The sequence below is a fragment of the Solea solea genome, chromosome 6 (assembly GCF_958295425.1).
Source record: "Solea solea chromosome 6, fSolSol10.1, whole genome shotgun sequence".
Lineage (NCBI taxonomy): Eukaryota > Metazoa > Chordata > Actinopteri > Pleuronectiformes > Soleidae > Solea > Solea solea.
In genome coordinates, this window is record NC_081139.1 from 13153310 (window position 1) to 13214257 (window position 60948).

Consider the following 60948-nt stretch of genomic DNA (forward strand, 5'->3'; position numbering starts at 1 on the left):
GGATCTTTTTCAGGCCCACTGCAATTTTTGTGACCTGTATTTCTTATCTGTTGTCTTTAGTCTTTTTAATGAAACATTCTCTCAAATTGTTTTTTTTCTATAGGTGTAGAATAAAACCCTCCATGCCTCATCATCCCTTATCCCTGATGCATGAGACCTGCTGCAGACAAACAGACAGTTGAACCATCCCTCTCTTCCTCTGTGTGTCCTCTTTGAGCCAGGAGATGTCAGCAGATCAGTACGAGACATAGGTACACATAATAAATAAATACATATATATATATATATATATACATATATATATGTGTGTGTATGTGTATACACATATAATCATTATTGTGGACAAAGCATTTCTTTTACAGGGGAGTTGGTGCTTGTCAGTGGGGACTATGTGGGCTGGCGGGGGATTGAAGGACGTAGCAGTAGTTTAGGTAACCTGTCAGTAAATGCCACAGATGAAAACACAAAGCAAAAGAACAAGAATCATTTTTAAAGTTAACTTCAAATCAGTATTAAAAATGAAAATAAGAATGTGTCAGTCCAGCAGGCCTCGCTGAGTACAATACTAAAATACAGTATTTCATATATCAGAGATTCTAAGCATCCACCTAAACTAAGAATGTCTCAAGTTAAAAGTCAATATTTTACAGTCTTAAGTGAAGGTCATAGATTGATTTTGTGCCAGTGAAACTAGCCAGTGCATAGCTTTATCAGCCTTTCACCACTGGATGTCAGTATTCCATGAAACTCAGTGATTCAAAGCATCCAACTGAAGTCAAAATGATTTTCTATACAATTACAATCTCCATCAGGTTCTGAGTCTGTATGGCACTTGTTGACTTGTATGACAATTATTTACTGGTCTAAGGGCATTTCATCCTAGTGTTTTAACTTTATTATTTTCAACTAGTACTTTAAAATGCTGCCATGTTGGCGATTGTTTTGTTGATTTTATTGATCTCATCTTATTATACTACTAACACAAATAATTTATTTGTGTAGGAATATGCGATCACAATAAAGTACCTATACAATCTATTCAAGTAAGTTAATTTGCTTTGGTGTTTTGTTGCAAAACAAAAAAAACAACTTACAACTTAAAGCAAATTCAATCAAGCATGCAGGTACTGTGCAGAGACAAAAAAAAGGAACAATGAAAATATGAATAATGAAATATCTGTAAGGGGAGTCACATACATTGTATGGAGCAGCCGAGGAGATATTTGAGGTATTCACTGTGTATAGAGGTGTTTCTATATTCATTCAGTCGACTAAACCATTCTCTTTTATTTCCTTTCGTTTATTGTTGACATGATGAGAGACAAGACCAACTGTGAGTAGTGACATAACATATATACGTACATGTCTCTACGTACAACAGACAAAGCGACAATGAGAGGAGTGACATAACAGATATGTGTAGGTAAGTGCATAGAGACAATAATAACAAAGGGTTTTTTTGTGTGTATGCATGTGCACCTGTGTCTCTCACCCGTGAGTAAGTGTGAGAAAGAGAGAGAGAGACTATGAATATAAAATAACTTTTGTGATTCTTTAGCGATCACAAATTTAAAATGTGTTTAATGAAAGTGCTTCTCTTAACCTTACACCCCACGTGGTAATATGAATGTATTATTTACAACTTCATGTTCAAGGTAATATAAAAATAATCAATGCCCTTCACCCACACTTGGTTGCTTGGTACAAATTCACACCATACTTTTTATTTTTTATTCAAGAATTTAATTACTTTTGGTTGGTTGCAAAGACATACTATAAATACCATTGTGAAAAGATAGATCTACCAAAACGCTGTTACAGCTGGAATAATCATGACAATGCACTTACATAATGTAGCAAATATCCAGTAAAGCCAAACTAGAAATAGCAGGTTTTTTTATCGAATGAAGTTATGATATAGTTTTAATTTTAGATATTTTTAGTGCTGCCACCAAATCAGCACCCCACTATATTCATCGTCTACAAAAATATCTACTTTAAAAACACATTAATACTTCAGTCAAAACAACATCTACAGTTTGGTCGACTGATGGACAGCAGAAGCTGCCCAGAGTCCTAAAACGCTGGTGTAGGGTGGTAGTCAGAGCAGGATTTAAACCAAACTGGAATACTGTGTTTGCTGAGCTCAAGTTCAGTCCAGTTCTCAGTTCTGCACAGGACCAGGTCTCAGTTTTCAAATGATTGACAGACCTGGGTCAGGTTCAGGTAGCACATTACCGTAACTTTTTAGCAAAGGTTTCAGGACCTGTGAAGGACTTTAACTGAATAAATTCAAGTGAAATTCTAGTTCAAAAAGCTTATGGCGTATTTCCACTGGCTCTACTCGCCTCGCCTCGGCACGACACGGCACGGTTAGGTTGCATCTCCACTACAAAAAAGTACCTACTTAACGTGGGCGGAGTCATCACTGCACGAGTGAAACTGCGGCTACTTCGTTTTATACGCGACACACACGAGTGACTAGTGACTTTACACCACACTTCTGTAGTTGTTGGAGATTAACCCACATTTTTAGAATTGTTAAGTAGTTTTAATTTATCTACAATTCGGCACTGTTCGGCTTGATTTCTGTCCACACGTCTCCAGAGTACAGCCTCCTACTCCACCACTGATGCCGCTCGCGATCACCGGTGCTGTCCCTAAATACACCACTCCACTTTAAAAGACTCCTGTTAAATATCGAGGTTTCCCTAGTAGTTGTTGGTTTTCAGGATAGTTAAGTAGTTTTAAGTGATCAGTTACTAAAAATAGTACCTGGTACCAGGTACTATGCTAGTGGAAACTCTACTTAAACCGTGGCGAGGCGAGGTGAGGCGAGTAGAGCTGGTGGAAATGCGCCAATAGTGTCAGTATATTGATCCCCCCTTAAGACATAAAAAAACAGTAAAACAAATACTGATGACTATTTTCACAATAGTCCTTACAATATTACATGACACATGTGAGTGAGTCTGCTTATGTGCTGCTTATCCAAATTGTCATATCATTTGCCAGAGTAGAGTTATTGTAAGTCGTGGTAGATTGAGAGTGTTGGGTGATGGGTGATGTTTATGGCAAAGCCAAAAAGTGAATCTGCTAAATGTCCCCAAATGCAGGAAGTTAGTCTCAATGACGTACAGCGCCATCCTGAGGAGTCTCAGCAGAGCCCTCTGATCTTTCTTGGCACAGCTGGCCTCAATGATGCTCTCCACATTCATCACATTTAAACCTAACACCATTTCTTTGGAATAAGCATGGTGGTTGTTGCTTTGAGACATGTTGGAACAATGCCATAGTTCTCTGGAAGGGTTGAAGATGTTAGTGAAGACTTCGTTCCACACCCCCTGATACTGGTGAGGAGAAAGTTTTTACCAAGTAAGAGTTTAAGAGAAATAAACATGTAGGTATAGTTTAACAAAATACATTTTGCAGTGTTAAATCAACACTTAAAGAGTTAAATGACCACTGTGTCCGAGTGTATTTGGTCATTATCAGAATTGGTGTTAAAAATAACTCTTCATAGGGGGCATTCTACTCAATCAGTTGTTGTAATAACTCTGAAAGAGTCAATGAACTTTGACACTGTGGAATTTACTGTGTACTTTTGGAGGGGAGTAATATGTAAAGCAACACTACTTTTAAAATGATTATTTTAATCACAAGCCCAACACCATTTAGCACCTAACAGATAAGACAAACACATGCTGACAATAGTCAACACACCTCTGTTATGACGCAGCTATCGCAGCTTCACTCCTCACTTCTTTAACACACAGTGGAAAGCCCCAGCATTTAGCAACAACACAGGTGTAGAAGAGTAATGAGGAGTGTAGGAAAAAAGAAAGAAAGAAAAGCATGAATTACAGGTGATGAAATGATTTTCCTGTTAGTCTCCAGGCCATGAAAGCCGGTGTCTCAACAGAAAGAAAAAACCTGCAGAGCTGCATTCCATGCTAAGCTTTTCCACCAACACGTTGTAGTGGCAGGGTCTGAGTGATGTTGTGAAAGTTGGGACAAAATGAGGTGTCATTACTCTTTGAATCACATTTCAAAAGCCAACATTGCGGGGGATTATAGGAAAAGATCAATGGGCAAATGTATGTATTTGACCAAAGATCTATTCCTATAATTAATTTCTATCATCTATCAGCGCTATTTCATCTATTACACACTAACTATAGCTGTTAGTAAAAACTAACTAACGATTAGAGTTAATTAAAAATACAAAAGTTTACTAAAAACAAATTTTATCTGAACAGTAGCTGCTGATCTGAAATAAACAGTATTTTACAGTCTCAATTTCTCCATGTTAAGGCATATGGTATAAATTATGTTTGTATTTACAAATTTTGTTGCATTATAGATGAGGTTTTGCATGAGGATAAGGAACAGAGGTTCCAGAGAAGATATCTCCAAAGAAATCTTGACATTTATCCTTTGTCTAAGACTCATTGTTTTAATTCAGAGAATTTTTTTTTTATTCATTATTCATGAATATTAATGAATTCATTTATTCATTAAAATTATTCATAACAAAACTGTGTTTATCACTATAATGACATCTATGGAAGAGTATTAGGGCCACGTGTAAAACATTTTTTGAAAAAAATGTAAAGATTAAAGTCAGAATTGTTAGAAAAACTCAGAAGTCTGAGAAAAAGTCATTTATTCGAGCAAAGTCAGAATTCTGACTTTATTCTCAGAATTCATGCTGTTTTATTTTGTTTTCTTTCCATCAAATGTCATACAAAGAAGATTGTAGAGGATGATGTGTAATACACTATAATGATCTGTATCTTTTGACTGATAGATAAACAGCAGTCTCGATATATAAATAGTGAAGAAAAAATAAAAATAAATTTAATTCAAAGATGTGAAAGGTTGAGTCTACATAAATATTACATTACATTACATGTCATTTAGCAAACACTTTAATCCAAAGCGACTTATTGCATTTAAAACATTTGGGTACAAACAAGAGCTAGAAGTAAGTAAGTGCTTCAAGTAAGCCAAACTATAAAGTGCTAGTCATAAGTGCGATGTATAAGTAAGTGTTTTTTTTTTTGTTTTTTTTTTGTCTTTGTCGTCTTAGTCGAGGTAGAGTCGAAAGAAATCAGGCTTTCTGCTGTCTGGATGTCGAGAGATTTGGGAACCATAACATCATTTTATGTATTATTAGCAGAGTTTCAAATGTGAACTAATGTGAACTAAGTTCAGCAGTTATATCGTGTAGATATGAATGAACGAGATTCACTCATTCACACATGCATTCCGGTGCTTCTGTTTTTAGCATTACACCTGCACCTGCCAAGTGTCCATCGAAGGCATCAGGAGCAATTCGGGGTTCATCACCTGTGGGTTTGAAGAATCAAGTATAGAACCCTGAAATCAACCCCTTCCAACAGATTTGGTGTGACTGTGAGCTAGCCAGGTTTTATTCCAGGACAGGTTTAGTTCCTATGGTGTAATCTAAATGGGATCTGAGTCATGGCACAGATGGAATATGTTTCCACACTTTTTTTGGGCGTGTAGTTTGACGCCTAATTGATGTGATTTATACTCAAGTAATTACAGTAGTTTTAGAAGAAGGTGTTGTAGATGTGTTGGCATTAGATCACTTACCACTAGGTATCAGCAGTGAGTTGTATCAAGCTTCAGAGGTTTGCTGCGATTCAACGACCTCCTCACAGTGCAACAAGACACCTGTACTGAGCAAATCTCCTAAAACACAGTGTGTCTGCCCTGCAGAATTCTGCCTTTTGTTGAATTACAATTAGTCTCAGCATTCCATTTATTCACCTTTGACCTGAGGTTTCCTTTTGTCAGTTTAGCTGCCCATCAGGTTTATTTGAGGAGTATATTCAAAAGACCTGCATAGGCAATATGATATTCAGCATATACTGGCAGATAGATTATTATTTGTTAATAATGCATGTGTGCGTTTTTTTATTGTTTTGTTTTTTAATCATCTGCATATAATCCACTGACTGCTGCCTTACCTCACTGGTGAGGTCTCAGAGTTAGCATAACAACCTAAGCTGCCAAGTTGAATATTGAAAACAAAGTCAACCATTAGGTTGGCTTCAGCTGATCTGTTGGGGAGGAAGGTAGTGTGACTGCTGCAATGGTTTGTTTTGGCCAGCCAATCCAAACTTTGCTCAGAGCCTGAAACAAAAGATAAAGCCAATTAGAATCGGTGTTCTTTATGGTCTCAAGGTCAAGACGACAATGAACACAGAAGCTGACCTCATTCAGCAAACACATGAGGTCACCTATGTTTGGCCCATGTACAGTATGTCGAGGTGTGTGTTCAGATCAGTGCAAACATTATACATTCGAGTATACATGTATGTACCACTGTGTTTTTAGAGTTAGGGACTGACTCATGCTGACTATTTACACAGAGACAGGGAACTGTGAGCAGTGGAGCAAAGAAAAAATTAAAATCTGGTAATGCTGTTGAACCACTTTCGGTTAGGCTTAGCAGTTGATTAATACATTTCTTATCAGTAATTTATTGTACTATTGTCAACATGCACACACTCACACACACAGGTTTGCCACTTCCCTTATCTTAACCATAACCAGTTAATGTCTAACCCTTACCTTAACTCAAATTCACAGATTATACCGTAACTTTAACCAGACATGGACCAGGACCTGAATTTGGTTCCCATTAGTAACCAAAACTATCTCTCTCTCTCTCTCTCTCTCTGTGACTAGTTTTGTCATCTTCTGTTTTAGTGAAATCTGGTGTGATGTGGAAACATTGTTAAAGTTAAAACATTGATAGATTATCCACTTAATCTTAATAAGTGGAAGTGAATGAGAGAATAAATCAGAAACCCTGGTGTAGTTTCTTTATGTGTAGAAAGGTGCAAGTAATGTATGTGATTCCAGTGTGCAGAATGATGAAGAAAACACAACCGTGCTGCAGTTTGCCCTCTAATACTTACATTACATGTGCTTTTGTTAGGCTTTCCCAACACATTACATAACTGTAAACAAAGATCTTAAACCCTATGCCAGTGTACACCGGCCCATGTTGACGCTTCTAAAGAGTTTTAGAGAGAAAAGAGCAGGGCAGGTTTGTTTAGTTGATCAAGTTCTTAGGAAAGCAGGGGAGGAGGAAGCGGAGGATGGAGGTGTGGTCATTATCAGGTGGAATTCCCCTGAACTCACCTGAGTCCGTCCCCCGCTCCTTTACCACAGTATAAAGGAGCACATCACTATTATTACACAGTAAGACTCACTCATCTTGGATATTCTTGGAGTCATTTCTTTCTTTGCATCAAACTGTGGCTCAGGTAAATGTCATTATTACCATTGCACTGCTATGCTAGAGTGGTCCAGTGTAGACGTCAGTCTTACATTATAAAGCTAGAGTAAAATCAATTTGTTAATTACATGTTTTTCCTATTTTAACTAAAATATATATGTATTTTAGATTTTTTCAAGTTATTTTTTAATAACATTTTTTTTCTTGCATGTTTGTTAGTGTCTCCATGGCGTCAACGTGCCTGAGCAGCGTCCTGACGCATGCCAACCTCACCATGTACCAGACTGGTATCTCTGATGTCCTGCCACAGCAGCCCAGTGCTCTGACATTCAACCCATCGTACAGCGGCAACATCAACAGTAAGAGGAAATCTTATTTCTGTCTATAAGTGTTGTAGATTCATTTGTTTGTGTGTTAAGCAAAAGCAAAAGAAAGCTGGAATCATATAAGGGCTTTGAAAGCATGCAAGCATGTTAATTATTGTATTCCAGCCTGGGTTTCGTAGGCGGTTTCAGCTGAAGACTAATCCTGCAGTAAACACAATCCTTGATTTTCAAAACTCGCAGACATCAAGACTAGGTCACTGAACTTTACTTGGCCCCATTTGGATGCAGTTAGTTTAATAATTGACCAGATGGTAAATGTTTAACTTATCATATCAGTCAACACATTGTTGTTAAAACAGCTTGGGCTTTGTTTGAGAGACAAATCCAGACCAGGTGATGATTCAGAGGGGTATCAGTCAATAATCCAGATTGCTGGATTTCAGGTTTATTTAGGAGGAGGAGGAGGAGTTGGCAGGTTGATGTAATTAATTACAAGAGTTAATTTCTAAATCTGTATCTCACCATCATTTATTTTTTACGCTTAAGTGCATTAAGCACATTAAAGCACCACACATGCTCTGAAGAACATCAGGCAATTCCTCCATCCTTTTTTGCAGATCACTGGTACAAGCACGTCAGCCCAGTCTGCTGGTCACCTGACAGTGTTCTGGAGTGGATCAGCGACCATGTAGAGAGTACCAAGTTTGATGCAAGCACCCTCAGTCTGGACTGCTGTGCCATGGACGGACCTTCCCTTTGCCAGATGAACCAGGACCAGATGATTGGGATCTTCGGCCCACAGCTTGGACCACACCTTCATCACAGTCTGCAGGAACACAAGGCCAAATATGGTAAAACTGCATGACATATGTCTATCTATCATTAGTACTGTTACACAAATGTGCTGTTTTCAGTTGCCAGCAACTTAGTACAGTATATCCTCTTTTTTACTTGGATGAATAAAGATTGTGGCCTGATTTGTATTTATTTTTTGCCCTCCAGAGTTTCAGACCCTCACAGGACCAGAGCTGAACGAGACCTGCCAGCTTCTGGACAACTTCCTGCACAACCTAAACTTTCCTTTGCTCAGCACCGTTAAAGTTGGCCTGGGTATGTATTCCACGGAGATGAAAGACGCTGACTTATAACGGATAGTGTGAAAATCCGCGTACTAATACAGCTACTTCATACCAACAGATGACGTAGTTATCAACAAGAGGGAGTTTGACTACAGGGATGAATATGATCTGACCAGTTTGACTATGGAGTCCATGATACCTCTCCAAGAAGATTATCTGTCTGATAATCAGTCTGACAGCGAGTACAGCTCCACCTCAAACAGTCAGTATTTAACATGATTCTCATGTTTGCTATCACATTCCTCACCTACCTCTGTTTACCAAAAACTTATTTTATAACACAACATATTTCTCTTGTCTTTAGGTGGCATGTGTGGCTTTTCGGGCCACAGCTCCCCAGAGTCTGGCAGTGGTGAATCGGACCCAGAGTTCTCCTACCCACGGATTACCAGTGAGTAAACAGAAAATAGTCACTGTTTGCATTCCACATTCTCAGCAGTGTTAATGAGTTTAAGTAAACACCTGACAAAACTATTGTGTTGGCAGAGGGGCACATCAAATCTGAGAAAGGAGAAACTCGCCTGAAGCGGCCACGGGGACGACCTCCAAAACTCAGCAGAGTGCACAGCAGCAACGATTACGAGAGCCCTAAGAAAAATAAACATGGTGAGGAAATGTTTGGGAAAGCTCCAATGTTGTATTATGCATCATGTAAAACACAGTTCAAAGGGGATGTGTACTCGAGCACTGCGGATCAATTTTTCAAGCTATACTTTGCATCTATTTTGCATCTTTATCAGGCTGCAGATGCTTATTTGAATTCTGTTTCATATCACACACAAAGACACATTAAACTCACTGTGCCCTACTGTTTTTGGTAGTTCCTCGAGGCACTCACTTGTGGGAGTTCATCAGGGACATTCTGATCCATCCAGAAAGGAACCAAGGCCTGATGAAATGGGAGGACCGCCGTGAGGGTGTCTTTAAGTTCCTCAAGTCTGAGGCTGTGGCTCAGATGTGGGGCCAAAAGAAGAAGAACAGCAGCATGACCTATGAGAAACTCAGTCGTGCCATGAGGTGAGTTAATTCATCAGCTTTACACTCTTATCTGCCTGAATCTTTAATGTTTACAGAGAGTGACCAGTGGCTAGACCTAAAACACAACATAGTGTAATGAAGTCACCCATTAGTGAGATGATTTCATCTTGTATGGTCAAATTTAGAGATATTCTCCAGTAATTTAGGATTGGACTGTCAAGTTACAAAACACTTCAAAGTCTAGTGGACACATCTGGTTTGCTTAGGCCACACTTAAAGTTTGTAGCACAATCTTGTTTTGATCAAACTTAAGTTTCATGGCTTATTCAGTGGATGAAGCTGTGTTCCACGACAGTTTTCATAGCATCTAGTTACCTCTCTAATCCTGATCTTGATAAGTTTGTGTCCTAATCCTGGACTAAATGAACCTTTTCCACCTACAGGTATTACTATAAGAGGGAGATCCTGGAGCGCGTTGATGGCAGGAGGCTTGTATACAAATTTGGGAGGAATTCTAGCGGCTGGAAGGTTGACGAGACTGGCATGGACGTGAGGCATTAGTCACTGAATGTGGGGAGAAAGTCACCAAAAACCAGAAAAGGTGTTCTTACAGGAGCTACATGTTACTCACATGGCCTGTTTGAAAGTAAACCTTGCCTCCCTCCGATGTTTATGACACTAACTTCCTTTAAGAAGGAAGGTGTTGCAAAAAATGTAAGCCACTGTTTTTGGCTCTAGTAGGTTTTATGAACCAATATTATTGTTGTGACTGTTATTTTGTATTTTTATTTCTAAAAGCGAGTATGTACACAGTACTTAAAATGGTCATCATTTTGTAAGTTTGTTTTTCGGTAAACACTAAAAGGCTGTTCTTTTACTAAAGCAGGGCTAACTCCCTATTCTTATCTGTCATTTATTTGTTGATTTGTATTATATGAGCATTGTTGCTCTGAAAACATTGTTCACTTTGATTTTTTTATATATACTTCTTTGAAACTGTGAAACTGACATCCTCAGTTTTGTGTGTAAATAAATGTTTATGACGATTTGAATGAAGGATCAAGTCAGGAACAGTCTTTTTACAAGTAAACCTAATGCGAGCAATCAAGACAGAACAGGGAGACAACAAATGTGGGTGATGTTACTTCCACTTAATACAGTAACAATGTGCACTACATGTCAATTGGTATCACTTATTATAAAGTGTGTTTTCACAATGTTTGAATTAGAAGTAAATATATCAGTTCTTATATGTTATAGCCACCTGTAAAAACATGTTGTAGGCATCAGCAACAGTGTGCTGTTCAATGTGATTGTTTTGATGTTAATTGATGATTGTATTTGTCTTCACTGTGATATCATGTATGTTGTTAATTGTTAAATATGTTTTTTTGTTAACTAAGAAATACATTTTCACATATAATAACTGCTTATTTTCCATTCTAAGCTCTGCTCTGGTATCAAATCAATCAGATATTATTTGTATAGCAGATAAAGTCTAAAACAAAGACCCCACCCACCCATCACCAACCCCTATCCACACATAAAGTGAGTTAGAGAAATGAAACAGACCTGATGAAACGCTATCCTATATTTAAGTAATTAGCAATTAGGAAACACCAGATACTAAAATGTGTATACAGTATATGTGGCCACAATAAGGATTGTGGGTGACTAAAATGGTGCAAACAAAAGGAACTGGATGGAACTGACATGCAGATTTTACAGTTTTAGGAAGGTTGGCAATTTGTGGCAAAGGTTGATTGTTTTGAATCAGTCACAGTCTCTAACAGCAACAACTGCTTTGTCATAGGATTTCTACATTTCTACACAAACAAAGACATTGTCTGCATCTTCACAATGGTCCCTTCAGTCTTAATAGTCTGCAAAGTGCAGTGTGTGTTGTCCTTTATAACCAGCCATTTATTAATCAATAAGAAGTTTGACCACCAAACCGATAAATAGTTCTCTGGGCATCAGTAACAACTCAACAGTATTCAGTTATGTTAAATACATACATACATACAAAAAAAAAATGTAATTTCTGTAAAAGGCCTGGTTTCTGAAACTGTCACATGTAAGTCAGTCACATGATAGGATGCCATGACTTTGCAAACCATTGACAGTAAATCTCAGGGATGTGCAAATTTTGATTTCAGTTGAGAAACTTAATTGTTCAGCTCACCACTTAAAATATTTGGGGCCAGGCTTGGTTTGCACTCTGTTTGACAAGCTGTGCTCAAGCGATGGAACAGATTTTTGATTCTCTGTGGCACATGGAGCCTCAATGCTTAGATGCTCTCAGGTACCAGACTTTGGCACAAATTGATTTAACATGAGATGATGCTCTACCTAACCCTCAACATGATGATGTTGTCTCAAATGAAACATAGCTGGACTCAGCATGGGCCACATGGTTGGTGTAGTGCTTAGCACTCTTGCTAAGGAGTTTGCATGTTCTCCCTGTGTGTGCGACTGTGCGTGGGTTTTCTCTGGGTTCTCCGGCTTCCTTCCAAAAACATGCAATATGGAGGTTATGTAAATTGGACACTCTAAATTGACCATAGGTGTGAATGTGAGAGTGTCTCTATGCCTGTGGCCCTGTGATGGACTGGCGATCTGTCCAGGGTGTACCTCGCCTTTCGCCCTATGTCAGCTGAGACATAGCAGTAGAAGATGGATGGATGGTTCTAATGATGTTTTTTCCCAGCCCTGCTTTACCTGCACTAAAAATGCAGACACGGAAAAGGGAGAAGCAAAAATTCCCTTAAAACACACAGAGCCATTGTATAAACAGGCCCCAACACTAAATCTTAAGATCTCACCAGAGTAGTGCCATAAAAACCTGTAAGACCTGTCCACTTGGATTGTTTGACAAAGTGCTCGCATTACACCACAAGGCTCCTTTCAACCAGCAATTGGTACCTGGGACTGCACACCTGACACCATTATGCAACAAACAATTGCATTAAAGCTTTCAAATGAACCATATAATGTGTCACTTTTGTATAGAAGTCAACATGCATGAGTTAAAGAAGCGAGTCGTTGCTGATTGACTGTGCAGGTGCTTTCTCTCTCTCTCTCTGTCGCTGTCACTCTCTCCCTCTCTCTCTCTCTCTCTCTCCCTGTGTGTGTATGTGTACATTGACATTATAAATGACACAATCATTTCTAAGTAGTCTTTATGATGTCACTGACAGTAGACACACTATCAATCCTTCATTGTTAGACTTCCAGCAGTATAACTGAGCACTGTCTGTCTGCTACCTCTAACTGACACTGGCAGGTGGAGGTTTCTGGCCGAAGCTCAGCGTACAACAGGTCTGGCCTGTTGGAGATGACAGCAGATAATAATCTCTAGTCTGGCAGCAGTTGTTGGCACTAAAGTTGGCTCTCGTTACACAAACAACCATGTCTCTCGTCAAGCGACACTGATATCTGATGGCGCTGAAGCAAAGCAGCAATGTGAAGATAGTGGAGAGTCTAGTCAAATTCATCACAGTCCACTTTTGCTGAGAACTAAGAGTGACTCTAGCCTAAGTGAAAAGGGTTCTGTCGCTCATCGTATGGTGGTGTTTTACGTCAGTTGTCATCCATATTGTTGCATTGCTGTCTTTGGTTATTGTGTTTTACTATTAGTGTCTCCCCAGCTGGAGCTGAGGATTGTCGCACAGGCACCTGTAACTTTCTCCTCCATCCATAACATCTCCTTGAAAAGTGAGAAATCGTGGTGTGATTCAGCCTGATATACTGTGCACTTAGCTTCACAGAGAAGTCTTACAGTGTTTGCAACACTTGTGTGGCCTCAATTCAAATGCATGTCTTTGCAGTCATCATCACTATGATCATAAAAAGTACAAGGTACTCTCATCTAATCACTAAAAAAAACAATTGGTGTGGCCAGTTTAAGCTGGCTGAGCCAAGCAGTTACAGTCCAGCCTCAACCTGTGTTATCAGTCAATTTAGCTTTATTTACTGTAGTACACTCAGGTGACTGTGCTTTGGGCGCGATGTTCACTACTACGTGTGTATGGGTATGAAAGATAGAAACTGTGCTGCAAATGTGCAATGTTTAGTTTGAGTTTTGTGTGAAAAGCTCCATCAGGCTGTCACAGTTAGTATCTACAGGGGCAGGTGTATGATATGTAACTAGGAGAACTGGTTTTTATCATTTGTAATGTAGCTTGGGGGCGGAAGGCTAAAAATAAGGCTTTCAAACTAATTTTAGGTTTTAGGTTAATAGTTAAGCGGGAGTGGGGGTTTTATGCAACCCCTCCTCCAGGCAACTCAGAGAAATGTCAGTGTGTTTATTAATTTAAATGATCAGATTCTTGCAGCAACCATGTTTTAATTGTACAGAATGATGATAAATTACAACACCACTGACTAATAGCGATTTATGTGCAAGTGACCTAATATTTAGACCAAAAATCAAACAAAATGATTCTATATTTTAAATAATTACCTGTACTTACTTTATATTTTGCATAATTCTAACATTTCTTTTGTAGATGTAATCTGTTGAAATATTGTATATTATTTTTTTCATATGAAAAACTCCTTTCTTTAATGTGTGTTTGTCTCATTTTTTTGTAGCAGATGACGTGAGACAACGATGAACCTGAGAACAGATTTTCAGATTTGTAAAGCAGCATTCAGGTGAGGTGATCACACAGTAACTCCCCTGCCAATTACAATAAAATGTACACATTTAAGTCTGATTATTTACGAGTTCATTCTGAAAGCGGCCTGAAAAGCAATCATCCGTCCCTCCCTCAAAACAATAACCCTCGACTTAACTCTTTGTGAGGAACACACAAACAGGTGGAGGAGTAAAAGACCATAATCACGTTGCTGTTTGCTAGCAGTGATACACATAATCAGTGGAAACATTTCGCATGTCCTTACTCTAAACTGATAAATCATATTTTAACAATCCATCCATCTCACTTAATTGAATCCTCTGCCAACTGCAACAGACCTGATCCAACGTGCATTCATGTGTTAATACCTGTTAATTATCTAACTGATCATAGCACTCCCACACACACACACACACACACACACACACACAGACATTGAGGTGGTGAGAGTGACTGCTCTCCTCCTTCTAGGTCAACATACCTGTCGAACAGGAAGATTTGGCCACTGGCCAGAATGTGAGTGTGGCACGTAGCTTACGGGAAACTTCATAATCAGTGCCAGAAAAACACGCTGGGAAAGAAATGGGGTGGAGTTTTTCTGCAGTGATCTCAGTGCATTGTCACCTGGTAAACACAGTCATTATGCCCTTCCCCAGGGTTACTGATTAAACACTTTCGTTCTTGCAGTCTATCACACTGCCATCCATGCCACTATGCCAAATTAAATCACACACAAAGACAGAGCCATACCCACCCATGACACACTAGTGCGCAGTAGGTCACTTTTATAGTACATCTCTGATCTGATGCTGCATTATGAATAATTTTGTGTTCATGAGAGTCAAGACTAATCAAACTCCACGCAGAGAGAATCTCGTTTAAACCACAGTGTGTAGGTATAAGCAGCTTATTATACAACCGACCACTTCATTACTCTGGAGGTGAGACAGGGGCATGCTGTTAAAATACAAATATTTTTGGCAGTGTTGACTGATTTTATTGCATTTAGTATGCAACTCCTTTTAAGTCTTTTCTCTGTTTTTCTGCAGCATAGAATGTTGATCATATGAAGTTCTTACTGTCTTCTTGGTCACGTGATGTTCCATGTGACATGTCTTCCCTCCTGTTTTGCTCCTGAAAGCAACAAACACCACCATCAACCTGGGATGTGGGATGTTACATCCTATCACACGTCACCTGGGATAGTGTCCCCAACAGGACAAGGCCCATCACATGTAACATCACGTGACCTGATCTGAGGAAAACCACAGGAAGTGGTCGAAACATGTCAAGGTACATTATTTTTTCTGTCTGACTGAAAGAAATTTAAGCTCAGAGAACACTTTTGCAGAAATGTCCTGTGATTGGTCATTTTCTCCTGTAATGGGTCAGTATTAGTAAAGCCCGTAACCCACAACGATCACTTGATTTACATCATTCTGAGTTTCCGTGATTGATGATGTCCAAAAAAATCCTGCCTAGTATACCTTCAAAAACTCCTGAAGTCAGATGAAAAACAAAGAGTTATATTATTGTTAATAAATACGACATCATGGCCAATGTTTTGCTTTGCGGAGCTTCATAAAACAGATTTCTGGCCACATTCTTGTCAGCCTCCCAGACACGATTAGTGATCCTTGAAGGTTGCATTAAATTAACGCCACCTGACCTTTGCAGAGGAGAAAAGGCATGCACTCATGTCCTGGAGCTAATTCAGCTGAATAGTTCATCAGGCAGCACGACATTGCCAACCTAAAATTGCTTGACGGTCAACATTTAAAGTCTAAAGGTTCCTACAAAATGTTTAAGCTTTAGAAAAAAGCTAATAGTGGATGTAGTCACAAACTAGTGCTGCTATTCAATTTCTGTGATCCCACCCATTATTTCCCGTCAGTATCATGTGTGAGTATCGCTTGACACTGATAACACATTGTGTGTTAAGGTAGAGACTGCTCCTTGGCTATGACACTACTGTCTCCTGCCAGGAAATATTTACTGCCAGGTTTTTACAGCCTTTACTGACAACAGTAAATGTTGCTGCTGACTTAAGATACAGTCGGCTGATATATGTTATTTGGACTGGATGACCTTGTCTATGCTGGGCCAAGACAGCTCCAGTTATTGACCATTTGTCACTTTGTGGTTGTTGTTTTAAACATGTATTAGTTTGGGTTATTTTTTTTTTCTCTGTCTCCACTGGTTGCTGATTGTGTGAACTTTTGGGTTTCTCTCTATGATACTTAAATGTCTCAACCTTACGATGTTAAGTGCCTTGAGATAAAGCATGTTGTCATTTGGGACTTGAGAAACCAAATTTAATTGAACTGAAGTCATGATGGGGAGATAAATAAGGCATTACAGAGATTTAAGAAAAAAAAAAAAACACATTCCAAAATGAGAACTCAGGGAAAACCTATAGCTGGAAATGCTGACTCAGCTTTTAACATTGAATGAATAATTTCATCATTACATTCAAGAAATATAATTCAGAAATGACATACCAGTCATTTATTGCAGAGCTGGACGTTTGGACTTAGGGTGTATTGTCCAAAAAGGTTCATACTGTCTTCTTGGTAAAATCATTGAGTTAGTTAGTTAGATTATCTTGTTCTGTTTGGTGGGATGCTGGGGGATGCAGACAGCAGGGGGCGTAGTTATCCCCTGCTGTCTGACAAACCTGCATAAAACAGGAAGCCAAGACATGTCACATGTAACATCACGTGACCTGAACTGGGGAAGTGGTTGAAACATGTCAAGGTAATCCAAACAACTTTTTTCATCTGTCAGACTGAACAAAACAAAGCTCAATCCAGGTAGTGATGGGCAAATTGAGCTTGAGCCACTCATAAAGCTTCAGATCGAGTGACCTCTCCTGGCAAAGTACAAGGCTGCAGTCATATTAGACAGGCTCTTGGTGAACAGGAGGCTTTTAATTACACACACACACATGCACACACACCTCAGTGAGCAGTGTTGGATAAACTACTTTGCTTAGAAAAGACGTTTTCTTCTGTCTTTGCTTTGATCACCCCTTTTCAAAACGTCTTTGCTTTGATTATTTGATGCACACACACATTAAGACTGAATATTATGTTCTATTTACAAGCAAAGATTAATGAATGTGTGTATTGTGTTATTGAGGAGAGCGTGCCGGGAAAATATGGCATTATTTTTTCAACAGTTTTTGGATCGAGCCGGTTACTTCATTTGCTCACAACTGCTCCACATTTGGAAAACACTTGCTCACAAGTTGCCAGTGACTGACTGGACCGCAAACCAGGCGTTGTACGTCACATGATTTCTTTCGCACCAAAGCAAGCTTTGAATTAGTGGTTTTTTAGGAATTTTAGTTCAGGGTTTGACGCACATATCGAAGCTTCAGTGTCACATTGCCGTCATTACAGACTGGCAATAATACTTTACTTTGTGAGGACCAAAGGAAAGAAGTGGCATTTGGCTCGTTGGCGCTGAATGGAGAGGGAGTCAACGTCAGTGTAACATGTTTAAGGTCATTTATTTGAACTCAAAATAAGACATTTGGAGATGAGTGTGGAAACAAAGGGAGACAGAGACATGCCAGGTCTACTCATTATATAATTATATGCCAAACATCAGCTCAGAATAATCTAGCTGAGGTTCAACAGTAAAACTAAAGAATGCAAGACACTTAAGCTCAAATACAAGTTACAAAACAAACAAACGTAATACCTATTGGAATAAGCATAAGAATATAAAGTGACAAGTTGCAAATATGAGTAAAATATAAAAGACAGAGTAAAGCTCTGTGCTCTGGTTTGTCTCATTGAGCTGCTCAGGCTGCTGAGAGGAGTTTAAGATAATGAATTTATAATAAAATATACGTTTAAAGCCTAATTAAGACATACATATGTATATATATATGTATACTGTATATATGTACCAGTCACAATATTACATTTACTCACCCATGGTTTTAAATGCCATTAATTTCATCTTGACACTTCCAACTAGATTTACAGCATAAATCAGGACATCTGCTAAACATTTAATGATGATGACATGATGATATGTCACTGACAAAGCAACTGGACCAGTCACCTAAACACAATGGGGCCTATTATGATTACACGCGTCAGAGGTTACTGAAGTGTCAGTTTACTGAACTGAACTTAACTAAATACACAGCAACTTAATACTGAATGAAAGCAAACACGTCCCACAAGTTTAGCTTAATCCAGTTTTAATTTATTGTTATAGATTTTAGACACTCAAAGTATGTAATTTAGTTATAACTCTGTTGAGAATCTTCTCTCTATAATATTGTAATGATTTTTGCGTTACTATGTACAGTGCCTTGAGATAATGTATGTTGTGATTTGGCGCTATACAAATAAAATTGAACTGAATCGCATAAAGCTTTTGAGGAGGGAATGAAAGCTTCTTAGCTTGCTAATGAAAAAGAACATCTTATTTATTCAGAAAACCAGTGCAGGATTTTTTTTGAGGAACTGTATTTTATTTTATTTTATTTTATTTGTGATTGTTATGTTAGCATCCATTTTACTGAGAGGAACCAGTTGAGCATGATTCTTTTGTGAGTAGAGTTTCCTGGATGTGAACCAGCCCAGTTTACCGCTCATTTGTCACGCCTCTTTAAATTACACAAACAACATGAAGGTATTTTAATTTTAAAAAGTATGATGCAAAACTGACAATGCACTAAGGGATTTGACCCCTTTTGTTCTGCCTCATTAGGACCAGGTTTTTTTATCTCCATGAGGAATAATGGTCCTGATAAGGTACTATCTCTTTCTCTCTCATCGTTTTCCTCATAGCGAAGTGAATTACATAACAAATTCCCAAAACTATGTCTGCCCTCCTTTGTGAGGGAAGCACCAGATTATCACTGGTGTAACTCTATTGTTGCTGTCAGTCAGTCAGTCATCATCTACCGCTTTATCCTCCACCAGAGAGTCGCGGGGGGTGCTGTGCCAATCTCAGCTACATCAGGCGATAGGCGGGGTACACCCTGGACAGTTCTATTGTTGCTGTGTGTGTGTTTTTTTTCCTGGCAGCATGTTAACATTTTGACAATTAGTCTCATCTTTCCTCTCCTTGGTTCCCACACTGTCTGAAGGAATAGGAGAATGACAGGTTTGTTTGTCATTATGCAACCCTTAAGCACTCGGCATCACCACAGAACTGACTATGAACACTGAGACTGGACTCTTGGAAGGTGACACCTGACTGTGGGTTTATGTGGAGTATATGTCTTTTTAACGAATGTCATAAGGTCCAACTCTCGAGGGAGACCACGGCATGTAAGGCGTATAAGGGATATGTGAATTCAACCAAGTTAAACCATCAAATGATCAATTTAAATCTTCAGTGTAGGAGTAATTCACACATCACAAAAAAAAAAATTCAAGTTAGGGCATTAGTATTTATTCTCTTATTCATTATGATCTCCTGATTTGTTGTGTGTTTCTCTTGTGTTTTGTTTAATACTAAACTGTTTTAGTTATGTTTTAGTCTGGGCTTTTACTGATGCTGTGTTTGTTTTTATGCTTGTTGTTGTTGTTTTTATGTTACAGAGCTGGTAAACAATTTTTTCATTGTTTTTTCATAACAATGGCAATTAAGATCTATCTATCGGTTACCTGCAAGGGGAAGTACAGGTTAGACACGCCCTCAGGATGACATCATAAGAAAGGGGCTCTCCGACATAATGACACCACAAGTGTCAGGACTTTTCCTACACAAAGGTAGATTTGGGGTACTTTACTCAAACATTTAAATACAGCACATGGTTAAAAGCAGTCTATAGACTAAAGAACTAAAGCCTAAAAAAAACCTCTGGAAACTGCATCACATTTAAAAACAACCTTGTTGACTTCTTCTGACACTGACTCAGCTCAACATTATACAGACAAGTTTAACTAAGTCCAGTCCAGACTTCTAGCAAGTCTGGTGTTTCCAAAAAAAAGTGGTTAATGAGTTACTCACAAAAATTATAGAAAATAGAAAAAGTTCTTAATTCGATTAATAGATTGCTTAAATGCCTCTTACAGAAATGATTGATTTCTACTCTGTAATTGATCTCATTGTTTAAAAGGCCTGCAGAGCCACATATCATCATATATATATCACTATACAGCTAGAGGATAAATAGCAAAGGCAGAAGGACACAGCCTTGTGGTAGACCAGTGTAAGTACATATAACAGGTGACGTGACTCCTTGCATGTTGACAAATAAAACTGTTGCCTGTCAGTGAGGTAGTTATGAATCCATGTTAACCGTGGCCTTGTTATTCAATGTGTATATGCATGTCGGTGTGTGGCATCATAACAATGCAATGTCACCACGGGGATAGTGTTAATAAGATGATCTGAATCACTCGCCTGTGTTCAGCAATCACAACAGCCTTTATCACTGATGAGCCCCCAAAACAACCTCCCTGTACAAAAACCTATATTTATTTGTTGTTGTTTTTTGACATTCAGTGACATGAGGCTTTGCTACTGCATAGGTGGTGTGAAAAATTAGATGTGTCAGTTTTAAAATCATCCACAATCTTAAGAGATTAACAGACCAGTTGAGCTATGGATACTTCTCAAATGGGGGCCCATGGCACATGGGGCAGAAGATTAATTCATTAAAATTGATATACACTGACAACAGTCCTAATACTCTAATATTTGACTTAGTGCTTACAAGCCAGTCAGGGCAGTGTGGCTTTGTGTGAGTTGGTCAGGTCTAGGTTCAACCACATTGTGTGCCAAAAGAAACCAGGTCACCATACTGAATGACAGGTTGAAGAATGATTCAATCAGGAGGACGAGGCATTGTTTTCACACATTAAATAAACAAGAATGTCTGGTTTAAGGTGTAACTGCATGCATGAAGTCTTAAGTTCTTAAGTCTCGTGATGTGACGTGTTGACTGAAAAACAACAACAGACTACTGAATCTGTTTATTACTGAAAGAACTAGAAAAAAAAACAGAACAGACAACAGACACAGGTTTGTGATACACAAAAAAGGTGTGGACTATCTCCAGAGCTTATCTCTGTTTTTCGAAATTTAAGGCAGCAGCTTCAGTTCTACATCCATGTGCTTCAAGAAAATGACGTCATGTGTTACGGATGACTAAAAAAAAAAATAAAAAAAATAAAAAAAACATCTGGAACGCTTTCTATGCAGATGCACCATCACTGACCAAGAAAGTCACGTGATCATTGTACGTGACTTGATCCGGTCGTTTTAAAAAGATATGAATGACTTAGGCAGTTTGGGTTCAGTTTTTCATGAGAAAAGCTGACACGCACTCATTCATCACTTTCTCACAATGCTCATCGTCATCAACACAAAGTGTCTCTATCCCTCCCTCCCTCCCTTCCATCTCTCTCTCTCAATTACACACAGACACATCAGAGTGGAAAATACAATAACAAACTTAAGTGGCTTAATATTCTATATGCTGTACATGAACATAGGCATTTGCACTTTAAACTGGAAATACTCCAAAACATGTCGATTAAAGCACTAATGTCTGAAGTGTGAACCAGGTGTTAGGATCAGTCAGATAATGTGTGAACACAAAGCTTGATGACAGCATTATTACACAGGAAAGGGTGAGGGTAAAAGGGAACTATTATAATTTAGCACTAGGAACAGCAACAACAAAGCAATAATGGTGATGGTAGATGGGGCAATTCATACTGTTGATGGGGAAACCCACACTGGATCCATTTCATACTGGATCTATGTCAACACAGACAGAGGAGAGACAGACAGTGAGACAGAGCGATTTTAGAGTTAGCAGTTTATGTACAGAATTCATGACAATTCACTATCCCAATCAATGAAAACACACCATTTAAATCAGAATTTTTTGCTAAAGGAGGACATTTTTGACATTAATTATAGTAACTAACCCATTGCTAAAATTCCATGAATTATACACCTGTACAAACCCCACCTTAGTTATCCATGGCACCATTTTGCAAATACTTCTTCAATTTTCTTAATTTTATCATTAGTTTTAAAACAGGTTTTCATTACAAGGTGATGTCAGATCACTCATATCCCTCAGAACAGATACTAAAGGGGTGTTAGGCATGTGCTGCACCCCGACTTTAATATTTTACCATTGAAATTGTAGTGATCAGTGTGTTATTTAACTGTGATTTGAAAATACTTCACATAAAAATGAACATGGTGATGGATAATGCACAAAATCATACACTTCTCAGATACAAAGGCTCTCCTTAACACTCACTTTGTTCATGGCAGAATGTCAGCCAGCTTTTCATGATAATACTCATAATTTTCTTTACAGTCCTCCCACAGGTTCAGCGGTTCTTCTTCGTTTTCCACAAATGTATCCCAGATGTAGGAGAAGTCCAGAGGCTTCATGATCCTTAGTTTACAGCCAGCAGCATTCAGGGCCTTCAGCCCCGCTTGAATCTCTTCTTCCTCCCACTCAAACAGCCGTGCTGCAAAAATGCTCAGCTTGATGTTTTTCCTGGCCTTCAATACCTCAGCGATCTTTCCTGCACAAGTGGAGCAGGGACTAGAAGACACATACCTGAGAGGAAAGGAAAATTAAGTGTAGGAGGGATTAAGGATTTTCTATACATTACACATTTTTTATTTATTTTTTAATCATGTCTCTTACAACTCAAATTTTATGAAAGCACAATAAGGATGGCGGTAAATGCTCTGTATTTATATAAACGCTTTACTAGTCTTGACCACTCAAAGCTGCTTTACACGACAGTTTCTGCCATTCACCCATTCACTCGCACATTCATAGAGCGCATCTACTGCATTTGCAACTTGTTTTTTCTATATTTCATACACCCATTCAAACAGCCAATAACTGATTATTAAAATGACAGCTAACTGACATGATATGACTGTACTGTACTGCCCTCCAGTGGCAATAATGGTGAGAAAGTTTGATGCTCAAACTTGCATCAGATCTTTTAAATCATTTAAATGAACCTAAATCAAATAATTGAGCACACTTTTTTTGATATATGGATTGTTTCAGTGAGTTATACACTGTATCTGACAGTAATATGCATTACATGCATTACAACCAAACAATATAATATTTCAAATGCATGTATCATGATTTTTGGACATTGGAGGTTTGTTTTAAATTGCATTTGACCGGATATTTAAAGTGCATATTACTCTAAATAGTAGACTGCAGACTGGGGGATAGTTTGTTGGTTTGTCAGTTTTGTTGGTCTAACCCTAACCACATAGCATCTGACCATTTAAGTATGAAGTAGAAGTATGTACCAGGTAATTGTGTATTTAAGTGCAGGGTCGTAGTCTGGCAGGCACTGTGTGAAGAAGGCTTCCTCAGCATGAGCGCCAGCATGCTCATCCTCCAGACAGCCCCTCAGAAGTCCTTCAGCTGTGTTCCCCGTATCTACCAGGTAACACAGGAAGGTCTTATTGCGACCTGAGGAGTACTCCACGTTCTTGAATTGGAACTTAAACGCAAAAGGATCAATGCGGTCCCTGAGGAAAACAGAAGAGAGGAAAAAAACAGTTCACATTCTGACATTGTGCAAAGCCAAAAATAGGAGCTGGGGAGCTGGCCCCTGTTTCAATCAGACGACAGGAAGATTCAGCAAATACAGTGAAAATACAGTTCTTTTTTTGTTGTCTGTGTGACCTGTACTGTATAGAATTTGTAGTTCTAATTTAGATGAAAAAAAGACAGTGTATGAGTGCAGATCGGAAGGTTATAGTTTTGAAGTCAACAGCAGTAAATACGATTTTAAAGATCAAAGAAAGTTGTTCTGCACCTAAATTTGTACATTTACATAGTTTAAGTTTGAGGTATTATTATTAAACTTATTACACAGTAACTCAAGGGTTTACTCTATCTGTATGACATTGTTTTGAACTGGACTTACCCTTTGATGATTTCAAATGGAGGTAGTTCCATTGGTTCTACCTTAAACTCTCCATTTTCACCATTAGCCACTGCACCACCATTAGCTGCTGCCTCAGCTGGAGGAATTTCTCCATTGTTGTCTTTTTTTTCCAATTCATTCTCCTTTACTCCCTTGGTCCTTTCAGCTGCTTCTGGATCTTTTCTCTCTTTTCTTCTCGTCTGTGAATGACCTTTGTCAGCCATGGTGGAAAGAAATGGCTGGCTGGAAAATTCAGAAAACAGAGAGTCCGTGCGGAATAATTATAGAACAAAAAGTCAAGACGTAGAAAAAGACAAGATGTGAGGACAGAAGAGATGAGGACAAAGGATCTGAGGTAAAATGACTAGACAGAAGACATGGAGGAAGGGAGGGAGGGCAAGTGAGAGGGGGAGGAGTGGACTGGTAAAGATGACAGCGGAGTTTGGAGGAAAAAAGTGGTGCAGGGAGCTAACAGGTGTGTTGGCAACCCAGGCTAATGTTATAGTAACAGATGGTAAATCTGTTAATTTACTTACTGGCAAACTGTGGATATCAGACTGTTCTGATAATCAGAATAAAACCAGTTACAACGCTAAAATTAATACATTTAAAAAATGATTAGACATGACTGACAGGATTTAAGAAGGGAAATTAGACTCTGGGTAAGATACTGTATAAAAACTCAACATCAGCAACTTCAGTCTAAAAATATCAACACTGGCCTTTAAAGGCTGAACCATGGTAGATGCACACTGACAGCTGCACCTCACAGACCAAGAGGGTCTATTTAAAGACTTTGAGGATTGGGGTTGGCTTGGCCCAACCTTTAAATTTGAACAGGTAGTGTGTGTGTGTGTGTGAGTTTTTACCACCACATAAAACACAGGCAGAACCAGGGCTGGATTAGGGTTCGTTTACATGTAAAACACGTGCAAAACACGGAAGAAGCCAGGACACATGGGGGTTTGTGCTGCTGTCACATAATGTCATTACAAAGCAATCACAACCTGACGGCTGCTGAGATGACTGTGAAGTTGTGTGAAGTGAAGATTCTGTAATGTGAACACATTCAACACAAAACACATAACTTTTAAACCCAAGTGTCAAAGGGAAGTCAAAGCATCTACCGTGAAAAAAACACATTGCATATGAACAGCCTCTTTGTCCCCCCCCCCCCCCCCCCCCCCCCCCCCCCCCCCCCCCAAGGGCCCCTCAGCGCTCAAGCTCATGCCCTCACACTTGAATTCAGGAGGAAGCAGGTGTGGTCGTATGAGGTGAAGTAAATTCAGTCTTCTGACATTTCATTTTCTAATCGGACAATGATACAACTGATTATTCTTTCTGACTGTGCATGGCTAAGTCCTAATTTGTGACATGCTGAGTGTACAACAGTATCAACTTCAAACACAAGCCAATAATGATAAAGGACGACTCCCACTCAAAGGGCAACAGTAGTGTCACACCACAGTGATGCAAAGCATGTGTTCAACAAACTCATCCATAATATGTTTTTCTTTCATTCAAAATCTAATTTGTTCACCAGTTCACACTTGACATTTCCACAAAAAGTACCAGGGACTTCTTTTAAGGAACTAAAACACTCCCGTAGACTATAGTTTGATTGTGGGTAAACCATCAAGGGATATTAGGCAAATTAGTGTGATGATGTGTGAATGACAGCACTGCCACAACAAGCTGTTGCACTCAGACCACCAGGTGGTGCTAATGTTAAATATAAACAATGACGTCAGTGATTTTTAGCGCAGAATCAAACTGCAACTGCACAGTGATCAACACAACGTTTCTGCAGATTTCCCACTGAAGAAGTGAGTGAGTGGAACAATGCAACAAGGATGTTGCATTCAGTTGATCCCTGAAACAATGGAACCAACACATCCTTTGTGTTTTTATACGTGTCAAAAATGATCGTTATGAAACAAAAGTTGTAAAATCATCAGAAATCAGGTCCCTAACAGACATTAAAAGTCATGGTTGTATAATGCAAATAAAATGTTCAAGTTTCAAGTCAAAGTTTCAATTTAAATCTATTTCAAATCAATATAAATTCAATTTCCACCTGAAATAAAAGAATGAAAGACAGTCCAATAAAAATAAGATGGGGGTCAAAAACTTGGTGAGTGGACATGATTATTCATGGAACAGATAAAAAGATTATGCCTGAGGAAAATTCAGATAAAAAACAAGGATAAAAGCCCCGAAGTGACATTTCTGAAACATAGTGTAAATAAGGTGCAAATATCACATCAAGTGATGTGATAACATCTACTGGTTGTGGATAAAAGAATCACAGCTGAAGTTTGAACAGTCAAGTCAATGAATACATTTTTGGTTCAGGCAGGTTAGGTTACAGGTAAAAAAGACTGTAAGAAAGAGTGTATTTGTTGTGTGTGATTCATATTTTAGGGTAATAACCAGCAGATGGCAGTATTTGCTTTGTCATATGTTGTCAATGTATTTCTGATTTGCTAGAGTTTTTAGACAATAAATAATTGAATAAAATTGTTGTAAACTGTGATCTAATAGATAGAATATAAACATTTGATCAATAAACGTAGAGTTGGGAGGATTTTAAGAATGCGGTCTGGTGCATTTATTTATAAGCTGAAGGAGAAGTGTGACACATTTTGCTTTTAATTTATCAGAGCTGTCAGAAAACAGTCCAAGGTCCTGTATTATAATATACTGAGGAGTCAAACTTCTACAGGAGGCAAAATTATATGGAGGTGATGAGTAATAAGAACCAGGTTGGCCTTGGCAGCTGCCATCACTACAGCCAGCCCCCTGCAGCACACACCATACAAAAGGAAGAGAAACCACAACAACAGCAAAAGAGAACAAAACTACAAAGGAAACAAGATCCTCACAAGTACTTTATTGTGAGGTTAGTTAGGTTTCCCTGCACCGCATGCAGTTAGCCCATAAAGCTGCTGCTTGGCTTTTAAAGCAGAACTATGCAGGATGTTTACACTATGTTAACAGCTTCAGAGTCACTGTGTTGGTTGCATGTCTTGTTGCAGGGAGATGGAGAGTTGTCTTCACTCCCTCTATCGCCTGTTAGCGTAAAAGCAGCCTTGCAAGATCAGGGCCACCAACCCGGAGCCCTCAGAATCAGGAGGTCTCACAAAGTTTTGGGTCTTGTGAGAAACACAAATTGCAGAGACAGCAGTGAGTTTTTACAACAGTGAGGATAAAGAATTAGAGAATGGATGGATGGATGGATGGATGTTAGATGTTTACGGAGACTTGCAAAGTTCTGGTATGCATAATCACCTGTACATTTTCCCCATTCTGACCTCTAACCAAAATCTATTTTAAAATGATTTTACTTGCTTTTAAATTACTTGCTTAAATTACTCCAAACTATCCCTCTGACCAGCTTCATCCATGATTTACTCTGAACCATGAACTTGGTTGAAGCTTTACATCAGACAGGCCTGTTTTTAAATCCCTTCCTAAAATGCACCTCTGTTTCTTAGCTTTCAACATAGTGTGAGATGTCGCTTTTAGCTTTTATACATTTTTTTATGTTTTACTGTCATCGTTTCTACCGCTCATTTGGGTCCAGGTTGTGGGAGCAGCAGTCTCAGCAGTGAGGCCCAGACATTCCTTCCCCCAGCCACCTCAACCAGCTATCCTGGTGGGACAAACTGCATTCCCGGGCCAGCTGAGAGATACAATCTCTCCAGCGTGTCCTGGGTCCGCCCCAGGGTCTCCTTCTGGTTGGTTATGGCCAAAACACCTCCCCATGCAGACATCCAGGAAGAATCCTGACTAGATGTCTGGAGCAGCGACTCAACACCGAGCCTCTCTCGTATGTCCACTCTCTCAGAATGAGTCCAGACACCCTGTAGAGAAAACTCATTTCGGCCACTTGCGATCTTGATCTTTCTTAAATGTGCTTTATAGATAAAATTGGTTTGATTGGGCCGTGTCATAGCTTATGATTGCTCTTAAGCATTGACAATTGTAGAACGTTTTTGAAACTGTATTGTTAACATGCCCTAAGCAAGTGGTGGAATGCTTTTGTGTTACAGTACTATATTAGAACACCTATTTTGTAACATCTTTCATGGCCTGTACTTCCCCCCTATAAGTTTTGGATGCACTCAATCACTTCTATTTCTTATCAAACACCAATAATACATGTGGGAACATCTTCTTTTGTCACACCGTGCTTTGACAACCATACTCATTGTCTATATTTATTCTCTTGTCCAAGCAGCTGCTCTGTAAACCAATCCTGTACAAGTAGATGGGACAGCTGCATGTCATTCCACATACGGGGGACAGAAGTAGCTCAGTCAAACTGAGAAACGGAGTGAAGGAGATGACTGGGACAAGCTGAGAAGAGTTAAAATGACCAAAAAGATACCAACCTGAAAGCAGTACCTTGTTTGTCAACAGATTTCTGGAATACCACCACATCAAGGAAAACTTGGCACAATCGTTTTTTCTTGAAGCAGAAATGGCAGACAGCAGCAGTCCCCCGTTGTCATCCTACATCATGGATGAGGAAACGCTGAAGAGAAAACAAAAGGAGAAGCTAAAGAAGTTGATGGCGACGGGGGGCAACCCAAGACCTGCACGCTCTCTCCTTTTCTTGTCACTGAAAAATCCTTTCCGCAGGGCGTGCATCAGTATTGTGGAGTGGAAGTATCCTGCTAGTAAAGGGTCACAGGCAGATGGATGAAAAAAAAGGACAAGATGTCCTGTGATTGTTGCTGCACAGTTTGTGTGTGTGTTTTTTGGAAAAGTGAGGACATTTTGGCTGGTTCTATTTGGAGTCCTGGTTTTATAGGATTAGGGTTAGAATTGTGTTGAAGCTAGGATTAGGTTAAAGGTTAGGGGCTAGGGGCTAGGGAATACATTATGTCTATAAGGGCCCTCACTTCGAATGCTACACAAATGTGTGTGAATGCATGGCCAGAGTTACATTGGTCGCAGGTCAAGCTCAACAAAATGATGGATTAAAAATCTCCACAAATAATAGACAACTTACTCTTTAGTTGATCATGATATGTCATATGATTCTGGGGGTTGTGAAAAAGCAACAATGAAGTCAGCAATTGTCATCATATCTCATATTTGTTTTTAGTGAAACTGGAACATCTGCTGTATATGTGAACCACTGTGATTTTGACACGTAGGCTTCCTATAACTTACTGTCAGACCTTTTGAGATCATCATCCTACTGGCCATCTTTGCCAACTGTGTGGCTCTGGCTGTGTACTTGCCCATGCCTGAGGAAGACAGCAACAACACCAACAGCAACCTGGTGCGTCAGCATGCTTCTGTTGTGTGCATGCGTTGATATTATTTGAGTGAAATAGTATTTAATATAATTCATATGACTCGTATAGTTCTCGAGAAAAACTAAAATGCAGTGAGCACACATTGAGCCCCAAATATGATGGATAGATAGACCATAAAACATCATAAAATGTTGTTGTTTGGATACATGAGTCATTAAAACAAAATTCAAGCGCTTCCTAGTTTATGAGGATGGACAGAATGGGCGGGAAAAATGGCAATGACAGGAAGATAGAAAAATGAACAGATACATAGAAGGAAATTAGAGTTAATAACAACAAAAAAAGTAACTTACAAGGCCAGATCATAATTTGCCTAAGGAAATTTAAAAAAGGACACCGCTACATGATGTAAAAGATTCCCAGTTATAAGTTAAGTGGGAACATAAACGGTAAATAAACCCACATGCAGAGGTTTAATTCTGTGTGTTTTGTTGTTTGATAGAGTGCAATAATGTTATCAAACCGTGTACCTCACTGATATACATTGTAATCACACACATGAAACAATGAGGCTTTTATTTATTTCTTGTATGGTGTTTGCACATGTGCAAATGGAGGAAACATCCTTTCCAAGGAAAAAACTATTTTACTCTTATTTTAGTGAAGCAAGGCTCTAGCTCTGACCTGATGCTGTAGCCCTACCTCTTAATGTATTGTTGAAAATAACAATCACAACATCTTGCTGTTGTCACATCTAAGATATGCCCTCTTATACTACTACTGTGGCTCAGCCACAAGCCTATAATCTGGAGGAAACAGAAAAAACACTAAGACTAGCAATAAATAGTGTCATTATTTAAATGGGTCAATTTTATATTAAAAGTTCATAATCCTATTATGTTTTACACTCCTTAACATAAAAATAAAAGGTTTCTCCTTACCAATTCTTAACCCAAACAACCACTGCCACACTTTGTGCAAGCAGGTCAGACACAAGCTGGTGAGACAGAGCGCTGAGCAAGATAGCCTGACCAGTGTTAAACTGTACCTTGAACTGTTAATCTATTTACAGCTTTAAAGTGACAGGCATGACTATCTCACGTTCTTATATGTGGCTCACCCTGTTAAATTAACATTTTCATCATGATGACATCACACTGAGAGTTGATACCATTGAGCAGCAAAACTCAAACTGTTTCTCCATTAAATTAATGTATTTTATAAAATAGACACACAAAATCAAGACAATTAATACATCTCCCTTGTACACCAAAGAACAACATAACACCACTTTGATCATTTAGAATGTTCCACAATTATTATTATTATTATTATTGTTATTATTATTATCATCATCATTGTTATTATTATTATTATTATTATTATTATTATATATATTGTCTTACACGTGAATGATTTGTCTTATTTTCCTTTTTCACTTTATCACATCACAATTACAGTTTTTTGGTATGCTATACATAGAGTGAGAGCACAGCACTCTCATAAGTGCACCTAGTTCTTCCTAAATGGGAAAACAATCTTTAATCGTTGTGCATGTTCATTTGAATAATTTAACAGTACAAGTCGAGAAAACACCTTTTCCCTACAGTTTCTATTCTTTTTTGCCAAAAACAATTATTATAATTTTAATTTTATTTATTTCATTCATATTTAATTTTGGTTGTTGTCTTGCATCATCTTTATTTTTACATTACATGAATCCATTTACAACCAATGGTAATGATTCAAAGGCATTATCACGCAGCCACTGGTGAAGGACATTGTCAGTGTGATGTTAAAATAGACATTCTCTGCATGCTCCTGGTGAAATGGGAGAGGCCATTAAACACTGCAGAGCAGTGTGAGTTTGAAAGTGACAGTCACAGACAGACGGTGACGTGTAACATAAAACCTACACCAACTGTCCTCTTGTCCACATGTCCTCTTTCAAAACATCCATGAAGCTTCTCTGTGGTCTTCCCCTTTTCCTCTTGCCCGGCAGCTCCATCTTTAACATCCTCTGTCTAATTTATTCACTGTCCCTCCTCCATACGTGACCAAACCATCACAACCTTTACACTCATACTTTATCTCCAAACCGTTCAACCTGAGTTGTCCCACAAATTATGTTAATGTCTAATCTCTCATCCTGGTCACTCCCAAACGAAAATCTCAGCATCTTCATCTCTGCCACCTCCTGTCTTGGAGACAGTGCCACTGTCTCCAAGACATCTTGTATCTTCTCTTTCACATTTGCTGCTTTCCTTCTGTCACACATCCTTCTGACACTTGTCTCCACCCTCTGCAACCTGTCCACACTCTCTTCTTTACCTTTATTGTGCTTTGGATGGTTGTGTGAATCTTGATTAAATGTAGTCTATGGAATGGTTATTATTTATAATGTAACATGGATTAAAACATTGTTTTTTTAGGAAAGCCTGGAGTACATCTTCCTCATCATCTTCTCTATCGAGTGTTTCCTGAAGATTGTTGCCTATGGATTTCTATTCCACGCTGACGCATATTTAAGAAACTGCTGGAACATTTTGGACTTTGTTTGTGTATCTGTTGGGTAAGTCGATGACCTTATTCTGAAATGCTTTATATTTTTACAGCAATCATCTCATGACATAAGTTTTTGGGGGGCTGATTGGCACAGGAAATAATTTTTCTGCAATGGACTCAGATGCCTTCCATTTCAACTGCCACGTTCATACAAGAAGCATCATTATTATGACTTTTGAAAAGACAGTCAATAATTATGAGTGAATTATTATAATTTATTCCTTTACTCAGTGGTGTCACACTTGAATAAAATCCCAGACGTTCTTCTAGATGTTAAATTTGTAGATCTGGTATTGTTAGTCTTGATTTACTGTACGAGTCAAAGCCACCAGATGTGTCCCAAATGAGGATCTGGATCCTGCCTCGGATTCAGCCATCAAGGTATATCAAGGTTTCTGCCTTCTTATACCAGAAGTCACATTATTTGTGTCTAAATAGAGGGCCGACATTTGCCCGAATGCTGCAACAGGTGCATCTTTCACAGCCCATCATATCCCACACTTCACTGCGTGACTGAAATGTCAGCTTTTCTTCTAAACAAACAGATATTTGTTCGTTTTAAAGAGTATTATATCACACATTCAAAACAGAGAGTGTATAAGGTAATGCATAAATAATAAATAAGGAAGGAAGGAGGGAGGAAGTGTAAATAATAAACTGATGAAAGCATAAATATATAAATATTGGAATAAATATGTCTTTAATTTTCTGTAATTCAACAGTGTTTTAGCTGTTTGTTGTGCAGCTGAGTGGACATCATACCTATTTTGAATAGAATCATTTAAAATTATATTTCAAATACTAGCAGAGCTTTTACTTTAATAATCACTTGCACAGTACTTGATCTGTTGATGGATTATCACCAGGGATTATCCTTCAGTATTTATGGCAGTTGATATCCATAATGTTGATATAATGTTTCATAATCCCAGTCAGGCATAGTTATGTATATTTATAATTGTGTTTGCATTACTGCCTTCATAGAGTGAGCACACATCTTCAATAGCACTGATGCACTTCTTGCACTTCAGAACTTGCTGCTCAGCGTTGTAGTTGTTTTTTGTAAATAAAGACAGCAGGAAGTCTTCAGCAGGGTGAAGTTAGAGAGAGACACATGGATGCAGTTAAGTCAACTGGAATTCTACAAAGGCAGAAGCATTTTGGCAAATGTTAATGGGCAAAAAAGTCAAGGAAGACAGGGAAGATGCTCATTTATTTTCAGTTTACTGTGAGAAATTAGACTTGTGTTTTAAAACGCTCTATTCAGAGAAAGCCTCATATGTAGTATTTGTTTCTCCCCAGGCTTTTCACTGTGGCTGTGGATGCCATTAACCACATCAGTGGAGTGGAGGCTCCAGTAGGTGAAAAGGGTGGTGGCTTTGACATGAAAGCTTTGCGTGCGTTCAGAGTACTTCGACCTCTGAGACTGGTCTCTGGAGTCCCCAGTGAGTAACTCGTCTGTGACTCTGAGGCTCCACTAAGGAGATTATGTGTTTGCTGATGCTTGTCTGTCTGAGTTTGACACTTTCAGTAATAACTCTGCTAAAAATATCAGTAAAACAACGTTGTGTAATACCACCTCATATAGATTAAACACATCATGGTGTCTACATCACACATGACAGTTGGTAGGATTTATTCTAAGTTGCATTTCTATTTGCCCTTCAGGTTTGCAAGTGGTGATGAACTCCATTCTGAAGTCCCTGCTGCCACTCTTTCACATCACCTTGCTGGTCCTTTTCATGGTCACCATTTACTCTATAATGGGTCTGGAGCTCTTCAAGTGCAAAATGCACAAGACCTGCTACTACAAAGGCACAAGTACAGTATGCAGAACAATAGCTCTTTATTTATTATGCACCAGGAACAACTGAATTCAATGGGAACGATACTTATTGTTGACTTATAAGATACATTAAACATTTCACAAGTAGTTCTAATTTTGCTGTGCTATGGATTACCAGGTGTTTGGCTATTAGTGCATAATTATATGAGTGACATCCACTTTTATTAGGAAGGTAAATGATTCATATTTTGGTGTCCCATGATCATGATTACTGTTTTCTGGTCTTCAGACATAATTGCAACAGTAGAGAATGAAAAGCCTGCTCCATGTGCTCAAGCGGGAAACGGTCGCCGTTGTGGCATAAATGGCACAGAGTGTCGTGCTGGTTGGCCCGGCCCAAACAATGGAATCACCCACTTTGACAACCTAGGCTTTGCTATGTTGACTGTCTACCAGTGTATCACCACACAAGGGTGGACTGATGTCCTCTACTGGGTAAGGTATTGGTCTGTTTAATTCAAACAACCTTATTAGCCACACATTAGGGTTGAAGGAGAATGATTTAACCCAGGGTTTTTTTTCAATTAGACAATTTGTTTTAGGTTTGTTTAGGTTTGTCTTTTTTTTTATAATGTAACTTCCCAACCCAATTAACTTGCATGCATACATAGAAACAGTAACATAGGCAAAATATTTAGAAAAGGGTAATAAAGAATATGTTGCATTTATACTGGTTGACATGTAAGGATAATAGCTAGATTGTCACACATTTTGTGCATTAATCACATGCAGAGATGTGAAATGATCTTATTTGCTCTGTCTGACAGGTAAATGATGCTATAGGAATGGAATGGCCATGGATTTTTTTCACCACCCTCATCCTGGTTGGCTCCTTCTTTGTGCTCAACCTGGTTCTGGGTGTGCTCAGTGGGTAGGATTTACTCTAAGCCAACCTACTACCTTTCATAATTCATTTTACATGGTCATGATTTCCTGCTTTATTGTGTTCTTCACACATTATTCTACCTCTTTTCACGTGTTTTGCTAACAGTGAATTCACAAAAGAGCGAGAGAAAGCCAAGTCACGTGGAGAGTTTCAAAAGCTAAGAGAAACACAGCAGCTAGATGAGGATCTCAAAGGTTATATGGAGTGGATTACTCATGCTGAGGTCATTGACAATGACCAGGAGGGACAGGGTAAGACAAAGGTCACATAGAAATGCTATACAGTCCCATGCAACTTTCAAAACACCAAATTTAAATGTAATGATAAATGTTGTTATAGATTTTTGCCGTGTCTCTGTTATTGTCTCCCTGCTTCACTGAGCATGTATATGTTGCTCTAAAAGACCAGAAAAAGTGGTTATTGTAAGCAACTTGTTATTATCAACATTACCATCTACACAAGGGGTGATGACATATTTGATAATAAGCCAAGATAACAGAGGAAAGTGCTTGTCAACACTGCATGTAGTGAGATAATAGAACTCTGAATTTACAGGTGTGTGTGTTTTCTTTAGGTCTGCTCCACACGGAGAATGGAGGATTGGAGACGGGAAGTGTAGGAAAAATGGATACAATGCAGCTGATCATCTATTACTAGTCAGTGGTGTCTTTGTAATCTTCAGATCTTTAATATGAAATTGTCTTTAGGTGTGGGATTTGCATGTTCTCTCCTTATGTGTGCATATAATTTTACCTGCTATTCTGGTTTCCTCCCTCAGTCTTAAAACAGGTTGCAGGTTGGAATTAGGTTAATTGGAGACTCTAAACTGACCTTTGTGTTGTAGGTTGGCCATTTGATAGTCTGACAACCTGAACCTTGCCAGCTTGGATTGGCTCCACCTTCCCTCATTATCATCAACACAATACGCAGCACTGATAATGATATTAGTATTGAAATTGTAGCTTTGGTACTTTTTTGTACTGAAGTGACAAATGGAATGGAAAAACTGGAGGGAAAATGATCAAGACCATAAAAGATATTTCAAAGTACTGCTATTTTAGGACCCTAAGGATTCACCATTTTATTCATCTTCCTCTTTCATGCAGTAAGTTGGCCCGTAAGTGGAATCGATGGTTAAGGCGTAAATGCAGAGTGTATGTGAAGTCCAGACTGTTCTACTGGTGGGTGATCATGCTCGTCTTTCTCAATACATTGGCCATCGCAACAGAACACCACAAGCAGTCTCAGAAAATCACAAACTGGCAAGGTAAGCACATCATAAACTAAACAGGCTGTAATGCATTTCATCCTGATGCAATTCCTGTTTCCTCATTGATGGAAAAAATGATTTGCTATGTGATTAAGTCATTATTAACTTATTACGTGACACTATTGTGGAGAAATTGGAAACCTAAAATCTATACCTTTGTGTCTACAACCTCTTAAGAAATATGTTACATATCTTAATGTCTAATCAAACTGTGCCTTGTTCGTTTTAAGTAAAATATATAAATACCATCCAAACAATTTTTAATTACTTCAGAAACAGTTTTAACAGTACTTTAACTATCCATGGAAAACATAAAAGTTTATGACAAGTTCCATGTTTTCCATGCATGTATCGTTACCTAACTTTTTTTTTCCCCCTCTTTTCTCCATGCTGCCCCAAAAACGTCCACCGTTGTTAGACAATGCCAATAAACTGCTGCTGTCTATGTTTGCCATTGAGATGTTCATGAAGATGTATGCTCTTGGCTTGCCCTCATACTTCATGTCCCTCTTCAACCGCTTTGACTGCTTTGTGGTGTCTACTGGTATTATGGAGCTCATTCTTGTCCACATGGGCGTCATGTCAGTCATGGGTATCTCTGTGCTCCGCTGCATACGTCTGCTCCGTCTGCTTAAAGTCAGTAGGTAAAAAAGCTTTGACTATGAACATTAATGTGTACGTAAACATGACTGTTTGAAATTAGGGGCTGCATAAGTCGGTGTAAATATTGTATTGCGGTTACTGTGGACAATATTGTGTATTGCATTTGTAAACAGAGCTAGTTGAATGATTGATGATTTGTTCAACTCACGTTATGTCCTTTAGATACTGGACGTCTCTGAGTAATCTGGTGGCTTCCCTCTTGAACTCGGTCCGTTCCATTGCCTGTTTGCTGCTGCTCCTCTTCCTTTTCATTGTCATCTTCTCCCTGCTGGGTATGCAGGTATTTGGAGGGAAGTTCAACTTTCCCAATCAAACCAAACCGCGTAGCACCTTTGACAGCTTTCCTCAGGCCCTCATTACAGTGTTCCAGGTACAGGAAGACTACTGTTCAGAAAATACAATGTGTATTTGATTAAAACAATTAGGTTCAGAAGTGTGCTTGGTCAAACCCAAGTTTAACTACCTTTAATGAATGAGCTGTTTGTTTTTAGATCCTGACAGGTGAAGACTGGAATGCCGTCATGTATGATGGTATTATGGCTCATGGTGGACCTAGCATGCCCGGAATACTAGTCAGTATCTACTTCATCATCCTCTTCGTCTGTGGAAATTGTATCCTCATGAAGTTCATGTTTATGTGTTCTGTGTATGTATGTTTTATATGTTGCTTTGCTACCATTACATTACAGTCTTTAACTTGCCTTTTATTCAGTCATCCTCCTAAATGTCTTCCTGGCCATTGCTGTTGATAATTTGGCAGAGGCGGAGTCTTTGACTTTAGCACAGAAGGAGAAAGCAGAGGAAAAGAATCGCAAGAAAGCACTCAGGTAACTGTTTGTATGTTTTCAAATTGAAATCTTCGGGGTTTATAATAATTTATGATCTCAGGCACAACTATAAAGAGCAGGATAGTTCCACAGTATGTCACACAGTGTGGTTGGAAAGTAATTTGGACACCCAGAATAACGAGGATTATGTAAAGAAAATCTTTAGTAACGGAAACCACTAACCAGTTAAACTGATTCCTTTGTTGATTTTAAGGGCAAGCATACCTGATAAAGTATCAGAAGAGAAAGCAAACCTGGCGAAGAAGTTGGCTGAGCAAAGGGCTAAAGGCATCGAGTGCATGCCTACAACTGCCAAGGTGAGGTGATCCAAAAGCAATACATTTTATACATTTATTTAAGTCCTCCCTTTCTATCCCACCTTTAAACTGCTTAATTGTCCCATCTACAGCTCAAGATTGATGAGTTTGAGTCAAACGTCAATGAGATTAAGGACCCTTTCCCTCCAGCAGACTTTCCAGGTCAATCTTAAAACCTTCACAGCATTGTTTTATTGTTAATTATACAATTTCCAACTCAGAGGGAAGAATTAACCTCTTTTAATCTGTTCTGTTTTCTGTTGGTCAGGTGATGATGAGGAAGAGGACCCTGATATACCAGAAAGCCCCAGACCTCGTCCAATGGCAGATCTGCAGTTGAAGGAGGAAGCCGTGCCGATGCCAGAAGCCAGTTCTTTTTTTATCTTTGGACCTCAGAACAAGTATGATGCTGAAATATGTTGTTGATAGCGAGTCAAATCTAGTTAGGTCAGTTCTATTTACGTAGCCCACCATCTCACCTGAGAACACATCATCCTTCCAACCCTACATCTTAAATTTACTCATAAGAACATTTATTTCTAACAATTTCAGGTTCCGGAAGCTCTGCCATCGTATTATTAATGCAACCACCTTCACCAACATCATCCTCCTCTTCATCCTGCTGTCATCGGTTTCTTTAGCGGCTGAGGATCCCATTGACCCTATGTCTTTCAGGAACCAGGTGACGTGATTGTAACTGAAATGTACCTTGCGATTGCAAAATCCGATTTGTAATTTACATTTTCACCATTCATTTTACGCATATTAATATAATAACGTTGCAAATATTGACTTTTTAGGTGTTGGCCTACGCTGATATAGTCTTCACTTCGGTGTTCACAGCAGAAATTGTGCTCAAGGTAATAACAGTTAATAATGTTGATACAGGTTGACAAATGAAAGGAGAAACTTGAGGAGGTGAACTCACCCTCCTGGTTTCCATGCTGGTTGTGAGGGCACTGAGGGATTCGATCATTGTTTCTCAACCCCAAAAAATTGATGCGATGCTACAGCATTGCAGCTGGCTGATAGTTGGTGTATTGAGACGGCCCCAGATTCTTCATATGGATCCTGATTTAATGGCTTCTTTCTCTCACCTTCTCACAATCTGTCAAGATGATACCCAACAATAATTGTCAATTTACGATTGTCCCTTTTTCTGTTAAATCGTTGTTATACCGACAGCATTAACCTTATCTAAAGCACAGTTGTTGAGTTCAAAATATATATTATCTTTTTCAGATGACAACATATGGGGCCATTCTTCACACAGGGTCCTTCTGCAGGAACTCCTTTAACATCTTGGATCTTCTGGTGGTCAGTGTGTCTCTCCTCTCAATGGGCATGGAGTAAGTGGATTCTCCAAATGCGCCTTGTTACTTTGTAGCCAATAAGACAAGAAAACAGAAATGTATCAGCAAATGTGACATCTCTGTCTTTGTATAATGTAGATCCAGTGCCATCTCAGTGGTGAAAATTCTCAGAGTGTTGAGGGTACTTCGACCCTTGAGGGCTATAAACAGAGCCAAGGGACTGAAGGTATAAATTGACTCTGATTAGACTTCCAGTTTTACAAATGGTTTAGTGCTGATCTGAATTATCATCTGTAATATCTTGTGTCTTGTAGCATGTAGTTCAGTGTGTGTTTGTTGCCGTGAAGACCATCGGAAACATTGTACTGGTCACCATGCTTCTAGACTTCATGTTTGCCTGCATTGGAGTCCAACTTTTCAAAGTAAGAGAAGTGACTTACTTTATCTTATTTCTGTATTTCATAATGAACTTTGTGTATCTGCTTTTTCATAAAGAGAGAGAGTTACTTCTTTTTACTTCTTTTTCCCAGGGCAAGTTCTATGCCTGTACGGATCCTGACAAAATGACTGAGGAAATATGCAAGTAAGGAAAGCAATTGTTTTCCCTTCTCCGTCCTGGTGTTGATTTAACATGTTACACTTGGGTTGGCCTCCACTTCTGTATAGTCTTTTGGTGTATTTCCACCGGCTCTACACGACACGATTAGGTTGCATCTCCACTCCAAAAAATAGTACCTACTACACACACACACAAGTGACTAGTGACTTTACACCAGCCTCCTGTAGTTGTTGGAGATTAACCCATGTTTTTAGGATTGTTAAGTAGTTTTAAGTGATCTACAATTTGGCACTGTTTGGCTTGATTTGTGTGTGGGACATCTCTTCCTGCGATGGCACTCTGACCAATCATTTCATAGTACCTGCTCAGCACGCTTTTGGAACCTCGCCTGGTGGTACTAGGTACTAAAAATAGTACCTGGTACCAGGTACTATGCTAGTGGAAACGCTACTTAAACCGTGGTGTGGCGAGTAGAGCTGGTGGAAATGCGCCGTTAGCTAACTCACTTTAAGACAATAGCAATTCAAAATAATTTTGACTTTGAGAAAATGCAGGAAAAAGGATAGTCGACAAAATAATTAGTCATTTTAGTTAGATGCATCCTAAATTAGGTGCATATCAGTAATCCAGTTTAGACAGGATTGCAGAATTGATGACCGTTACTTGTCTGTCCCTCCCTCTCTGTGGCTCAGAGGTTCCTACATACGGTACCAGGAAGAAGCACTTCATGAAATGGTGGTCCGTGACAGGAAATGGACCAACTCTGAACTAAACTTTGATAACATCTTCAATGGCATGCTGACTCTCTTCACCATTTCTACCTTTGAAGGATGGCCAAAGTGAGTCATCTGTCTTTTTTTCCATAAATGTAGTTTAGTCAGTGTGTGTATGTGTGTGCTTATTTGGGGCATTTCTTACCTAGGATACTCTATAAAGCTATTGATTCAAACTTAGAGGACAAAGGCCCAGTATACAACAACCGAGTGGCCATCTCCATCTTCTTTATCGCCTACCTCATCCTCATCGCCTTCTTCATGATGAACATATTTGTGGGCTTCGTCATCGTTACCTTCCAGGAGCAAGGAGAGCAAGAATATAAGAACTGTGAGCTGGACAAAAACCAGGTGTGATCTTTCTCTCTTTCTTACACATACACACACAGTTACATAGAGTTATAATGACAAGACATGATGCTCGGGGGTACCCATTGTATATGTTAATTATATCCTGAAACCAATAGATGACCCGCATATTACACAACCGTACCTTGTATTTAGGCTTTATTTATTTTATTGTAGTGCTACAATTATCAGGAGGTCTCACTCTTTTTTTTACTGCACCTCCCCTCTACCTTCTTTCATCCTATCCAGCGCCAGTGTGTGCAGTATGCACTTAAAGCTCGACCACTGCGATGCTATATTCCCAAGAACCCCTACCAGTATCAAGTTTGGTACATCGTCACTTCCTGCTACTTTGAGTACCTTATGTTCCTGCTTATTATGCTGAACACCATGTGTCTGGGAATGCAGGTATGTATGCAACACACATTACATTATAAGTCACTGACTGAACTTACTTCCCATTTCAGGATTGATAATTGATGTTATGGATACATTTTTGCAAAGAGTTCAGTGCAGTTTAACATATCATTACATAAAGTGAAAGATTTACAAATGTACATCTTGTAACTGTTAATCCCACTGTCTCACCTGATATCCATGCAGCTGTCCATGTGTAATTCTTACAGCACTGCAACCAGTCAGCCCATGTTACTCACCTGTCTGACATGCTGAACGTGATCTTCACTGTGCTCTTCACTGTGGAGATGATCCTCAAACTCATGGCTTTCAAAGCCAAGGTTAGTCAAACTTCAACACACTATATTACTGTTTTGTCCAGATACAGCTGACACTGTTATATATTAACAGTAACAATAGTGTGGTAATAATTTTTAATAATAAAAAAAAACATAAAAAAGATTATCTGATTTCTATTATAATCACCAAATAATAGCTTGGCAATAATAACAATGGAAGTATGTGGGACATAAAGTCTTCCCCACACTAGAAGGGACGAAGAATCGTGGGTGCCTTCCAATTTTAGGCTGATTTGAACAGATTATTTGGCCGAATTATCCTATAGTGTGAAGGATTAACAGATTTTAAGTCATCGGACGCATCAGAGTTTATGCGAACTGTGAGTGGGGTGCGAGGAGATACCCACAATAAGTAATGAAAGCAAGTTGACCAGTAAACAGATGTTGCCTACTTTAATTCAGAACCATAACTTGTACAAGCCAAGTTGATTATGCCAAAGAACCAGCCTCATTGTGTGTGACATCTCACACATATCCACACTTTTGTCGTTTTACCTAGGGTTACTTTGGAGATCCCTGGAATGTTTTTGACTTTGTCATCGTCATTGGAAGTGTTGTGGATGTGATGCTGAGTGAAATTGATGTGAGTACCATCGTTTGCTCTCTCTCTCTCTGCCAAATGACTTTTTAACGTTGTGTTTCTCACACGACTGTAGTCGCTGGATCCTTTGTGTTTTCTTAAATACCAGAAACAAACGTAATATGTGACCACTTACCCAGGGTTAATGCACAAGTTTAGTGCATTCAAACTGTTGTGTGGCCAACAACGTGAATCACTCAATTTCTCTGACTTACTTACCTCCTCTTCTTCTCTCAAGAGGCACACATTCAGCACTGTTCTTAAATTCTAACACAACATTGGTTCATATTGTGGGATACGCCTTACATGACTGATGCAAAGTTTGCATCTACTTGCTTCTTTGCACCAACCGTGTAAGTAATTACAGTAAAACATGAGAAAAGTGAGTTTTCTCAAAAGTATTGCAATTGTATATATGTATGTTCAGTATCTAATGAAAAGACTAAGCCACAGCTAAAGTATATGTGACAAACTGTTAAAATAAATGTTCTTGCAGTGCATATGGTTTGTCTATTGTTTTTGTGAGAAAAATATTTCCTTGTCTGCTGTATATGTTTCATGCCTTCTTCTTTTTCGCCACACAGACACCTTCACAGCCGGCAGCTTTCTTTTCCTGACATCACTATAATTTGTGTTTCCCCTTCCACAGGCAGCACTGGCCTCCTCTGGAGGACTTTACTGTCTCCATGGCTGTGCTGTAATTATCACTTGCTTCACTTTTGCATGGCATTCACCTGTTACATGAAATTTGTCTGGTCTATCAATTGTGTTTTATAGCCAGGACCGCATTTCCAAAAACCATTAAGACCAAGATAACACACTTTAATGTATGCAGGAATGGTGCACTGCACTTTCACATAGGAAATGGCTTATTTTCTGTATATTCTGAGGTAGTTTGCAGTTTGTGACTGCTTGGATTTTATAAGATTATCTGTCTATCTGCTTGAATGCTTTAATATGTTATGGTCTTGGTACCTCAGAGCAGCATGAACTGATTGTGGCTTAACTAAGTTGCTGATTTGTTCTGTCAGTGATAACGAATGTTAGGTCATATTTGCATTGTGTTAACTACACTTCTCTTTATGTTGTACGTTACATATTGTTTGAGTTAAAATTTCTGTTGTTTTTTTTTACTCATACTTGCACCCATTAACAAACCTTGCAATCTGAGCATGAGTAAAAATTTCTAAATAAGTAATGTATGTTTCCAAAAGTATGTTCAAGTAGAAACATTAATTATTTCTTTCTACAGGCAGTGGATCCCATGCAAGCAATTGCTGTGAGTTTCTTTAACTTTGATACATTAGAATTTGGTAGAATTGAATGCTTTACCTTGTGTAATTCCCAATGTGTCCTCTCTCTCTCTACAAAGTCTTCTGAGAACATGAGTGTATCAATCACATTCTTCAGACTGTTTCGCGTAATGCGTCTGGTGAAACTGTTGAATCGCTCCGAGGGAATAAGGAACCTTCTGTGGACCTTCATCAAATCCCTTCAGGTCAGTGTGGTGGTCTCTCGGCATCATTCAGTCTGTGGTTTAGATTGAATGTCTTTCTGACAGTGGTCTTGTGTCACTGTGTCACAGGCTCTTCCTTATGTAGCACTGCTCATCCTTATGCTGTTCTTCATATACGCTGTGGTTGGAATGCAGGTATATATCCAAGTGCACATTCACACACACCACACTTTTGACATGCAATGTGCTGATATTAAAATATAAACAAAACAGCAACTGTACACATCAAAGCACTGCAAAAAAAAGTATACTTATAGCTATTTAATTCATTTATTTAACAACTGATTCTCATTTAAAAGTGTGTTCTTTGGGGTCCGTGTCATAGTTGGAAGGCGTAGGTGCCTTCAAACGCATCTATGAATTAGGCTACATCTGAATTAAGGCATAGTTAAGGTTAACCACAGTGTTACCTATTGGGACACACATAAATTAGGATGCCATATTGTTTTTGGATTATTATTTTCAACACAAAAACGCATTATATATTTATAAATAAGATATACAATCAAATCATACACATAAATTATAATTTGACTGCATATAACATGTTGGGAGGAAACTCAAACACTTTTTTTGTAAATTCCATTCTTGTGATATAATGTTGCTTGGGTTAAGAACAATCCAATGCAGAGCAGGAAACCCACAATTACAACCTTCCTTCTCATTTCTGCAGATATTTGGTAAAATTGCATTGATGGATGGAACATACATCAACAGGAACAACAACTTTCAGACATTCCCACAGGCTGTGCTCCTTTTATTCAGGTTGGTGGACTGCCTCTCCATGTGCCATGAGTTACACCTCAATGCAAGGTCTCAACACAAACAACAGCATATTCAGTAACTACAGTGCACTACTATCACTGTGCAAACACAAAAACACACATAAACAAGCCGATGATTTGGGTCCAGTTTTAAGTGGCAGCACCACTTTGCACACTCAACAATTAGTGATAGTGAATTTGACCTCTGCATTTCACCCATTCTTTTTACACAACAGTAGTGAACACACACAAGAGCAGGGAGTAATAGGAATTGGGTGCCTAGCTCAGGGGTAGCCATAGCCCTTGGCCGGTCCCAGGATGTGAACCAGTGACCCTCCGATTACAAGCCCAATTCCTTCCCTTTTGCTTGTGGGCCTCCAATAAGCCATTCTGATTAGATTCCCTTGTTGCAGTTGTCTTGCAACTGTAGGTTACCTAACACGAACCCAGAGACAGGTCAGACTCAGACTCAACAAATCCTGTGATTGATTTGTGTTTCACCATCTAGCAGAGCCACTGTTGCTGTGGTGGCAGGTCACAGTGACTCACTCACTGCCAGCTGCTGCTGTGTGCTGAGAGTCTGATTAGAAAGTGGCCCCATATTATTCATATAAAGGTATGACAGTATGAATGAAAGTTCAGACGAAATAAAGAAAACAATGCTTCAATACTGCCAAGTTTCACCAGTGTAAACTGATATTTCAGAGCTGATACAAAGACAAAAGACGCCACTTATATAATGACACCTACCTTACTCCTGGTACATTTTCAGCTCAAATTAGAACCTGCTTTGTCCAGTTTATCTGGATTTTCAGTCACCAAAGAGTCCTTCTTGGTGGCAGCTTCCCTAGGTTTGTGTTCCTGTTTGCTCTGGTTCTTCAATTAACCCAGCGCCAAATCTGCATGTCTGCATATTGTGGAAGAAAGCTGGAGGAGCTGAAGCACCTGGTCAAACTGGGACCCAAATAAAAAAAAACCCTTTATTTTCCATTGCATTGTGATGGTTGCCCCTAAAGAAATCATGCTGACACTAATTTTCAAGAAATATATAATAGAATAATATTACAGTACATTTCTGTTTATCTTACATCATGCATAATTACTTAATTACATGTAAATTATACACTAAAAAGTTCCTTTCGTAGAAATGGCTTTTGCGATGCTAATGTCTCAGTGGTGAAATATTATAACAGTTTCTAGGAAGGTGAGTGATTGGATCTATTTTGCAGATGTGCCACAGGGGAGGCCTGGCATGAAGTCATGTTAGGGTGCATGTATGGGAAGAGGTGTGACCCCAAGTCCGATTACCTGCCTGGGGAAGAATACACGTGTGGAGCCAACTTTGCCATCATCTACTTCATGAGTTTCTACATGCTCTGTGCCTTTTTGGTAAAACAACACACACACATTGAGAAGCAATTTACCTCATGCACATTAAAAAAAAAAAGAAAGAAGGAAATTCTCACATAAAGCAGAGATAATGCCAATGTAATATGAATTATCTATTTGAATTTCATTCGTCAACAGCTACACATAATAAAAATGAATCTACCCTTTACAGATCATTAACCTGTTTGTGGCTGTCATCATGGATAACTTTGACTACTTGACACGTGATTGGTCCATTCTTGGTCCTCAGCACTTGGATGAGTTTAAGAAAATCTGGGCTGAATATGACCCTGAAGCTACGTAAGTATATGCGTTCATGGAATACACTGTACAATTTTCCTAATCTTGTGAGGCATGTCTTACTTTGCTCCATTCTAATTTCATTACACAGCACTGTTGACCACAGCGCGTGATGTATCTGACATTAAACGGTTACAATATTATTACACTTGGTTTTCTTCTCTATTAAACAAGAAGAACTATAGGAAGATTCTTACATGTGAGAGAACAAGCAAGAGTCATCTTTATGCACTAATATACATTTATCATGGGTTCATTATTACATATGTTTTATTCCTTCTTACAGAGGTCGTATTAAGCACCTTGATGTGGTGACACTTCTACGGAGAATACCTCCACCTCTAGGATTTGGCAAGTTTTGTCCACATCGCATTGCCTGCAAGGTAAGGAAAATTGTTCAGCCGAAACACATGTGCATGTAATGTGGAAGCTGCCTACTCTTTTCTGTCTAAACAGAGCGTCGTGTTGATCTTTGCTTCCCTTGTTGTGAAGTGATGCTACGTCAGAACAGGCGCTTCATTACCAATTTTGTCATGTATCTGTGACATGTCATCGGCTGCAGCCTCATTTTGCAGTTACTTAATAGCCAAGCATCAGCTTGTTGCTTTGGCGACAGCAGCTATCATGTTTTTTCCCTCATTTGTCTTGATGCATTCAAAGCATTTCTGCCTCGGTTATCCTGTAACCACTGTGTAAATCTGATATCTCGTTCATTAGTTATATCATACCAGTAACAAAGTACTCGACATTACAAGGTAGCTGTGTTTCAGGTAGACCATATCTATTTGGAACCTTTGATTTCTGTTTTCTGTGACATCCTTTAAAAATTTACTAAATCTATACAGTGTCACATCAATATCTTACATTCAATGGCTGGAACTGCTTTGGCAAGTCTCTGATATCACATGGTAGAGATGAAGGTGATGCCTCTTGGGTTTGGGGTCAGTCAATTTGAGCAAAAGTGAGTCACTGCAAGTATGTTTTTAAAGAGTTACAGTAGGTGCCGTATCTACTGTAGCTTTTAGCTCTGTGTTGATTTGGAGATATTTCATGTAATGAAACACATCAGCTTGCTCCACATACAACTGAATTTTTACTTGTCAAGTCCTGAAACTTCTTATGAATGCCGGGAAGTCTGTTGCAAAAAGTACTGACTAAAGCTCCAAATTACTTTTAAGAAGAAAACATAAATAAATAAATGAATGAAACTGAAACTATACACAAAAAAGTAATGCACATTTCCTATAATTAACATTTGGTTTGATGTGTGTGTGTGTATTTCTTCTGTCTTTTCAGAGGTTGGTCTCCATGAACATGCCCCTCAACAGTGATGGAACTGTAACCTTCAATGCCACACTATTTGCCCTGGTTAGAACTGCACTGAAAATAAAGACAGAAGGTCTGTGGTATTGTGGGCATTTGTGTGTTTTTTTTTTTTTTCATTTGCATATGGATTAGGAATGAATGGGTTTCTGAATTTTCAGAAAGAAGCACAAATATGACTAAAAAATTTACTTATTTTCTTTTAACAATGTTTCAGTGTTTTTGAATTTGCATATTGGCTATTTCAGTGGTCTGATTGCTCAATTCTTTCTTTCTTTCAGGTAATTTTGAAAAAGCCAACGAGGAGCTGAGGGCAATAATAAAGAAAATCTGGAAGCGCACTAGTATGAAACTACTGGATCAAGTCATCCCTCCTATTGGAGGTATGAGTGCTTTGTCAGATGTTAAATTATGTCAGCTGTTGATTGTCAGTTACCAATTAAACACATGCATCTCTGTGTTTCAACAGATGATGAGGTGACAGTGGGAAAGTTCTATGCCACTTTCTTAATCCAGGATTATTTTAGGAAATTTAAAAAGAGACAGGAAGAGTACTATGGCTACAGGCCCACCAAGAAAAGTGCTACCCATGAAATACAGGTAAGCAATTGAAGCACAACATTGTCCAGTGGCAAACAGAGTGAACCAAAAGGTACGATCCCAGTTTTCCTTTACTCTGTCTGTGTCTATCAGGCAGGACTGAGGAACATTGAGGAAGAGGCAGCTCCAGAACTCCATAGGACCATTTCTGGAGACCTAATAACTGAAGAAGACATGGACCGAGCAATTGATGAAACTGCTGAGGAGACACCCTTCAGGGTAGCACATGGGTTTGAAAGATGTAGGGAGGGTAGATGGAGGAATGGAAATATAGTAGGAATAATAATAATAATCTGTCATTGGACAGTTTGACTTAACTGGGAATTTTGTATGAAAACAGCTATTTTATTCTTCTTATAGAAAGTTATTCTTTGAAAGAACATTGGCCAATATCAACAAAATAAAAGTAAGGACAATAGTCAGAAGTTAATTGTGGTCAAACAAAGATGTGTGTCAAAGTGTAAAAACAGATACATAACACATTTGTTTAAACTTTAGTTAAATGTGTGACAGAAGCTGTGTTAACATTAACATTGTAATGTCTCCTATTTCTTGTACAACAGAGACATAGTCTCTTTGGAAACCACTCAGATCCTTTCTTTGTTGAGGCCTCTGGCAACCAGACCACTCACCAGCGCCCCCTACAGATGGCAGAAGGAGTCATGAATAGCATTATATAAATATCTCTAGCAGCACGCCTCAATGCAAGCCACAGGTCAGTGTGATTATTACAGATGTTACTTACAATTCTATTGTGTGCTCAATAAATGTGTAATATGACTTCAGACCTTCCAAGCTGTATAGTTTACGGTAAACTTGTTTTTTTAACAGATTTGGTAAATGATTAATCAGTGAATAGCTTTGACCAGTTTGAGTATTACGTTGTTCCTAAGATAGTCAAGTCTCCATCAGGAAGTTGACATTAAGAGGGAAAACAAGGAGGAAAGTCAATGCAATGTATGTAAAGGGCTTTACTGCACAGCAGCCAAAACCTTGTGTTGTATGTATTCCTGAAACTAGTATAATTGCTATTTGTCTCTCTTTTTTTCCCTTTTTGTCTGTTTGTTTTTTCTCAGATTAAAACTATGCTCTTTGATTGTGGCAACATGGAGACTGAAAGACCTTCTCAACGGACGTGGAGGATTTTGATGACAGACGGTGATCCTTGAAACACCATTTTTACCAAGTGGCAAAGGAGGATTAGGTTTAAGACCAGGAGTCAAAACTCCAATGAAAACACTGAATACAAAAACATAAAGCAATGCGAAGCAGAACAACATTAGCGTTCAGTTGGACTTCTGTTTTTGTCTGTGAAAGATATTGTTCTGTGTGATATTAAAATAGACAAACAGAGATGTGGTTTTTGTTCTTTCAAAGTATGAGGTTTACTAAGACAAACGTACATATGAGCAATACCATGATGTAAAGATTATCAGACAAAAGCCATTGCACACAAGTGCACACAAGTGCACACAATGCCACACAACTCACATAAGTGGTGACTTGAAAGTGGCTATAAATGATCTTTCATAATTAGGATAAAACCCCAGAAAAGCATTGAATACTTTTGAAGTCTAATTAAGTCGCATAAAAATCATGCAAATCATAAGTATGATGACTATTTTAATGTGATATGAATATGATGATTAAATGAAAAAAAAGGATACGATAAAATGATCACTGCTGCCGAATCAACACCACAGAATAACCAAATAATACTTAAATATGGGTTGTAATGAAGCAAACACAGACAATAGTAATACTCAACTAGAAGTCTCTGTTTCATTTAAATTAATTGTTTGCTGGATATGGAAATAGACATGTGATTGCTAATAAATTGGCCATCTACAACGTTTTGAGACTGTAGAAACCCAGAAAATCAATTAATTCCATTTAAATCCATGTCACTCCATGTTTTTCCATGTAATTCTGCCCATATTAACAGTATTATCTCACATACACAACAGAATAGACATTTCCATTAAAACTGCACATGTTTTGGTCTCTGGCAGCTGTCAGTGATTACCTACAGGCAGACGTGGAAGACAGACATACGCCTGGGCAAACAGATTGATGTTCAGGGGGTTACCATCCAGACGGATGTCCTCCAGGTTTCGGCGGATAAAGTTGGGATCATGTTGGTTACAGAAAGTGTCCTCTTGCAGCAACTGGATGTTGTTGTCCTAAAAATTAAGAAGGTTATCGTCAATATTTCATTTTATTTCGTTAAAAGCAACAAATCACCGCCACCCCATCCTCTCCAACCCTCCTTACATCAGTTGGACAGATATACAACACCATCATTTAAAATTAAAATACAAATTAAATAAAAGCCGGACAAAATAGTACGACTAGTACTAGATAGTTGAAACTAAATTTAACAATAAGTCTACTATATAACCATGAATCCCACCATGGGAATTCAGTTCAACCACTAGAAAGAAATAAAATCTTGAATCGTTTGGTCTAATCTTGAACTGTGGTCTGTTGCTTGGTGGACCAGATACTGTATTTGTTACACAGTTACCATCCCCTTCACCTTAAAGTAAAAATATTACCTTTAAACAATGTCACTGTTAACGAAATGTCAAAAACACAAGCTGAGAGAAAACATTTTCCTGATATAATGTAACTGTCCAGGAATACAGTTTCCGTGAGACAGGTTGTCGATGTGGATACATTAAAGATGAGGCATGGATGTGCTTGTACCTGCAGGTGTAACACTTTCAGGCTCAGTGGCAGTGGTATAGGAATATAATCCAGGTTGTTGCCGGACAGATAGAGGAATTCCAGGTGACTCATGTCCTGCATGGAAAATAATAATTGTCATCCGCCAGCTTCTGCTGAAACTTCTGCCTGATTGTTGTCAAATGTATACGAGTGAAGTTTTAGGAGCAACATGATTTGTATTCTAATCATATTTGCAGGGAACACTTACCTTAAAACCCTCAGAATGTAACCCACGACTCATCAGCTTGTTATTACGTAGATCTACGCGCTTCAAGTTGACCGGCAGCTCAGGCAAGACCTGCATGTTGTTGTCGGCCAACAATAACTCCTGGAGTTGTGTCAGAGAGTGAAACACATCCTCATCCATCCCTGAGATCTGGTTCCCAGTTAGATCGATAGACTGGAGCTTGTCTATGAGAAACACACAAAAAAAAAAACGCAAGACAAAAGCCATGATATACCATCTACCTAAACAGTCAGTCAGAGAATAATTTATGCAAAGTGGTTGCTCACTAAGATTGAAAAAGTCTGTGTTCTTGACATGACGGAGCTTGTTGAAGCGGCCATAGAAATGGGTGGTGCCTTTGGGCAGGGGTGGGATCTGATCCAGGCCCATGTCATCACAGTACACACTCCCACCAATGCACATACATAATATGCAAGTAGGCATACCTGCACACAGGGTGAAGGGAATGTTTAACACACAGTTAACACAGTGTATTATCCAAGTATTGAATACATTGTGTAATAGCATTTAAATATTTGACCTACCCAGGCCGGTCTCAGGGCCAAAGAGTCCTGGGCCCTCAAAGTCCAGGGACACTGGAGCTGGAGTCGGTGTTATTGCCTCCTCATAGTGTCGAGCTGTGGGCTGGGTAGCGGGTAAGGGGGTGTTTGGTGCCTTTCCATCCTGGAGACCACAGAACATTGAGATATAGCGTTATAATTACATTTTAGTTCAGAAAACTGGTATCTTGGGTGGAAACATATGTGACACAGAGGCAGGCCAGGGATGGCCATCCCATCGATATCACTTGTGACTTCCATCCCCTTTCTTCCTCATACCTCTTGATCCAGGTAATCGTAATCATAATCATCTCCAAAAACGTTGACATCCATGTTCTCCCATTCAATCTCAGTATTCAGGTCATAGTTCTCCATGTGAAAAACATCATCATCTGGCTCAACTGGAAGAGGTTCTATGCCAGGGCAGGAGCTAAGGAAGACCAGGACCAAGACAGAAGCCACCATCCGTGACCACATGTTCCTCAGATCTGTAATGTCAGTCGAGTGGGATAAAAGGTATTATAAACACGAGCAGCGGCGTGTTCAATCAGAGCCATAGGTAAAACATGACATTTTCAGTCATGTTAGGCAATCTCAAATCTTCTTTTGTTGCCAAGGCTTGTTCTAAAAACTTCAACTACAACTACTCACATCTAGGGAAATCTGCCTAATATATTAATACTTTCTTTCACTTGTTATTTTGGTCCTTAGGTAAGTCCTTTTACATCTTAAAATTGTTACAGGGTTTGTAAAGCTGCCTTGCACAAATCCATCCTTAATTAGTGAGCCAAATGGGCTTTGTTGGCTGTTTGGTTAAAACGCCAGACGAATGTTTGCTGTGAAATATGACAGGGCTATGCGAGTCCTGGCACTGGAGCAAGGCTTTTCAAAGACAGCCATAGCTGTATATTATTTGTTATATTCTTTCTAAAATGGATTAGTTATTCTCATGCCCACAGGTACATTTATAAAGTCAAATTTCACTCTACGGAACTAAAGCATGATATATAGAGTTCGTTAATAATTTGAATTAATATGATAAGGAGAACCATTCTTAACTGTCCTGTTGCCTGTGCAAACACAAGCGGAATCAAGAATTCCAGCATGAATGATACCAGCCAATACAAACAACACAAATATCTCAAATAAAGCAGAATGGGTACATTTTCAGCAATATAAAACAAAATCATTTGTTTGCATGCTGCAATCAAAAAGGAGCAGTAATTACAGAACTTACAGTCGTGTGCTCCTGAAAACCCTCCTAAACGTCTGTCCTTCAAATGATGTTGCTCTCGATGGCTGCACCAGGATTCACTTTGTCACAAGAGTCCACACAGGCCTTTGCTGTTCACTTGGGCTCACAGTCACAGGCTTATGTGTGGAGAACGGAAGGGTGACAAACAAAAACAGCAGGGGAATGTGTATTTTCAGTTAGTGTGTACTCAGCTGTCACCAGAGTCCCCTTCAACGCACACACACACACACACACACCTTTAAAACTATTGCCACAATCACAGCTGGAAAGAAACAATTCACATTTGAATACCCCAAATCACTACCCAATATGACATGGTGTGAACTGCTACTTCACACCAAATGACAATGGTTACATTTTCAGGTCAACCAGCTCCACCAGGATATGGTGATTGTAAACTGGTTCCTGCATTGTGTGAATCGGATGATTCAGAGCTTTACAGTTTGTGGGGAAGCAAAAGGAGGCATGGTATACAGAATCTAGCATATGCAATACATGTGGTGCATATAAGACATCTCCATAGTCCAGTATAGGACTATGTAGAGTTGAGAAAGGTTGTTCTGCACACTTTCAAAAGTGTGTTGTACATTGTTTAGGGCATCAGTGAGGGATGGGGTAAGGGAATAAATAACTATATTGTCTGCATTATAATGAAAAAGGGCATCTGCCATGTCAAGTCCGACATTGTTGATATTAATAGTAAATAAAGTGGGCCGAAAATAGAGCCCTGTGGCACATTTCTTGTGACTGACAGAGAATCTGAGCACCATCAAACTTAACACTTTGGGTTCTGTCATTGAGGTAGATGGAGAACCACCCAACTGCCTGCTCTGAAAGCCCCATTTTAAAAAAGATTCTGTTTCAGTTTGTCATGGTCAACTGAGTGAAATGCTTTGGAAATATCAACAAATATAGAAGCACATTGTAATTTTCTGTCCAGAGCAGAGGGGATGTATTATTCAGCCCACTTCACTTTGACTGTGTTCTTATACTGACATGACCTCCAGGCTATTGTGTTGACCAAAAACCTAATTTCATATCTATTACTGAAATACCAAAATAGTAACTAAATTAAACCTAAACCAAATTTGAGTCCACATGTGGAAATCAATGGTTTGGATTTATTTTTTTTTTACATTAAAAAGAACACATCTGAAAAAAAAAGAGTTGCATGGACAGGAAAGGAATGAGGACTGGTGTGTGTTGGTGCATACTGTATGTGGCAACAAATACACCACCAACCAGTGATGATGACGCAGAAGTGTCACCCTATAAAAGAAACTAACCCAGCAGGGGACAGGAGGCTTCAGTCAGTGCTCACCTTCAGTGTAAAGGTAAGACCAGAACAGCACGTTTTATATTCTGTCTATTGTCTGTTTAATAATGTGATGATGAGGTAATGTCTAGAAATACATTAGTATTAATATACAATCAATGAGACATGGACACAGTCAGAGGAAGAGTTGAGTGTTTAGAAAAGGTAATAGTTTTCTTGGGTTTGGAAGGATTAGGTTAAATTATCATTGTAAAGGGAACATTGAAAAGAAGAGGTTCCACATTAGTTCATGATTTATGTCATTGTAAGTCAGACGTATCTATATCTGGCTAATTTTAAGAAATTGTAAGTATATTATGATGTGTGAGAATGATCATAAAGTTATGTTGCAGTACAGTGTATTGGGTTGTCAGTGATTCGGTGCCAACAGTGATTTCTCACATTTTAATTACCGACTTGATCAGTGTGAATGGATGATCTTTGTCATTTAAGATACAGTCAATGCTCCAGTAGAAATGTTTAATTTTGAGGGGGTCCTCTTTGACCAAGAAAATTTACTCCTTAATGTTTACGGACTCCTGCTAAAAAGAAAAGAGAAAGACAAGGAAAGACATGACGGAGGTATGAAGCTGCAAAGGTACAAGCACACACAGCTGCTGTAACTATGGCCATAAATAAAAGGTGCAGATGAATTATTGATCAAAAAAAGTGAGGTCATAGCAATGTCTTTCAAAGAAGTAAAGGTCTGTGGGTGTCCACATGACAGGACATTACCTCACATGGTATTCAGAATGATTCAGGTAGAAACAATGGCAACTGCACTGTGGTGTGTGAGCCTGTTTTCTGTGCGAATGTATTTTGTTGCTTGCTGTTTTGCTGGTTTTGTGTAGCACTGCTCTCTACAACTTGAATGATTCTGCTATTTTATACCCATTGTGGCTTACAATCCTTGGCATTTACTTTTATTTTTTTAATTGATAATAGCTCACCATCTGTTAGAGACAGTTCTTCTATCACTTTATCCTCCACATGAGGGTCACAGAGGGCGCTGGTGCCAATCCCAGCTGGAATAGGGCAGAAGGTGGGGTACACCCTGGACCGGTTGCCAGTTCACCACAGTACCACATAGAGACAAAAAACATCCACTCTCACTACGGTCATCCTCATGTGGAGGATAAAGCCGTAGAAGATGACTGAGTGAGTGAGTGAGTGAGTAATAAAAAAAAAAAAAAAATAGGAGCAAAAACAAAAGTGTTTCTACAATACGTAATTTCAAAAACTATGGCATGATTCCACCTAAAACCCACTTTTATCATATAGCCTATTATAAAATGTTTTTTTATAATAGGCCTTATCATTTTTATTCATTTGATTGAGCCTGAATACTGTGCAACCAGATATAAACACTAATCTTACCAGCGAAAGACTTCTCACACAAAACTGTTTATAAAACTGAGAATGATAAAACTTCTGCTATTAATACAATTTAAATTTTTTCTTTTTTTCACTTGCAGAAGAATATCAGAGGCTGTGACTGACTGTAATGATGCTACGTCTCGTTGCTCTGATGATGGCTGCTTTTTCAACAACAATCTACTCTTCCAGCAGTTTGAAATCAACTCACTACAGTAAAGGTATAGTCAAAGGCTGGGAAGCTTTTCAAAGCTTCCTGAAACAAATCCATGCATCCCGCAGAAAAACAAAAAACTGGAAACAGCTACACTATTCCACTAGACTATGCATGAGAAAAGTGATAGAAATTAAATGTCTACAATGTCTACTTTCCCTTCACCACATGAACAAACTGTGAATGTTGTTTAAGGTTTCATTCCATACAAAATCCAAATAAAGCTATCTACTATAAACCAGATATATCTGTATTTTTTTGTCCTTCAGATCAAGCAATTTTCAAAGCCTTGAGGGATTTGAGCCATACATCAATGCCAATGCCATCAACAAAACATTCTGGGAATTTACCTGATGGTAAGATCCATTCTCATGATGGAAAGTTTCCCAGGATAGGATGGTGGATCCCAAAGTTGGCCCTCCCTCAAACTATAAAGAAACATCACAAAGTTTCCTCATACAACCACAACTCCTTTGGTCTACGTTATGGGAAATGACAAAAAAACCTATCTATCTAAATCTTTTGTTACTGTCTACATATATATATATATATATATATATATATATATATATATATACAGTATATATATATATATATATATATATACATACATATGATGTATGCTATCATTTAAAATATGATATCTAATTTAATATGTATATTTGGAGTGTAAAAACTAAAATATGTCATTGCTAAAGACTCAATAAAAACATAATTTTAACATAAAAGATCTGTCTCAGCCATATGATTTATAAACTCAAATATACGTAAGTAAAACAATAAATACATAAATCATGTGTGTCTGTCTGATTTCCACAATGACAGACTGTTACAATGTGACAATGTACGCATTGTTAATAAACTGGTTGTTTTGTACAAAAGAAAAAAAGTTATTTAAATGTTTTTATTCGGCCACAAACCATGAGAACATTATTGTATGTTGTTAAGTAGCAAAGTATCTATAGATACTACATCGACCTCTTCTTTAATGTGTGAAAGGGCAGCTCACCACAGGAACGATGACATTTTACCAGTTTCATGTTAGTGACGTGTCAAAGGTTATTGAACTCCAGAGTGTAACATTTTTTGTATTGGCAGAAGATGAATAGACTCGTACTTGTAAAGATAAACAACAAGAGTATCTATTTTGCAATTTCAAATGGGAGAATACTTGAAATGAATAAAAACAACATTGTCTTTGGTAGTAGGCCAATTTATTATATTGAACTTGTTTGCTTAGTGTAAATTTGTTCCTTAGATCAGGTGTTACAGGTGTTGTAGAACCAGCTTGTTAAGATTTATAGAACTGCTCTAGTACACAGTATGCACTATGTATAAAGATACAAAAACATATAAAATAAACGGGTGAAAATATGTTAAATGATTCCAAAATAAGACAACATAGATCCAGGATTTGTGTTTCATTGGTAAAAGGTTTAAGGTTATCACATTTAAGCAGCTAATTCTACGAATGGTTGGTTGTAATTGTAACCTCAGAATATAGAAAATATAAAACATTGTAAAAAATAACTTATTGCTCCTGTTTATCCATAAAATAAATAGTTGTCCCAAACACACACTTCCTCGTTGCTGTAAGATGTCTTCTATCTGCTCAGACCATGGAGGAGCTGCTGGAGGTAAACTGAAAGGAAAAAGGAAAAACCTTTTTAACTTCCGTTAAATGTCTAATTCTATCTGAGATATTGATTACCGTATTTTAAAGCATGTTAATCTACTGAGCCAGAAACAAAACATACTGCACTGAGGAAGGGAATATTCACAGCTGACACCACAAATCCCAAGGCCATGGGGAAGAAGGATCTACGGTAGGAAAGAAAACAGTTGACAAAGCTGAAAGGCTACATCACATTACAATCTGATATGATCAGTTAGATTATGAGATACTAAAAAAAATAAGAGATGAATGAAATGATCAACTTCACCAAACTATTAACAAAATGTAGTAGTTACTATGTATACTATTCAAATCTTAACATTTCCAAATCAAAGTGGGGGCATTCAACATTATCTTCATTATGAAAAAATAAGATTCATTTGCAGCTTTGTTTTCTGTTTTACAAAAACTCCACCTGTACTCACCTGAATAGAAGAACAAAGCCATAACTCTCTAATAGCATTCCAATGATTGCCCAACGGCACAGTACCAGAGAGACTCCGCCCAGGAAGAACAAAGAACCTCGAAACTTGTGTCTTTGAAAGAAGAATTGGGCGGTCCTTCTGATGCCAATGATAAATGTCAAGCCGGTCAGAAACAGGATCTAAATGAGGAGGAAAATGGATTTATAAAGTTGTACGGAGGTTTTGCAATTAAAATGACTGTGTTAGTGAGAAAGTGGCAATGAGCAGGTGTGTGTGGCAATACATTTAACTCACGTTTCCAAATGCCAGCAAGACAGAGTCAAAGTACAGCAGCACACCAAAGACTAGGAAAAACAAACTGAATCCCATCAGACCAACACCAATCTCTGGAAGACAAACAGGGCAAAGAGAGATGACATTTTACCTATACCTGCTACCCTTCCGGCTCTGGGGCAAAGCCAATACCCCCTCCTGACCACTCTGTTCTGGGAGAGGGTGACTGAAACATACCCTAAGCAGCTGTCCTTGGGTCTTAGAGGACGGCCACTACTACTGGCATCATGACCAAGTGCTGAAACGCAATTGCTGTGAGTGTCTCCTTAGCCATAACAACATTCAGGCCCCACACCCCATCTGGGAAGCAGATACCTTTCATCAGGGCAGGAGAGCAGCAGAAACCTTATTTAAATTTAAAGGAAATTTCATTTTCAGGTTTAGTTCCAGTACTTTATGGAATAAGAATATTGAAAATAATACATTATAGGTAGTCATGGTGAATGATGTGATGCAGCTTGGTTGCGTCTGCTTACAGGAGAGCATTGTAATTATAAATGACTGTAGGGTTTACCTCATGCCACTTGCAGTTGGCACAGCAAAACTAACTTTCAGTCGGATTCTTTCATCAAAACAACATTATTTAACCCAAGTTTATCAGTCATAAGAAGATTATTAGATGTTTTAACCATAACTGCTCGACTGAGCAGTTATGGTGTTAAAACTGATTTTAACACTCACAGAGAGGGCCTGATTTTGTTACATTGGTCGTAAACTCAACAACTCAAAACACTGTACTTTCAGATATTATTTACTCTTAGTAACCTGTGGTCTTTTACCTTGAAACACATCCTTTTCTCAAGCATATCTTAATATAGTATGTGGAAATTAGGCCACCACTCTGCTCTATATGCAGGACAACACTTCAGAAGAGAGAAACTGAGGAAACACTTACTCTGGAACTCTGTGATGACCACCATGGTAGCTGCTTATGTCTTCCCTGACAAAAAAAGCTTAACTTAGCTTAGCTTCCTTTTTTCAGCTGTGACCTTTGTATGGTGACGTTGTCAGTGATTTAGGTGAACATTAACCAGAGAGGACACATGCATCGCCCCTGCATTGAACACTGCAGAAAGGGTAAGTTATCTGAGTGATGTTATCAGCCATTCAGAGAATTGATCAGAGTGACTTTAAACCCTCTAACATACTCCTTCTTTTATGGTGGCTTTGCGTGTAGCATCTAACTGCATTTCCCTATTATTAACCTCATTCTATACTAACCATTAAAGCATGACATTTAAAAAATATCTCCAGTTTAACTTAAAAATCAGTATAGTTTTGAACAGTGTAGTGAGGCTAATACAGTTTGTTTGTCACATATTCACAATGCAGCAATTGGCCAAGACTTTTTAACAAAACTATTACAGAAATCAAGCGTGAAGTAAACAAATGCATGGACTAATTGTTCTACATCAGATTGAGACATTCTTAACTTTTGCAATGTCACAAAGGTGAAAAAAAGGCAGTCTGTGAAATTACTTTAAATGTCAATCACATACTAAACTAGGACTTTTTTGTCACATCTTGGATGACATATTAACGTATGATTTTTTTTGTCACATTTTGAACAACATATTGAAGTATGACTTTTTTTGTCACATTTTGGACAACATACTAAACTAGAAAATTCTGTGGCAAATTTTTGAGCGTGCCTGCTGTTCTTGCTGCCGATGTCATTCGGGTGCAGGAGTTGTAAAGGTGTAACTGGGCTGGTAACATTTGGGTGGATTGAACCTTTAAAACTTGAAGTATTTAGACAAAGGGGTATTTCAGTGGAATCACCCTTTGTAAAGGAGGTAAGGGACTACAGCTGATTCGGGTAGATGAGCTACAGCATCCAAAATGGTGTGTTGGTCAGGACACAAGAAGGAGAGTAGTGATTTGTCGTTCATGAACGATTCGTTCAATATGAACTATTTGTATGACGGATGGAGTAATGAGTCGTCTCAGTGAGTGAATCGTTCATTTTCATGTAGTACCTTCCTTCGCCACACGATGGCAGGCAGCTGCATAAGCTCAGCAGGAAAGAAATGATTAGTTCAGGATTCACTCAACGGATCGTCCGTCCTCAGGTCACGTGACAGCTACCTAGTCACCGTCGTGCTGTTAAACAACAATGGCAGGGAGGATACAGGACACACGTCACTTTATTGAGGTGTGTATTTGCTTTCCTAGGTTTCATATGGTTTGAATTGCTTGTGGCATTTTGTTTATTATACTTTGTCAGCTGAAGCAAACGATGTTGCCTTCAGAGTTAAGTGTTTGAGAACAGCGGTCTTTTTTACAACGCCCACAAGAGGGCTACAGCGCCACCCGCTGTAAAAATGAACGAAATGACTCAAAAAAGATTAGTTTAATTTACTGTCCGAGAGGAAAAGACCCGAGTCAGTAACAATAGTCGAACTTCCCATCACTAAAGGAGAGAGGGACCGGTATCGCTTCTATGCAGTGGGCTTCATTTAAAAAGTATAGTATGTCGTGCAAAATATTTTAAAAAACATAGTATAGTATGTCGTCCAAAATCACTCAAAAACGTCATAGTATAGTACAGTATGTCGTCCTAAATCAACAAAAAATGTCATAGTATAGTATGTTGTCCAAAGTTACTCAAAAAAGTCATAGTATAGTATGTCGTCCAAAAGTACTCAAAAAAGTCATAGTGTATGTAGTATGTCATCCAAAATCACTC

At 38.6% G+C, this 60948-nt stretch overlaps 5 protein-coding genes across 5 annotated transcripts; 2 read left to right on the forward strand and 3 right to left on the reverse strand.

Moving 5' to 3' along the window:
* The first annotated feature begins 7222 nt into the window (after window positions 1-7222).
* On the forward strand, window positions 7223-11148 carry elf3 (E74-like factor 3 (ets domain transcription factor, epithelial-specific)). Its single transcript, XM_058630454.1, has 9 exons — window positions 7223-7307; window positions 7499-7638; window positions 8223-8456; window positions 8608-8715; window positions 8803-8946; window positions 9049-9135; window positions 9231-9350; window positions 9566-9761; window positions 10166-11148. The coding sequence occupies exons 2-9, from the start codon at window positions 7506-7508 to the stop codon at window positions 10281-10283; spliced, it is 1140 nt and encodes a 379-aa protein (XP_058486437.1). The 5' UTR covers window positions 7223-7307; window positions 7499-7505; the 3' UTR covers window positions 10284-11148.
* A 10155-nt stretch (window positions 11149-21303) lies between these two features.
* On the reverse strand, window positions 21304-24721 carry apobec2a (apolipoprotein B mRNA editing enzyme, catalytic polypeptide-like 2a). Its single transcript, XM_058631771.1, has 4 exons — window positions 24286-24721; window positions 23660-23884; window positions 22626-22934; window positions 21304-22108 (listed from the first exon to the last, which is right to left on the reverse strand). Exons 1-3 carry the CDS (start codon window positions 24507-24509, stop codon window positions 22631-22633), a joined length of 753 nt encoding a protein of 250 aa, XP_058487754.1. The 5' UTR covers window positions 24510-24721; the 3' UTR covers window positions 21304-22108; window positions 22626-22630.
* Window positions 24722-28592: 3871 nt separating this feature from the next.
* On the forward strand, window positions 28593-49507 carry LOC131460852 (dihydropyridine-sensitive L-type skeletal muscle calcium channel subunit alpha-1-like). The gene is made up of 42 exons (XM_058631700.1): window positions 28593-28959; window positions 29476-29581; window positions 31991-32130; window positions 33426-33568; window positions 33792-33944; window positions 34199-34404; window positions 34737-34840; window positions 34961-35106; window positions 35430-35511; window positions 35962-36122; window positions 36544-36769; window positions 36951-37158; window positions 37280-37400; window positions 37501-37615; window positions 37830-37932; window positions 38025-38094; window positions 38201-38333; window positions 38485-38614; window positions 38733-38792; window positions 39175-39281; window positions 39384-39471; window positions 39560-39667; window positions 39776-39828; window positions 40497-40643; window positions 40727-40928; window positions 41175-41333; window positions 41552-41662; window positions 42180-42263; window positions 42910-42957; window positions 43513-43539; window positions 43633-43758; window positions 43846-43911; window positions 44450-44541; window positions 45770-45929; window positions 46102-46229; window positions 46516-46612; window positions 47526-47628; window positions 47834-47935; window positions 48022-48152; window positions 48246-48371; window positions 48716-48867; window positions 49229-49507. The coding sequence occupies exons 1-41, from the start codon at window positions 28772-28774 to the stop codon at window positions 48830-48832; spliced, it is 4977 nt and encodes a 1658-aa protein (XP_058487683.1). The 5' UTR covers window positions 28593-28771; the 3' UTR covers window positions 48833-48867; window positions 49229-49507.
* A 48-nt stretch (window positions 49508-49555) lies between these two features.
* optc (opticin) lies at window positions 49556-53033 on the reverse strand. Its single transcript, XM_058632265.1, has 7 exons — window positions 52906-53033; window positions 51948-52156; window positions 51654-51792; window positions 51396-51554; window positions 51091-51293; window positions 50862-50957; window positions 49556-50335 (listed from the first exon to the last, which is right to left on the reverse strand). The coding sequence occupies exons 2-7, from the start codon at window positions 52143-52145 to the stop codon at window positions 50168-50170; spliced, it is 963 nt and encodes a 320-aa protein (XP_058488248.1). The 5' UTR covers window positions 52146-52156; window positions 52906-53033; the 3' UTR covers window positions 49556-50167.
* Window positions 53034-57018: 3985 nt separating this feature from the next.
* golt1a (golgi transport 1A) lies at window positions 57019-59257 on the reverse strand. The gene is made up of 5 exons (XM_058631963.1): window positions 59155-59257; window positions 58221-58312; window positions 57927-58105; window positions 57584-57647; window positions 57019-57468 (listed from the first exon to the last, which is right to left on the reverse strand). Exons 1-5 carry the CDS (start codon window positions 59177-59179, stop codon window positions 57439-57441), a joined length of 390 nt encoding a protein of 129 aa, XP_058487946.1. The 5' UTR covers window positions 59180-59257; the 3' UTR covers window positions 57019-57438.
* Window positions 59258-60948: the final 1691 nt, after the last annotated feature.

What these genes read in the sequence shown, in the direction of transcription:
- elf3 (XM_058630454.1), top strand. Translation starts at nt 7,506, where the DNA reads ATGGCGTCAACGTGCCTGAGCAGCGTCCTGACGCATGCCAACCTCACC. An exon ending in CACCGTTAAAGTTGGCCTGG is followed by an intron (nt 8,716 to 8,802) that starts GTATGTATTCCA and finishes TCATACCAACAG; the next exon opens with ATGACGTAGTTATCAACAAG. An exon ending in CCCTAAGAAAAATAAACATG is followed by an intron (nt 9,351 to 9,565) that starts GTGAGGAAATGT and finishes TGTTTTTGGTAG; the next exon opens with TTCCTCGAGGCACTCACTTG.
- apobec2a (XM_058631771.1), bottom strand. Translation starts at nt 24,509, where the DNA reads ATGGCTGACAAAGGTCATTCACAGACGAGAAGAAAAGAGAGAAAAGAT. An exon ending in CCATTTGAAATCATCAAAGG is followed by an intron (nt 23,885 to 24,285) that starts GTAAGTCCAGTT and finishes TGTTTTCCTCAG; the next exon opens with GGACCGCATTGATCCTTTTG. An exon ending in CTTAAATACACAATTACCTG is followed by an intron (nt 22,935 to 23,659) that starts GTACATACTTCT and finishes CTTTCCTCTCAG; the next exon opens with GTATGTGTCTTCTAGTCCCT.
- LOC131460852 (XM_058631700.1), top strand. Translation starts at nt 28,772, where the DNA reads ATGGCAGACAGCAGCAGTCCCCCGTTGTCATCCTACATCATGGATGAG. An exon ending in CTGCTACTACAAAGGCACAA is followed by an intron (nt 33,945 to 34,198) that starts GTACAGTATGCA and finishes TCTGGTCTTCAG; the next exon opens with ACATAATTGCAACAGTAGAG. An exon ending in CAGCAGAAATTGTGCTCAAG is followed by an intron (nt 38,793 to 39,174) that starts GTAATAACAGTT and finishes TATCTTTTTCAG; the next exon opens with ATGACAACATATGGGGCCAT.
- optc (XM_058632265.1), bottom strand. Translation starts at nt 52,145, where the DNA reads ATGTGGTCACGGATGGTGGCTTCTGTCTTGGTCCTGGTCTTCCTTAGC. An exon ending in TGGCCCTGAGACCGGCCTGG is followed by an intron (nt 51,555 to 51,653) that starts GTAGGTCAAATA and finishes CCCTGTGTGCAG; the next exon opens with GTATGCCTACTTGCATATTA. An exon ending in TACATTCTGAGGGTTTTAAG is followed by an intron (nt 50,958 to 51,090) that starts GTAAGTGTTCCC and finishes TTTTCCATGCAG; the next exon opens with GACATGAGTCACCTGGAATT.
- golt1a (XM_058631963.1), bottom strand. Translation starts at nt 59,179, where the DNA reads ATGGTGGTCATCACAGAGTTCCAGA. An exon ending in GGTCATCACAGAGTTCCAGA is followed by an intron (nt 58,313 to 59,154) that starts GTAAGTGTTTCC and finishes TTTGTCTTCCAG; the next exon opens with AGATTGGTGTTGGTCTGATG. An exon ending in ATATTCCCTTCCTCAGTGCA is followed by an intron (nt 57,469 to 57,583) that starts GTATGTTTTGTT and finishes TTTTCCTTTCAG; the next exon opens with TTTACCTCCAGCAGCTCCTC.